Consider the following 72089-nt stretch of genomic DNA (forward strand, 5'->3'; position numbering starts at 1 on the left):
GAATTTCATTTTTCCTCGTTTCAACAGATTCTAGGAAAAAAACATGAGGAGCTTGACATGAATCATTTGTAGGCAACCTTGTATTTAACAAGTAATATGGAGGGTCTTTAGGTGTAACTCCCCATGGTTGAAATGTTTCAATAGGGATTTGTAAATGGCTCCTAGGCAAAATGTTCTCATAAATATGTATTGAGTAACCCCATGAAATAGAAAACGACCAGTTATTTGGCCTGTTGTAGCAGATAACTTGTTGTAACATGCGAGATTGATCGAATTTTGCCGCATTCATAAGGTGGTGTACAGATTGAAGTCTTTCCATTGAAGGAAAGATTGGGTCTGCAGCATCTAGATGATGAAGAGACATTAATGGAGCTTTTGGATGAGACGACAACAAACCCGATATATCACCGCGCAAATCTATCTACAAGTAGAGATAAATATACAAATTTTGAGTCAGTAAATTCAGAACGAGTGTAGTCTATACTGGCTAAGACTTGATCATATCCAACCATTTGGCCATAAATAATATTTTAGTGTTTGCAGATACTAGTTCCCGCTATGTGCGGGGTCCGGGGAAGGATTGGATCACAAGGGCCTATTATACACAGCATTACCTTGCATTTCTCAAAATATTATTTTCACGGCTCGAACGAGTGACCTTCTGATCATATGACAGCAATTTTATCAGTTATACCAAAGCTCTCCTTCGTCATACTAGTTTTGGAAATCAATGATTTTGTCATACTAATAACTTTACTATTTGAGAAAGAAAATTTACCTGGTGGCTACCTTTAAGAGGAGTAAGATTGACACCAACATCAGATATGCAAACCATAGTTATTTGATCAGCAGATCTCAAGAATGGATATCTCCTCAAGCAGCTTTCTATATACTTAGACATTGCTTTTGCCAATGGATAACTCAAAATAAATCCAGCTCCACCAAAAGCTTGATTAAATGAATACCAATAATTCGATAAAAGATACTCTGATTGACCCCCCAAATAGTAATATTTCGTATGATCATACTGCGCAAGAACATCAACCATATTATCCACAAAAAATACTGAATCGTCGTCCCCCATTACTACCCATCTCACCCCTTCATGTTCCTCTCTAAACACCTCCATTATTCCATGTACCATTCGTGCCATAGTTGGCGCGACATGGTTAGTTTCTTCAATTAAGTTTGTTATGTTATCGGATACTCTATAAGGCGGGGAAGACGAGGACCATGGCAAAAGATCATCGCCCGTTGGAGTTACATCAAGAAAGAGATAACCCTGCGTTTTATTTGGTCTCCACCATGATTCAATATATTCTTTTCTATAATGCCATGCCTCCTCAGAGCCAAGAAGTCCAAATAGTAGATGGCTAAGGTTGGTAGGGTTAGAATCATGACCAAATTGTGGGGTTTTAGATCTTGAGAAATATAAGAGATCAGAAGATGAACAATTGGAATCATTGAAAAGGAAAATTGAAGCAAAGTAAAGAACAACACCTGAAATCAGCACCACTCTGCAAAGATCAGTAACAAAGAACTTGTCAAATGAAACTCTAAGCTTTTCTTTGATTGTATTTAAGAAATTGGAAGCCAATGCAGATGCCATTGTTTGGTTTATTTGAGTAAAATCAAGAGGGAACTTTTATATCTGTAGCTTAGTCCAAAATGCAAAGAAGTAATAAATTGAAGAATTAACCCAAATAATCGCTCCCTATATATATATATATATATATATATAATATGTATATAACTGTGTATAATTAATGTATTATCTATGCATATCAGCTAGAAAAAATAAACACTAAATTTGATCAGCTATTTGTGTAACAATAAATTTCTTCTGTGTTCAAAGTATTATTGACAGGCAGGTATATTTGTCATGTTGCAAAAAAACAATCAGTTTCTTTACTGTGTTAGAAGTATTTTATTGACTAATCATGTGACAATTAAGATTAAATAATTAATTAAGATTTTTGTTAGTTTAAGTCCTTCAAGAGCACACCTATGGAATAGGCTATTAATAATAGTGGCTGCTAAACTCACCCTGATTTACTAATTTTTTTATTTATAACAGTGGTATACAGGCAGTTTGCGTACACATTTATATTTTACCGGATACTTACTGTCTCTTATCTTATCAGCACAAATAACATATAACTTTGAGCACAAAAGCTTAGGCAAAAAGGAAGAAATCAAGTACTCGGTGACCCTAAGTTACTACTCCTTAAAAGAAATATTCCACTTTGTTCCATTTTGTATGACACCTTTATATATTTAGAAACTCTTTAAAATTTAAATTTCTGTTTTATCCTTAATGACATGCTTTTACAGACATAAAAATGGCATGGCATAACAAAAAACCATAAGTTCTAGGAAATATTTATGGTATGTGCAAAAAGTTTATCCTTCTTTGTTAAACTCCATATTCAGTCAAACACGATTATATAAAATTAAAAGGAGGGATATTAGAGAAATCATTTTCAAGCATATCATATTCATCAAGTCGAGGCTAAATTCCAAATTTAGTTTTTGTTGGTATTGCGTAAAAACAAAAAAACAAGAGGAAAATAATAACTTTAGAAACAAAGTGATAGAAAGAGAGGGAGTAACCAGACAGGGGAAGAAGCGATATAATGGAGCCAACGATCTTCAGAACAGATAATTTCAACGTATTGTTCGAAGCCATGATATTAATCCATCATTTTCTTTAACTTTCAGGGGAGTTTCTGAACTTTAGAGCAAAAAAATAAATTAAAGAAAGAGAAGAAAGAAAAAAAAAGATTAAATTTTGCACATAATGAAGAAGAATATGACACAAATCATTAACTCAGTCAAGAGTTTGTTATGGAAATCCAATGATGTACCTTAGTAATCGTGTGGTTAACACTAGAGGCGGATCTAATATCCTATAAATTAAAGAGATAATAGTAAATTTTGTCGCTTAATTATCGATAAAATTTTGATTTTTGTTCATGTAATATATGATTAAGTACGTTTAAAATGTGTGTTCTTGGTCATGCTATTATATTTAGTCTATTTTGGTTAGAACTTTTATTGCTTTTATTGGTTGTTCAAAACCTCAAGTTGATGAATGTTTCAAGTTAGGGTCTCCTTAGGTAGTTAGGTCGGAGTTTAGTGTATTTAATCTGAGAAAATTACGCTCAAGAATATGATATTTATTCTCCTAGCAGACTTAAGCTTTGTAACTTATGAAAGATATTAAAGAATTTATTTAGTTTTTCCAATGTGCCAAAAAAGAGTATGACGGAAAATAATAAATAAACTGTATTCTATCGAATTATTGCAAGTTGCAAAAAAAGGAATAATTTGGGATAAACAAAAAAACGCAGAATTATGTATAAAAAATAGTTAGTAAATTAATGTAAGAGACAGTAAATTAGTGTAAGTTGTACATTATTAAAGGCACCTCTTTCCTAACCACGGCGCAATATAAGGATCTGAGAATCCCTTCCCAAATCAAATTGTACTAATTAATTTAATACATGATTAACAGAAATTAATTAGGTTTGTAGCCTTGTGATGAACCAATTAGTCTCCGGTTCCCTTGTTATTATCCTTTCCAAAAATAGTAAAGAAAACAACCCACTAAACAATAATGTGTTTAGCAAATTTCGACTTATGAGTTACTCCCTCCGTTCACTTTTACTTGTCTAGTATTCTAAAAATAGATTCTCACTTTTATTTGTCACTTTTCGCATATCAAGAGAAGATAATTTATTTTTTCATGTTATACCCATAGTATTAATTATTCATTTCAAATCATTTTTTCAAATCTATTAAATATATGCATCGATTAATATTGGTATCATGGTAAATTATACAATTCATTTATTATTTTTAAGGGGCGTGCAAAGTCCATAATGGATAAGTAAAAGTGAATGGAGGGAGTATTTAATAAGAGCTAGACAAATTTGAGTTACTTCTTTTTTTTCTATTCTAAATATTATGCATATAAAAACTATTTTTTGGGCGATCAACCAACCCAACTTCAACACTGATTTAGCTTTAAAAAAAGTTTATATATTAAGTAAATAGAAAAAAAGAGACTTACTTGTGGTCCATCGGTTGCTTACGATATTAAGGAGACACTGAGACACTAATAAATTATAGTAGCTAACTGCTCGTAAGATAGTAATAACTTAATTACAACCCTACCCACCAATGGTTATAATATCACACTACACTAGTCTTATTGATTTAATTAGCTTATCATTCGCGGCGAATTTCGTGTATGTAAACTAAAAAGGGATCTTTACACAAATAGCTGGTCAGATTATTTACTTTTTCTAATCATATATATAGTTTATACATTGATTAGACACAATTATACATATATAATACATAAACTATACATATATTATACCTCTACCGGCTATTTTTAATTTAAACGGTTTGGTGGACGGCTATTTGGGTTAATTTTTCAACTAAAAACTGCAATTGCCAAACAAATATTTTCACTTGCAAGTTATTTGAACATTAAAGAATTTCATATATTTCTTGTATATGTTTTTTTTTTGTAGAAATACGAAATTTTCATTCATTAGCTAATTCTATTACATAAAGCTAGAGTCCCATTGCACTCATTAGTAGATACGGCCATTGTGTTGTTTTCATTTGGTTTACAAGTTACAAAAGGATTCCCAAGTTCAGCCAAGCTAGTAAGTACATTACTAGATACAAGCCTAGGTTCAGTAGAGCCAATTTTGTCGTCATGGACTATTTTCAAAAAGGCATCTGGCGGTTGCTCCCAAAGAGATAGAGGGATGTTATTTGCTTGTTTATCCTTGGGTGGCCAAAAAGTGAGCAACCTTGTTTCCTTCTCTGAAGTTATGCCGGATCGGCGGATTCTCCAGTTTCTTCAGTAGTGACTTGCACTCAGTAACCAAGTTAGAATACATCGAACAAGTATCTCTATCATGCATGTGAATGATATCTGTAGCATCAGTTTCAATTTCTAAGCTTAAAAAGTTTTTTTCACAGGCTAATTGTAGCCCAGTTTTGAGAGCTAGTAGCTCCATGTAAGCAGGGGTATAGGCAACGGCTTAGGTGCAAAAGCCCAAAATCCAGTCCCCGTGATTATTTCTAAAAATTATGTTGATGTCCCCTTTCTTATACTTACCCTTGGAGGCACCATCAATGTTGAGCTTAATGAAAAATGTTTCGGGCGAAAGCCACTTTATTGTGATGGTTGTAGTAGGAGGGGTGTAACTAGGAGAGTTTGTACAATATTTGAACTCTTTGCAGCGCATGATAACCATATCTAGAGACAGTTGGCTGCATAGATTGTTAAACGAATTGTTATTTCTATTGAGCCAAAGATGCCAAATAGCAAATGGGAAGAATTCTTCCCATGAGGTACCCAAATGATCCGATGCTATGTTTGTGTCTTTTAATAAGGTGAGCCAATGCTTAGAATTTTGATTAATGGGAAGAAAGTTTAGGTGCGCATCGTTCCAAAATTTCATGGCTATAGGACATTCGAAGAAAACGTGGGTAATTGTCCCCTCTGCCCCTTTGCATATTGAGCAAGTAATGTCAATATTAAAGCCAATGTGATGGAGATACTTTTTTGTAGGAAGCTAGTTATGGGAGCATTGCCAAAGAAGGTATTTAATCTTATGGAGAATTTTTAGCTTCCAAATCCAATAAAACTTATAGTTAGTAGGTGTTAGAGCGGAGAAAAATTTGTAGGTAGAGTTCGTAAAAAAAATACCGTTTGGGATATGTGCCCAAGTTGGGATGTCTCTAGTATTGTTGGTAGTGGCGTAGTTAATGGAAAAAGTTTTGTTCCTTATATCCGGAGGAAGAAAAAAGGACAGTTTGGAGAGGTCCCAATTATTAGAAATCCAAAGATCCTTGACTTTGAAGGTTTGGTCAGATTGGTTCAGCGGCCCTTGGATAAGAGTATTTAAAGGTGAGAGACCAAGTATCCATGCGGAGAGCCAACAACTAATGTTTCCTGGACCAATTATCCATTCAAGACCCTTACTACATATTTTTCAGCCTGTCAAAATGTTATTCCAAATGAAAGAGTGGGAGGTGGGGTTTCTCTTATGCTATATTTGCTAATTAGTGTGTGGATCCATATAGAACCTGGGTTGGTGAAGAGTCTCCAAGAAAGACTGGCAAGCGAGACTATATTTTTTTCAGCCGCTTTCCAAAGTCCCAGGCCCCCAACGTGCTTAGGCTGAGTGACGGTGGACCATTTGATGTAGTGATTTTTTTTTCCAGAGTGGCGGTGCCCCAGATAAAATCTCTTTGGATTTTGTCAATTTGCTTGAGTGTGGAGGAGGGGAGTAGGAGATATTGCATTGCATGATTTGGGATATAGTTGAGAGTTGATCTAACTAGGGTTGTTCTCCCGGCGATTGAAAGAAATTTTTTTTTCTAACTGGCAAGCTTAGAGTTCATGTTGTCAATGATGTAGAGTAAGTCAGAGACCTTAGGCTTACATGTGAGAATAGGGAATCCCAAGTATTTACAAAACTATCACTGATTTTAATGTTAAGAATATTTGCGAGGTGAGTTTTGGTTTGAGTGTCACAATTTCGGGAGAAGATGATTTTTGATTTGGTATTATTAATTTTTTGTCCTAAAATTTGAGAGAAGAAAAGAAGGCTACCCTTTATTGTGTGGATTGACTTTAAGTTGGCATTAGCCGAAAGAGTTAGGTCATCCGCATAGAACAGATGCGAGAGTGATGCACCAGTGGGGTTGAGCTTGATTGGATCCGAGAGTCCAATATTAACCCGATGGTTAATATATTTGGATAGTAAGTCCATACAAAGAATAAAAAGGTATGGTGACATTGGGTCGCCTTGTCGTATACCTCTTGATGGATGAATTTTTTTTGTTTTAGACCCGTTAACCAAGATAACAATTCTAGATGTATTGATGCAGCTCATAATAAGTTTTGTGATTTGTGGGGGAAATTTAAAGAAGAGTAGAGCACGGTAAATGAAAGACCATTCAAGCCTGTCGAAATCCTTTTCCAGGTCGATTTTTAGTAGGACCTTCCCTTGGCGACCCTTAATTTTTTAGAAATGATTAGTGATATCTTGAATAATAATGGCGTTGTCACTAGTTCTTCTACTTTGAGAAAACTAGATTGGTAAGGGCCAATCAGTCTATAAAGGTAGGGCTTGATTATGTTAACAATAATCTTAGTAATAACCTTGTAAATAGTATTGCAAAGTCTTATAGGGCGAAAATTATTGAGAATATTCGCATTGTGAAATTTTGGGATGAGACAGATATAGGTAGAGTTTAGAGCTTCAGAAATTGAGAGATTCTTGAAAATATTATTGGCAAAAAGTTAAGACAGAATTTTTAACTACATGCCAATATTTTTGGTAAAAAAAGTGGTTGATTCCATCAGGGCCCGGGGCCTTAAAAGGTTTAAAGGAAAATATAGCACGGGTAACTTCAAAATCTTTTATCGGGCAGTCCAGTTCGGAAAGATCTATGTTTTCGAAGTTAGTTTGTGAATTAAGGATATTTTCCAAGGGTGTTTCTATATGGTCAGTTTGAAAATTTTTTTGGAAATATTGAGTAGTGTGATTAAGGATTTGTGCTGGATCATTGATCCAATTACCATCACTATCTTTGAAAAGGGAAATACTATTCTTTCTTCTACGATTTACAACACTTAGGTGGAAGAATTTTGTATTTGCGTCCCCATCGTTGTAACTGATCCAATTTGTATATATGTAACTGTTCCAATTTCATAAGTTTCTTTAGTTATTTTACCTTCAAAAAAATAGAAAAAGGGCCAGGCTGGACGAACCTCAAGAAACTCATCTATGCTGAAATTATTTAAAGAGTTAACCTAAATAGTTGTTTATCCAATTGCTTAAATTAAAAATTGACGGTCAATATATATGTGGATAACCATGCATGATCAATGTATAATTTATGTATACCGATTAAAAAAGTAAACAGAGTATATTAGCGGCTATTTATGTAAAGATACCAATTTATTTCTCTTCGTGTTTTAGTTAAAGGAGTGTTACACAAATATCCAAATTCACTATTTTTTTCTAGCCGGTATACATATATTATATATTTATTATATATAATTATACATATATTATACGTAAATTATATATTTATTATACATAATTATACATATATTATATGTAAATTATATATTAATTAAACATCCGCCGACTATTTTTAGTTTAATAGATTAGGTGGACGCTTATTTGGGTTAATTCTAGGAAATCTTACCGAAATGTCCCAAATAAGTTCCAACTTACTACCCTCAAGCCATTAATCATAGACTTACTAAAACTAGTCAAACACATATAAATATTAAAAACCTAAATAAATAAGGTTCTTTCTCTCCAAGAATCACAACAAAGATCTCCTTCTATAATATTAAGCATGATTAGGAACATTAGATACAAGACGGAAAGGAAATTTCATGGATTAGGTAGCAAATAAGGTGATGAAATACGAAAATATATATATACAATATTCCAAAAATATAAGCAAAAAGGACTTTTTTCATTGGATATGATTGAAATTCATTGAAAACATATAAATGAATCAATATACAAATTTTGAGAAAGATTGGAGTTGATTTGAACTGATTTTGTATCAAAATTCATAGTTAAAATCACGTTCAAAAAATTCCTCTGTGACACATGTACACGCATGTATCTCACACACATGTATACATGAATATACATGTGATATATATTTGATATAAATATGATACATATGCGATATACAAATGATACACAGTGTGATACATATATCATTTTTTTCATGTTCAGCTTCTACTACTTCGAATTATAAACTCAAACCACCTCAAAACTCCACCAAATCATTCCAAAAATGAGATTCAAGCTACTTAAGATGTACCAAATCTATTCTAATAACATCCACTCAAAAAAAAGTAAAAAATTGACCTTTTTAGCTACAAATAGCGAATTGGCTAATATTAGTAATGTTTTATGAATTGACCAATTTTTGTAATAAGCTACTTATAAATGTACGTAGCCGGTAGTTTCCCTTAATTCTATTTGGGTTAATTCTTGGGATCTTTACACAAATAGCCGGTCATATCCATTATTTATTTTTTATAGCCGTATACAGAGATTATACAATGATTTTATATATATATATATATATATATATATATATATATATATATATATATATATATATATACCTCAATCGGCTATTTTTAGTTTAAGCAGTCGGGTGTGCGATTATTTGAGGGGATTTTGGCATAGTATGACAATGTGCCCACATAATTAGCAGAAAAAAGCCCCATTTATAGATATTGGCATTAGATGACCAATAAATGTATATCACAACTTTATTTCCTTCTTTGTCTATATCAAAATATATATTAAAATTTTATTTTCCTTCTCTGTATATCTAAAATATAAAATTATAAAAATAGTTATTTAAAATTTATTGTTGTCTCTATATCAATGTATATCACAATAAAAATAATTATATTTTTTATATATCCAAGTATAACACATCAAATAATGTGTATACCAAAATGTATATCACAAGTTTATTTTCTTTCTTTGTGTATATCAAAATATATATATCAGAAATTTATTTTTCTTCTTTGTATATCAATTTTTTTCCCTTTGTATATCCCAGTGTATCACACATAAGTTCTTGTGGATATACACAAATATATATGCTAGAAATACATTGATATATAAGATGAGAATTAGAACTATTTTTTAATTAAAAAAATAATAAAGAGGACAGAAAAAAGAATGAGGATGAATTCACCCATCAACACCAAGATTTGGCCGTGTGACAAATAACATAAGAAAATTCACAGGAAAACATCTATTTTTAAATTAGTTTGAGGAACTTTTTATTAGTTCAATTTGGGTTGTACTAGAGATACGAGAAATCAAATGGGTTCACACTTCACATTAGGATTGTGTGTATTATAGCAGTGTCAATCGGTCCCTTTACTATTCGCAAAAGCGTTCGCTCTCTGCTTCTCCTCATCTCCATGAACCCATAATATTTCTGAAAAAATTATCAACCATTACAACTTTCCAAACATTATCAAAGAACATATGCCCTTCTAAATCCAGATTGAAGAAAAAAATTTGTTAGATTGAAGAAGAAGAAAAAGAAGAAAAGATTGGAGAAGAAATACGAGGAGAGAGAATAAATAAGAAACTAGGGTTATTTAGAATTTGGCTATATAATGCTAATTTTTTGGAATTACCTTTGCCAAAACTAATATAAGGCTAAAATATTGCCAATTCTCTACGTGTATGTCATGCCATTCTTTCTTATTTAAGTTGATTCTTCTTAATTCTTCTAGTTAAATGTCTCGTCGCGTTTGGGCTATATAATAAGGCCCACAGGAAATTGGGCCTACAAAATTATCCAATCTATTTAAACACCATCCAGATTCTGCCATCTCAAATCCTAACAATGGAGAATCTCATGGCCACTTACCAAGACGACGACGAAGAAGAAAGCACCGCCGCCGTCGAAGCTCCACCGTCCGCCGCCGAAGCTCCACTAATCCCCGTCGAAGCTTCACCATCCTCCTCCGAAGCTCCACCGTCAGTTGCCGAAAATGGCAGTGCGAATACTCCAGAACCCGAACCCGAATTGCCCATCACCGACCCGAAAATTCCCCCTAAAGAAGAAGAATACGACGACGACGATGATGACGTGGACGAAGATGAAGAAGAAGAGCCACCACCGAAGAAGCAAAAGCCACTTTCCACTTTAACCCTAACACCACCAAAAGTAGAAGAAGAGGAACAGCAAAATGGTGAAATGACCAAATTGCCCTTGTCAACACCCACAATTACAGCAGCAGCAAAGGAAACTCCGACCCCCACAAGCAGCAAGAAAGCAAAATACAAGAAGAAAAACAACAACAACAACCTCTGGACAAAACCCAGTTCACGCAAAGGCAAAAAAAAGAAGCAAAACAACAACAACAACAACAGCAGCAACACAAAAAACAACAAAAACGGCGCCGTTTCAGCACAAGAATCTGAAGACAAAGTTTACATTACACCGATCCCAAGATTCCCTGACAAAAATGACGACAGCCCAGATATGAAAATCTGCCTTTCAAAAGTTTACAAAGCAGAAAAAGTGGACATAAGTGAAGATAGATTAACAGCAGGGAGTATTAAAGGTTACAGAATGGTGAGAGCAACAAGAGGAGTATTAGAAGGAGCATGGTATTTTGAGATTAAAGTAATGAAATTAGGTGAAAGTGGGCATACAAGACTTGGGTGGTCAACTGATAAAGGGGATTTACAAGCACCTGTTGGATATGATGGGAATAGTTTTGGGTATAGAGATATTGATGGTAGCAAGATTCATAAAGCTTTAAGGGAGAAATATGGGGAGCAAGGGTATGGTGAAGGTGATGTTATTGGTTTTTACATTAATTTGCCTGAAGGTAGTCAGTATGCCCCGAAACCGCCGAGACTTGTTTGGTATAAGGGACAGAGGTATATGTGTGCTTCTGATCCTAAGGAAGATCCCCCCAAAATAATTCCTGGTATGTCACTGACACCCAGCTCAAGTGCTAGATCTTTTTTAACATTTCTTGCTGTTGTTTTGTTAAAGGTTCAATTTTTATGTTGAATGCTTTCACTGAGGATTCATATAGCTGACCCCAACTTGTTTGGGGCTGAGGTGTAGTAGTTGTTGTTCTGAACTTCTGATAAATGTTCAATTTTTATGCTTAATGCTGCTTGAAATGATGAACTATGATTCATATAGCAGACTTCAACTTCTTTGGAATTGAGGTGTTGTTGTAGTAGTAGTAGTTGTTGTTGCTGTTTCGATAAAGGTTCAATTTTTATGTTGAGTGCTGCTTGAATGCTGTCATTGAGGATTCATATAGCCGACCCGAACTTGTTTGGGACCGAGGAATAGTCATAGTTTCTGTTATTTGAATAAAGGTTCAATTTTTATGCTGAATGCTGCTTGAATGCTGTCAGTGGATTATATGGACAATCCAACTTATTTGGGATTGAGGCTGAGTAGTTCTTTTTTTTTTTTGGAGTAAAAACTAGGTTGTTTTTGTTGTTGTTGTTTGCTGCTTCTGTTTTGATAAAGGTTTAATTTTTATGCTGAATGCTGATTGAAATGATGATTTAAACTTTAGGATGGTCTAATTAAGAGTTAACTTGGACAACTTAGGTTTATAAATGAGGAGCTGATGCTTTGGTACCTTTAGATTGCTGTTGTTTCAAGAGCTGATCACAAATGAATAAGAAAAAATTGATGTGTTTTGGTGCAGTTTTGTTTTTTATGCAGGGAGTGCCAGAACTTATGCTTTAAACTCCAAAGAGATCTAATTAAGAGTTACATTAAGGTAAGATATGTGTATAAGAGGAGCTAATGCTTTAAGGTTAATAAACTTGGGAAGAATGTGTGGAAACTACTCAAATATAGAATCATAGCAAACCTCTTCTGATAAGTTAGGATATCAAAAAGTCTTATTACCTTGTGTCTCAGTCAAATCACCCACAGGTCTTCTTTTAATTGATTGTCTTCTTCATGTATCTACTAGTTTTATAGGTTAATGGGGTTTCTGAAGGAGTCTGGTCAAGGGATTAACTTTTTGAGAGTGAAGATGAATCACCATGTTCTTCGTCCAAATTTGCTAGTGTTAGAATTTTGCAAAGACTTTAGTAAAGCTATTAACTTATTCAGAATTCAAGAAGAAGCGCACTACTATCTCACAGTAGTGATGGAGGGGGTCTCATTACTCCCATCTCCTTCGTGTCAGCATCAAAGAGCAGACCTTTGGTGTTTTTGATGGTGATGGTGGTATTGGGATATCACAATGACAAATGTGAATGTTCAATTGTTTAGATAGTATGGGTTGCTTAGTTGCTGCATTTGTGAACTATTATGAGCAAGAACGTTGTTCTTTTCTTACAGTTGTCAATCAAAGATGTGAAGTTCTAGTTCTTATGGCGGATTTGATTTAGCAATTTACATTACATGTATTGGTGCGCTCATCTTTGTATATATGCGTGTGCTGACCATCTCAATGAGTAGGATCTCCTTTGGTGTAATATTCAAACTCTATTTCACTATGTACTCCCCATACCAAAATGCTGAAAAACACGATCTACTTACAAAAGATATGTTTGTAAAGGTATCTCTGGGGAAATCAAGTTTGAGAAATTCCAGTAACCCCTGTTTCCTCCTTATGTGTTTGGCAAATTCTTTTTCTTGTGCTGTCAAATTGTCATGTTCATTAAGCTGTGTACAAAATATTGTATTTTGTCTGAGCAGGGAGTGAGATGTCTTTCTTCAAAAATGGAGTATGTCAAGGTGTTGCTTTCAAGGATCTTTATGGTGGTCGTTACTACCCTGCTGCTTCAATGTATACACTTCCCGACCAACCTAATTGCATTGTGAAGTTCAATTTTGGCCCTGACTTTGAATGCTTTCCTGAAAATTTTGGTGGGCGCGCTGTTCCGAGACCGATGGTTGAAGTTCCTTATCATGGCTTTGATGGAAGAGTCGAGAATGGTGTGTCCAATGAACAAAAGAATTAGCTATTTCTCTTTTACCATGTTGACCAATACATAGAATACTGGTTGTTTGACTCCGATTTTCACTGTAATTTTTCTGATTTTACTGATTTAGACTGCTACGCGACAGTCAAACCTTGTAAAAGATTCTTTCTAAAAATTGGAATCGTTGAATTTATTTATTCAATTTTGACACGTCATGATTAGTTTTACAGCTATCAACTTCAGCTGTTCCTCACTGCAGCTGAATCTGTCACTTTTATTCTCAAGCAAGATAATGTTGTTGCCACACAGTACTAAAATCAGACTCATACTTCTTTTTTCCTTTTTAGCTCGCAAGTTTTAGTCCATCCTACTATTTTACATCAAAAGTAGTTTAGGAAGAGAAAAACAACTACCTTAAGTAGCAGTTGCATCTGCCTAACTCCATTTCATCTAAGCTATCTTGGCAGATTGAACATGATTTAAACTTTCTGATTACAGGTGATTCATGGCATTCAACTAGGATGTGCCCTATGCTCAAAGTGGTAAAAGAGCACGTAAATAAAATTGGAGAAGCTGCTGAAATGGTCAGCAAAGCTTGAGCAATGAATGCACTCAGGTTGGTTATGTTCAACTTCTGTAAATAGAATGTAGAGTGCTACTTGGCGTGATCTCCTAGTTGTTCCAACTTTTGTAAGTGGTAAACTGTTGAGTGCTGGAAAATGGGTGATCAATTTCATTTGGGTAGCCTGCTGTACACTTTCTACTTTGTTGTTGTCTTCTTGTAGTTGGCTGAGACCCCGATTCTAGTCTTTAGTAGCTCTTTAAGGTATTAGAGAAATGTGCTGTCTGATGGAAGAAATTTCTGGTTGATGAATTTAGCGGTTAGTGCCGTGAGACTGATGCTTGACCTCATGTCCATTTTCTCGTATTTAATTGTGCTCTTTATGTTTTGAGTTAGGAAGCACGGACATAGTTGGATATGATCACGTGGGTATATTTGTTGTTGTTGTTATTGTCTTTATCGTATGGACACGCGCATGCCACTCTTTGGATAGTTGTAGCATTTAAAGGAACACAGTATGGATACTTTTGTGGCCACGCAAAGAAATTAAAAAGAACAAGTACCAAAGAAAGGTATGGTGTACTTAAAGAGTCTACTTGTAACAAAAGAAATTTTAGGAATTAAAGATCCACAGGGTGTTCCATATAATTATAATGTTGGTGGACTTCAGTATTCCAACTTATGCAAATTTTAAATGCAGTTGACATTCAAATTTATATGCTACATTAAAATTTTTGTTGTTCATTGTTTGTGATGTTTATTCATAAATTTAAATAAAATGTGTTTTTGCATGTCTTTTTAATTTGTGATTTATGGAGCTTGAATTTGTCATGAGTGACTTCTTGGGAAAATAAAGCAAGGTTTTGGAATGGCTGAAGGTCAGGGTGGGAGAGGTTAGGGAGGAAGGAGTTGTAGAAGGGGTATGGTGGAAAGGGCAAGTTGTAGCAACGACGCAACTGGGCAACTGCACATGATAGGGTTACCGGAGGATGGGACGAGCAAAGAAGTTGGTTTTAGGTGGAAAGACGAGGCAGTGCAGCAAAGTGGTTGGGATTACATGATTAAGATCATAAAGGAGGGTTTTTAAGGGTGCGACTTAGTGGTTAATAAAGTGGGATGAAAACAATGGGAAATCAGGGTTCAAATCTCACTAAAGACAAAAATACTAAGCGATTTTTCCAATCTACCTAAATCTTGTTGGCAGATTTACTCGATACTTGTGTTGGTGGAGATAGTAAGTGTAACAGCTCAACCCACTAGTGTTATTGTCCGCTTTGGGCCTAGGCCCGCATGGTTTTAAAATGCGTCACTAGAGTCTAAGGCCTCTCTACTTATATACCCAACATCTCTCACGTGTTTTGTCGATGTGGGATTCGCCTATGGTGTAATATACAGCCCCCTTAGGGACTCAGTGTCCTCGCTGAGGTTTGCCTTACCACAGTTAAAGGTTGCACGCAGAGTGGCTCTGATACCATATGTAACAACCTAACCCACTAGTGTTATTGTTCGCTTTGGGCCTAAGTCCACACGGTTTTAAAACGCGTCATTAGAGTCTAAAGTTTGTTTATATACCCAGCATTTCTCCTTTGTTTTGTCGATATGGGATTCGCCTAGGATGTCACATACACCCCCTATAGGGACTCAATGTCCTTAGTAATGTTTGCTCCACCACCGTTCAAGGTTGCACGCGGAGTGGCTCTGATATTATATGTAATAACCCAGCCCACTAGTGATATTGTCCGCTTTGGGCCTAGGCCCACAGGGTTTTAAAGCGCGTCACTAGTGTCTAAGGCCTATCTACTTATATATCCATGATCTATCCCGTGTTTTATCGATGTGGGATTTGCCTAGGGTGTCATAGTAAGTACTTGGTAGATTAGTTGAGGTGTATAAGTTGGCCTAGCAGCACCATTATATATAAGAGTGTTGGTGGAGATAGTAGGTACTTGGTAGATTTGTTGAGGTGTGTACAAGTTGGCCGAGCACTACTATTATATATGAGAAGAAGAAAAATGATGAGGGGTAAGGGCTAAGTGGGGGGTGGAAAACGAGCAAGTCGGGACGGATATGGACAAGTCGAAAATGGGTAATGCAAAAATAGATAAATTATTCGATCCAATCCATATTTAATATGGATACAAAATGGATAAACCAACAGATAATCTGGGTATCCATGGTTTCTTGAATATGATCACTTTTGGGAGAATTCCTAGTCACCCAAACTTGAAGTACCCCCAATTTGAGTTTTTACAAATATAAAAGTTAAAACTCATTAATTATTCATTGGTTATCTATTTTCGAAGTGGATAATATAATTCTTATCTATAGTTGACCCGTTTTTTAAAAAGTTCATAATCCAATTTGTTTAGTAGATAATATGGATGGATAATTTTTTTTTTTAATCTATTTTGCCACCACTAGAGCTAAGCATTGTCATTAAAAGCCATCGCTTCGTCGATTAAAGTGATTCAAAACGAGAGGTCATTGCTTTATGGACGAAGTCGTGCGCTTTTACAAACAATGACGCGGAAAGTGATCCAACAACGATGGTTGATTCTTTGAATCTCATTAGGAGTTCTATTAATATCAGCATTATTGTATATTAGAAGACTAATCATTTATAATTTAATTGAAATTTTATTATTATAGTACTAAAATCATATATGTATTGTACTTTTAAATTGTGTCAAACTATGTACTTCACTGAAGTGTGCGCCTCACTTCTCGCTTTCGCTTCAAGCTTCATTAATCTTGTCGTTTCCTAACTTTCACTTTTAGAAACATGAGGGCTAAGGGATGATTAGCATTTAGAGTTTGTAGTGCATGGATGGCACCGATGATTGGAGATGATGGTCGGTGTTGGGCAAGGGTAATTTAGGTTTAAGGTTAGTCTAATCTTTCTTCTATTTTTTAATACATTTGTTGTCTCTTTATATGGTCTCGGACTCATGAGCTAAATTTTGGGGTTGAGTTAGATGTCCGCTTCTTGTCATGGTATCAGAGCCAGACCAATTGTTATTCTTGGTTTATCCAATATTAGGTCGCAATGTTATGTTGTTCATGCTCCAAATGTCTAGTCTTGGACATCGGGGGAGTGGAATGTCAAGTATTTCATATTGGTGGAGGAAATGAGTTATAAGGATCTTGGACAACTTCAATAACTAAATCGTGAAGTGACGGTTGTCCAAGAGCTTATAGATAATAGACGTTTGGAGCGTGGACAACATAACATTGTGGCATAATATTGGATAAACTAGAATAGGGATGATATTTGCTCTCATAGTACGTTGAATTGTATAACCATCTATAAACTTAAATTATTAGAGAGTATATAGTTTTTATTTAATCACGTATATCTTCAACTCCCTCTTAACGCTTTCGATGTCCATAATGTCACATGTATGTTGGATGTGATCATTTCTAATTAAGAATTGTCTGCTTTAGACGTTGCAGTATTATTTAATCTTGTTACAACTTTATTTTTGTCTTAAGGGGGGTTAAACTTGTCCCGTAACTTGCAGTGTATATACTTTTACCCTTTCATTAATCCGAAAGAGAGTATCAAATATAGAAGAGTTTTGAATTTTCGTTCTGGTCCTTCATTGATAGTTGAGGCTCTTTTGTGTGATTTTCCAGAATAGTTGACATCTGGATCTTTTCATATTGAGTTTCCATTATAGACGTCTTTGACTTTGTTTGGTATTAAGTAACTAGTTAGTCATCCTTCATATTTGAATTATTTTAATTTTTTTCCTCGTCTTCTCTTATGTTCAGATGCTATATTGCTAATTTCTATCAAACTTAAATCCTTGCAATTTCATGTCAAGTACTTATGCCATCTCAACTATTGAAACAATAATAATGGTGGTGGTGGACATTCTTATGCACAATTTTTAACGCATTTCGTCTAGCTCGGACTATATATATGCGAGTGTGTCTGGAAAAAAGTTCAGCACATATTTAAAAGCAAATTCCAATGAATCTACTACATCATCGATTCGCTACTGTATCGGGAGGATACTAAGTTCTGGCCCTCATAATGGTGCCTTGTTAAATGGTTGTCTTGATTGGGAAGAAGGAAAATCATGGTTTACTTGATTTAGAACAAACTATACTACATTCACTTTCTTAAATTTTTGTTACGTCGACAGCGCATACAACGTATAAGCTTATTCTGACTAAGTGATTCATTGGCGAAAAGAGGGCCTTCCTCCTCCTTGCTTGAATCTCTGTCAAAGAAGTATTCTATTCCGAAAAGGATTAGGGCTAGGCTAAACCTCCCTCAAAGCCCCCATAGTTCTTATTCCAAGAACCGGTAATATTTGCTTAACTGTAGATTCAATAGCACCGGTTATGAACCCCAAAAACAACAGGAAAAAGAGCACATCTACTAAGACTATATATATATTTATTTATTCCATAAATGTGTATTATAGAAAGGAGAGCACATGCCTTGTAAATTCATCTTAGAGTTGAAACAAAGGAAAAATATCAAAACTTCACTATAAAATAAATATATATATTATATTGAAACTATTTTCTACATAGCCATACATAAATCACCCAAAAAGTACACGGGGAAACAAAAGAATTGTATTACACTGACTACTAAAATCTCTTTTACGAATGCCTGTGGGAGAAGGGGAGGTTTTACGGAGGAAATCTCCCATTTTTCCTTCTCAAAACACTAATATTACATAGATATCCGGAGCCCGAGTTTATCCCTTGCACTTCAGACAGTCGTCCGTAGCATCATAGCAAGAACTCCCTTTCGAGGTACAAAAAGAAATCAACGGGTATTGATAGATTTCCACTAGCACAACGGTACTTCTGTTACAACTTGTTTGGATTGTTTTTACGTGTCGTTTCATAATGTATCGTATTGTATTGTTTGATGAATACAACGTTTGGATAGATTGTATCGTTTGTTGTTGTTTCATGGTGTTACGCACCAACAATATAAAGAATAAACTTGCAATATTACTAAGAAAAAATAGGATATAGAGTAGAATTATTATATAAAAAATAGGGTAAAACATAGGATATGATTATTTAATATTAAGAAAGGACAAGATGAGAGAAAAGCAAGGTAACGATGCTATCATACCAAATTCGCCGTTCCATAAAGTGACACTTTTCGTCATTACGTAATGATGGATTTAACGATGCGATACAATAAAATTTAAGTAACAATCAAAACAAATATTATATTTAAAATAACAATACGATACAATACAATAGATAACAACCATCCAAACAATATATTAAACTCTGATAATATTCTCAGTGGAGAGGAGAATTAAGGCCTTCTTGAGAAGACAATGAGTGAACATTATAGTGTCTTTTTGATGGAAAAGGTGGTGGTGTTTTCCTAAATGAAGGCCTTTTACTAAGATGTTGAAGAGTTTTCTTGGTGTAAAATGTGTGCAAAACTGGTAAAGCTCTCTCCTTTAGCTTGAGAACTATGTAGAAAAGCAATCTGTATGATATGAGAATAGCTATTACAACACCCAAATCCCACCATTTTGAATGCTTTACTGAAAATCCAAGCACTGAGCTTATGATTACTTCACCCTTCAGCTTCATAGTTTGATCACCTGGGATTATACCCTCAAACTCTAATCCTATTAAATCGTTCTTATACGCGCCCTGCCATTGCAAAAACAAGAGGAAATATCGTTAAAACGAATATATAGAAAGAAAGCGTCTATAACTTATATCCACAGTCAAAAAGAGCAGTCCAATGCATTAAACATCTCACATTCATGTAGGGTTCGGGGAAGGTCTGCACACCCCAAGGGGTGTGATGTAGATAGCCTAACTTAACGCAAGTACTAGTGGCTGCTTCCACAGTTCGAACCATGACTTATTGGTTACACTGAGACAACTTTACCATTTCTCCAAGGCTCCCCTACAACTTATATCTATAGTCAAAGTTATGACTTTACAGTAAAGGTTACGAATTTCACTTACGATTAGTATTTACGGACAATTGCCTTTTGGATATTGACTTAGATATTTAGGAGATGTGTATTGGACAACTAACTAATGTGTAATCTTAACTAAGTTATTGTATAACTTTATGACTTAGAAATTTTACCTGTAAGCCCCATGACATGTAATTAACATATGAAACAGGATATTTCCAAAAGACTGTTGGAAGATCAGGGATTAGCCTGAAAAAGCCAGCTGATGCCATCATAGTTCCCTGCATATAACAAATAATTATACCAAACGAAAGAAATCAAATCATAACCTTTGGTATATACAGAAGGAATTTAAGTTATACACTAATACTTTAAAGACTTTTTCACTATCAGTGCAATTGGATGTAACAAGTTCTCATTCTAATTTCTAGGTTACCATATCCGACTTGATATGAAGAGTTAGCTACATTATTATAAGTCAGTTTTACCAAAATGGTATAAAAATTTATGCACTGTCAGTAATTTAGAACTTAAATTTTTCAAGAAAAGAACGGAACAAAGAAAATGAAAAGTTAGCTATTATTGTAGGTCAATTCTACGTGATGATGTAAAGAGCCTATAAATTATCTGTGAATAGAACTTAAACGCTTTCAGGAAAAGACGGTAACAAAGAATTTTTACATTATTCATCAAATATACTATCAGTATAGGTTGTGATGAAATGGTAAGTATTCCTCCATCTAGTAGCGGAGCTATGTTTAACTAAGGGGTGCCAACTGACACCTCTTCGCCGGAAAATACACTATGTTGCTAGGTAAACTTTTTTATTTTATGCATATATATATATCTCGAATCCCCTTGGCTCTTTTATATGTTTAATTATTTATATTTTAACACCCCTGAGTAAAAATCATGGTTCCACCATTGCTTTCATCCGAAGGTCTTGGGTTGGAGCCTTAAGTATGGAGTCGCTTTGGTAGGGAGCACTTTATCCCAAATTGAGACTTCCTGACGCGAATCTGAATCAATCAGACTCCAAAGTGGATACCGGATCCCGAATACCGGATAGAAATAAACTAAAAAAGCAAGATAGGATACTTGATACTTACAAGAAGTCCAGCACCAATAACAAGTCCCAAAGTGAAATTGGGAACAAAGCAAGCCACAAGCATCATACAACTTTCAACAACAGCAATGGAGCTCAAGAGATCAATGGCAGCATACAAAAAATGGAAGAAGCCAGGGTGAAACTTCACTAAGTTGTATGTAATGGCTGCTGAGCACAAAGACATAACAACTAGGAATGGGAATGAAGAAATGAAGTTTGAAAGAATGAAAACCCCAACTCCATAGTGTCCACTCTTCCTTTCTTTGCTAAATATCTGCAAAAAATTAATGAATTGTTAATATTCAAATGATACATAAACATTCAAGAATGCAAAAAAATGAAAATATTCTTTTTCCAATATTTAAGTATAGAAAGTCCTTAAAAATATATAATCCAACATGGCGTTCTTAAGCACTAACAGTTAGAATTTTGTTACTATGAGTATCTTAATCTGTTTTTTGTAACTAGTAATTTGCCTTATTTTTCTGGTTACTAATTTCATTTTTTTCGGACAGTTACTTATAATTATCTTTTAAGACATGGTAGCTCTTTTACACTATTGGGATATAAAAGCTAAATCCTACTACTATTTATGGTTAGTAGTATTTCTCCTTTTTAACAGTGTCTTTGATACAAAAACTTTTAGTTTCATGCATAAAAAGGAAGAAGAGAGCAAAATCACAACATAGTTGTACTTAAGTATAGAAAAAAAAGGCAAATATTGTAAGACCAATGTCTAGCTAATTAATTACTGTTCTAAATTAGATTGTAATCTATGTTGCTCGAACTCTTCAAAAATACAGTTGAGAACGTATTGAATCCTTCAAAAGTAGTGTATTTTTAGAGGATCCGACAGGGTGCAACAACATTTTTGGAAAGTCCAAACAAGAATATCAACAACAACAATCACAACATATCCAGTGTAGTCCTACAAGTGGTGTCTGTGAAGTGTAAAGGGTACGCACCTACCTTGCAGATAGGAAGACTGTTTCCGATAGACCCTCGATTCAAGGTAATCATAATCATAGTATTACTTTATAAAAGAAATACGATCGCGAAGAAGCCATAAAAAAAACAATAACAACAAGATAATAAGAAAACCTCGGAGCAACAATATCGTAATAAGGAAATGTATTTACCTTCATTTCTTCAATGAAAGATGGGAAGCCTCCAATGGACATGAAAGTCATGAAACCAGAAATGAAACCAGCACAAGCTCCCCTTGCCAATATTGCATTATGGCCAGTTCCAACATCATAAAACACAGTACCAACACAAATAGATAGTATTATATACACTATAATCCTCAACCAATAATACCCAAAATCTCTACTCATATTTTTCAATGATCTCTTTATCAATGTACACAGTTGTTTTAACCATGTTGCTTGGCTCCCTCCACTTTCCTTAATCACAACATCCTTCTGCCCAAAATAGAAATTCAATAGTTAAGGATTAATGCTATATTCTACAGCTTGAAGCTTAAAGATTAATATAATTTGTTGAGAAAATAACAAAAATGGTCCTTTAAGTATATTCCTGAGCAATTCTGGTTCTCTAAATTTGTCAAAAGTGAGCAGTTTTGATCTCCGTAAAATATTTAACAGACTATGGTTGTTAGAGTTCACGGGAACTGTGAAAAGTAAAACAATTAACCAGAAGCAGCAGGAAAGTCCCATCAAATTCTAGAATTTGCAATACCAAGAATTGTACCCGACACCAGAAATAGATATAAAAAATACTCCCTCCGTTTCATATTAACAGTCGTGGTTATTAAAAAAGTTGTCTCAAATTGTTTGTCATTTTAGAAGTTCAAGACAAAATTGATTATTTTTTTCCGTTTGTACCCTTAGTAATAATTGTTCTTGAAGATGGAGATAACACATAAATAGAATAAATATTCAATGAGGAGAGATTATATCTTAAGACATAAATAAGGATAGAACAGTCAAATCTCTTTCCTAATTAATATTTCTTAAGGAGCGTGTAAAAGAGAAATACGACACATAATATGAGACAAAGGGAGCAGTAGAAACTACATCTCGAATAGCTGCAGAATTCATAAATAGACCAAAAGTAGAGTAGTAGAAACCGATATAATTGTACCTCCAATTATGAGTTCGTGTTAAATCCTACTCTTTTTCACAGTTCTGGTTAAATCTAATAGAGTTCGTTAAATGTTTGACGATAGACCAAAAAGCTCGTTTTTGATATATTTAAGGATCAAAACTGCTCAAGAATATATTTAAGGAACCATCATAAACTTAACCCAAACATAAGGAACCATTTTCGTCATTTTCTCATAATTTGTCAGTCAAACTTTGCAGCTCCTTAAATGTATTAGTAAAGTGATTTTGAGTCTGAATATTATTTTGAATACTAATATTAAAGAAAAGAAAGAAAAGCTTGTGAAAACTTACAATATTTGCGAGTTCGAGAACCCTAGCTTTTGCCCTCAATCTATGTTTAGAGCATTTGTATTTTTGAATAAGCCTTACTCTACACTCTGCTGTTGGAAGATAAACCAGTGAACCCGAGGACTCTTTGATATCCTGAATAGAAAGAATAACATATATATTTCCACAATTATCATTTTTGATTTGAAGGTTTTGACCTGTATTTTAAGAGTACATATTCTTTGAAAAATAAATTACAACGTCGAAAATTTAAAATCATGCAAAAAAAATTCAAATGTAGGAGATTATTAATAAGAAATTATTACAAGAATTAATTGGAAGGCAAAAGCCAAAAAGTACTCAAGTTTCTACTGGATGTAATATAAAAACTACAACGGACCCGGTATATTCCCAACACGTGGGATTTGGATAGGGCAGTCTAATATACAGAAACTTATTGAAAGTAAAGGGGAAAAAAAAGAATTAGTTGAAGGATTCCAAGAAAAATGTTTCATAATCCTCCTTACCAAAATAAATGTCCTAGAAGTTTTTTCATTGTATTTAATTAACGGAAAAGGGTCGAGAATGTCCTTAATGTATTAGAAATTGTTCAACAATGGCCTCCTTCCACCTATGGGTTCAAATTTGCCCTTAATATTATTTTTAGACTTAAAAATGTCCCTCTCTTAACGGAAAGATGACATGACATTGATGAATATTTTAATTAAACATGTAATATTTATTTAGTCCGGAAAAAGTGAACTTTTTTTTACTAAAAACTAAAAAAAACGAAAATATTTTTTTTCTAGTTTTTACAAAAAAACTGCTTTAAAAAAAAGCTAAAAAATATTTTATATTTTCTAAAACTATATTTTTGTAAAAACTGAAAAGCAATTTTCTAAAGCAATATTTTTGTAAAAACTGAAAAAGAAGAGGAAATATGTTTTTTTTACTAAAAACTGAAAAAAACGAAAAATATTTTTTTTCAAGTTTTTACAAAAACACTACTTTAAAAAAAGCTGAAAAATATTTTCTAAAATAATTTTTTTGTAAAAAATATAAAAAAAAAAACTAAAAAGTAATTTTCTAAAGCAATATTTTTGTAAAAGCTGAAAAATATTTCCTCTTCTTTTTTAGCTTTTACAAAAACATTGCTTTAGAAAATTATTTTTCAGTTTTGTTTTCAGTGTTTACAAAAATATTGTTTTAGAAAATATTTTTCAACTTTTTTTAAAGCAGTTTTTTTTGTAAAAACTGGAAAAAAAATATTTTCATTTTTTTTCAGTTTTTAGTAAAAAAATAATATTTCCTCATTTTTTTTCAGCCTTTACAAAAATATTGCTTTAGAAAATTATTTTTCAGTTTTTTTTTTTCAGTTTTTACAAAAATATTGTTTTAAAAAATATTTTCCAGCTTTTTTAAAGCAGTTTTTTTTTGTAAAAACTGGAAAAAATAATATTTTCGTTTTTTTTCAGTTTTTAGTAAAAACAAATTCACTTTTTCCGGACTAAATAAATATTACATGTTTAATTAAAATGTCCATCAATGCCATGTCATCTTTCCGTTAAGAGAGGGCATTTTAAGCCTAAAAATAACATTAAAGGTAAATTTGAACTCATAGGTGGAATGAGGGTATTTTTAAGCCATTTCTAATGCGCTAAGGGCATTCTTGGCCCTTTTCCGTTTAATTAAATTGAAGATTTTATACATTTTAAATACAAAAGAAACTGATTGGACTCACTTTTACTCTTTTCAAGACAACAATATCATAAAATACATTACTCTTTAACATAAATATGTCCCCACATGATAATACTATATTCAATAACTTGTACTCCTATCCAGTTTGGCCAAGTTTTGTTTTGCTAAAAGTAATTTTTTTTTTCTAAAAATTGTTTAGTTTTTGATAAACATGAAAAAATAATTTCTCCGCTTTACACTTTTTTGAAAAATACACTTAGTAGTATTTTTAAAAATTTGATCAAATAACAATTGCTCCTCAAAAATATTTTTAAAATTAATTAGACAAAGACAAATTGTTTCTCACAAAAAAATACTTTTTTAAAAAATACTTTTTTAAAATAAGCTAATTTTAAAAGTTTGGCCAAACATACTTATAATATAATCTTTTTTCCTTGAAAATGTTATAAACAATAAAAGTAAAACAACAGAACACCGTAAGAACGAGTGAAAAAGATCTGCTATAACATGTAAAAGTAAATTAATAATGCTAAAAACATTTATATTAACGATGCATATACGTACATTTATTCTCTGCGACCCAATTAAAGCGGCGGTAACATCGTCAAAGTCCGAATTAATGCATCGAAGAAAATGGTCAGCAGGATTTCTTCTTGTTGGACATGGAAATCCTGAATCAGCATAGAACTGCAAACATAAAATCAAATAAATAGTACAACTTTGACCTATATACAGTTTAATCGTGATTTTATTCTTCTTTAAGGTTCTCACCACATTTACTTTTCGGATTTAAGTTATACTCCATCAGTTTCAATTTATATGAACCCATTTGACTGAGTACGAAGTTTAAGAAAAGAGAGAAGATTTTTGAATTTGTGGTGTAAAATGAGGCACATATATTTTTTGTGGCTATAAATCATTGGATAAATGTAAATTGTTTCTAAATAAGGAAATAGGTCATTCTTTTTGGCACAGACTAAAAAGAAAATAAGTTCACATAAATTGAACCGGAGGAAGTATACATTAAAAAAAAAAATCAATTGTCAGTGCAATTTTAGCGAAATTTATTTGCGTTTACCTTATAATTTTGTACAAAATTTTTTACACTGTTAGAACATAGACTTATACGCCTAATTTTAATGAGTTTTAAGTTCTACGCATTGAATGCCTAAAATACAGTACACAATCATGTCACTTAAAAGGACAACTATATATAAACCCTAGCTATAAAAATAATTGATTGTGTAGAAAAACGGTAAGTAACCTGCTATAATCAATTAGAGTACAATGACGGTGTATAACAACAATAACAAACTCAGTGTAATTTTACAAGTGGGGCATGAGGAGGGTACACTACTAAAAAAATAGGAAATAGTAACGGACAAATTCTGTAGCTAAACAAAAAAATATTTAGCGACAGAATATCAAGAAACTGTGTTAGCTACGAGCAATTTAACGACAGATTAGCGACGAAATTCCTAGTTAATTTCGGTTTTTTTTTGTAGTGGTAGTGTGTATGCAGACGTTACCTCAACCTTGTGAAAGTAGAAAGGTGATTTTCGATAGACTCTCGGCTCAGAAAACGCATAATCACAATATTATTAAAAAGAAATACAATAATGAGAAAGGACATATAAGAGTAAAGTCAGCTTGTCCTACCTCAACAGCCATTTTAGCTTCTCCAAAATATAACATTTCACCGGAAGATAGCAAGAAAAGGTCATCAAATAGTGCAAAAACTTCACTACTTGGCTGATGAATTGAGCATATTATTGTCCTTCCACCACATAATGCAATGTTCTTAAGAATTTGAACAACAAAATAAGCTGAAGCACTGTCAAGTCCACTTGTTGGCTCATCTAGAAATAAGAGTTGAGGTTTTGTGATAATTTCAAGTGCAATACTTAGTCTCTTTTTTTCACCACCACTTATTCCTCTCAAATGCCAATTTCCAATCAAATTTTCTGCACAATCTTCTAACCCCATCTCTGATATAACATTGTCCACAATCTTGTTTAGTTCTTGTTTGGTCATGTTGCTTGGGAGTCTCAATTGGGCTGAGTATTGGATAGTTTCTTTCACTGTTAGAGTTCCCATTAATACATCTTCTTGTGTCACATAAGACTGGTAACAATCTATGTCGGTCGGACTCTTCGAAAATGTCACCGGATGCGTGTTGAATCCTCCAAAAATAGTGTATTTTTGGAGGATTAGATACGGGTGCGGCAACATTTTGGAGAGTCCGCGCAACATAGCCCACAATAACATGAATTAATCAGTGACGGATTCAAAACTTAAACGACGTTGGTTTTGAAACTATATTTATTTATAAATTTCATTTATTTTTCACAAACACAATTAACTTAAGTGGCTTGGTCAAATTGTATTGTGATTTATTAACATTAAAATATTACAATTTGATCTGCGCCACTTAAGAAAGTACCAAAATTTGCTTAATTTATGTATTTATATGGAGTACAATATTTTTTGGTGCAAATGATAATGGCTTAGTTAAATAATTCAAAGTAAATAGTAGAGTCAATTTAACCAAATTTTCATAATATTTTGGATAGCACTTACGACAACACCATGGTCAAGCCTTCTCTTCTTTCCATTGAGAAGAATATTTCCATTCATTACGAGATTTGTCGAGAGTCTACCTGCTAAGTAAAACCAAGTTCAGTAAATATTTCTCCATCTTATTTTCAAAAATACAATATTACACAAGTAATTACTCGTACTATTATTCAGCCATCCAAGAAAATCCTTGGCAAAATGGCTATTAGACTTTTGCATAATATATAATGTGAATAACATACAAAAATAAAAACAAAAAACAATTGATCTTTCATAACATGATTCCAAATATAAAAACTGTATAATTTACTCTACGTATTATAGCTGTAGATAACTAGACAAGTGGAAATACTATCAATTTACTATTGTACTACTTTACTAACAAAAGTTGTGGTGTAGTGGTGACCGGTGAGTATTATTTCATCCTTAACTAGAGGTCTCGGATTCGAGCAGTGGCGAAACCAGGAATTTCCTCAAGGGTGTTCAAACTTGAAAAGTAAAAAAAAAATCCCGACAAAGAGTGTTCGATATATGTTATGTACCTCTAAAACCTGATATATGCAGTGTAATTTTCCGACAAAGGCTGTTCAATTGACCACCTTTACCAAAGTGTGGCTTTGCCTCTGTATTCGAGTCCTGAGTATAGAGTCGCCTTTGTTAAGAAACTCTTTACTCTCAAAGAGAGATTTTCTTGTGCGAATCTGGATTTAGTGGGAGCGTAATATGGGTACCAACAACTGGCCGAGAAACAAAAAATTTTACTATTATACCTAGAGGGATTATAAATACGCATAGGATTGAATATTAGCTAGAGTGTTAGCTAGATGAGGCATTTATAATATTTAATTAGGTGACCTGCTGCATTTATAATATACGCCTTATTTATCTCTTTCTATCTACCACCTGTCCTATAATATTATTACTAGTCAGAGGAAACAATAAAACTCACTGCTACATATAAAACTCACTGCTACATATATTAATGCACTGCTTACACTTACTTTTCAATCTCCTATTTTTGACTTTCCACGTGTACAATGAATTGGACTAAAAGAAAATGACATATACAACATTGTGTTACTTCATTAAATTTCCAACAACAGATTTTACCTACTCCCCCCATAGCCCTATGGAGCCCCCCATGCCATCTTCTGTTTCTTGCATGTGTTACTATAAAGAATTTGATTTCTGCATTGACAGTATATAATTTGGAGAGGTTGTTTCCGAAACATAGGCGGATCCAGGAATTAAATTCTATGGGTTCAAATTTTAAGACTTTTAGTATTGAACCCATTATATTTTTAAAGTTATGAGTTCGTATGTACTATTTTTATAATTTTAATAAATTTTTACATACAAATTTTTACCCCACGTCGAAAATTATGGGTTCAGTTGACCCGTCGGTAGAATACTACATCCGCGTCTGTTTCGAAAGATCCTCAGCTCGAAAAGAAGAATAGAAACAAGTAAATATAAACAACAAGGCCAGAAAAATGATATCAACAATGAAAGAACTGCAAAACATATGGAATAAAGTAATAGCAATAGCAATAGCAATAGTAATAGCAACAAGCAGAAGATAGTACTAAAAATAACCCTAATACTAGCACTATGATAATCAATGACAAGGTACTAGCGGGCTACCCCTGATAAATCCGGAACGGATCCGAAAAATACCCTACAACCTATTATCCTTCTACCCTCCTATCAATGGCTATGTTCTCGGTAAGCCGAAGAAAATAGTACATGCAGATTCATATTGATTAACATTTTGCATGCTCAAATAATTGAGGCAAATTTATGTAATGCTTCAAACACCATAACCTTGCTTTATTTCCATAAGTCGGTGTTTAGTTACTTCAGATATGGTTGTTTATTCATACGAGGGTGTATTAGAAACAACCTCTTTACCTCACACAAGATAAGGGTAAGGTCTGCGTGTACCTCACATTCCCGAGACCTCACTTATGAGAGATCACACTGCGTATGTTGTTCTCTGCGTATGTTGTTCTTGTAGATATGGTCTTTTATATCTTGTGAACATCAAAACAATCATTTCATATAAAAAATTTACACTATAAGTATATAAGGTAACTTGTTGTAATAAGAGTTAATTTACCTTATTTTCCAACTTACTAATCCCACGCTATATGAACGGTTACCGGTATATATTTTAGATAATCTGATAGTGTAAAAATTCTTCTAAACTGTCAGTAAAGTAGTTAAGAGATATGAGGGACAGAGAAAGACCTGCTAAAGAATCAAGAAGGGTGGATTTGCCAGAACCAGAAGGACCCATAATAGCCATGATTCTACCTGGTTCAGCATAACCAGTAATCCCATTTAATAATCTTTTTGTTGGTCCATTCCCAAATTTTGGCAACATTACTGTTACATCTTCCCAAACCAAATATGCAGCATTTTCAATTCCAGATAATACAGTATTCTCTGATAATGCCACCCCCTTTTCAAGATCAAGACAATTTTCACCACTTGCTGCTGTACTTGCTACCTCTATCTCCATACTCTTTGTTAAAACTCTTTATAAGAAAAAGAGAATGTGCTACTAGAGTTTTGTGTAGCAGAAGTCAAGACAGTATTGATGTCTGAAATATCTCATTTTGTTGAATATATAGCAGAAGATATGTACAGTTGATAGGGACGTACATACTGTGGATGATAAAAACCAGCTTGATGAATAGGCACGATCAAACGCGTGTAATTTCTATGTAATTAGGCTACTTATAATGTAAGGTAAATCTCTATGATAAGTATAGTAACTAGTAATCTGACAAAATAGTAACTTCACATTATAAATTTGATACTCATCTTACTATAATGTTTAGTAAATAATATACATTACCCTTAAAAAGAAAAACTTTAGCCAGAGCACTATAATTGAAGACATATTCTGTGACTAGGGTGGTTTAAAAAGTTATCACCAAACAATTTTTTAATGCAGTTGCCATTACGAGGGAGTTGAGAAGTACAAGATTTGGATAACCTAATTGTTTCAACATTTTTGCAATTTATTTTCTTTGTCCTCCTTTGCTTGTTGAGCCGAGGGTCTATCATAAACAACCTCCCCATCTTGCCTGTCACAACATAGGGGTAAGGTCTGTGTGCACCCTCACTTTCAAGACCTCACTTATGAGATTTTATTGGGTATGTTATTGTTGTTGTTTTTCTTGCTTGTAGGGATGTCAATAGATCTTTAAAAACCGACTAAATCGACCGAACCGAACTGTACCGAACCGATTATTAGGTTTCTTTCAATAACCTGTAGGTTTTATATAAATATATAACCGTACCAATAATATGGTCGGTTTAAAATTTTATAAACCGAAGGAATACCGAATCGTACTGAATAAATTTATATATAAAACATATATTTTATATATTAAGTTTAAAACTAACAAAGCATTAAATTTTTTCCTTTGAGCGTTGGAATTATGGAAATGGCTATAAGTGACCCAGTAATTAACACCCAAAAGTCCCAACTTTTAAATATATTTTGCTACTCTTATTGAAACTAAATTAGTTCTAACATCTTGAGTTGCAAGCCACGGGATATTGGATGTCTTTCATCTTGTATGATGTAGATTTCTCTCGTCGGATGCTAATCTTCTAATAAATTCTGTTCTTGAGTCCCAACATGATTAGTATCTTTCCACTCTATTTTTTTTATTTTTGCTTAATTTATTTTATGCTACCAAAGAATAGTGGGATGAATCTTTATTATGGACATCTTAATTCATCATTTTTTTAAAATAATAAAAATATCTAAAGAGTTTTGCCAAAGTCCCATGCAAGTACACATTTATCCCATTCTAACTTCTACTAGCGATTGTTACATGACGTTTTAAAAAAATACCGAAAAATTAACCAAACCGTACCGATATCGAAGAGAAACCGAGATGATTGGGGCGGTTACGAAAAGTCTAATTTTGGTTATATAAAGTGAAAAAATCAAAAAATAAGTATAGCTCAAATTTTATAAAATAACCGGCCGAACCGAACCACTGAAACACATGCTTGCTTGTATGCCCCTCTCTTTTATTTTCTGTTTAGCTATATATGGATGATAGAATCATTTGAGAATAAAGTGGGAATAAAGGAGACAAATAATTCCACTCCCTTTTATGTTTTAGTAAAATTTCTGCGTTTTATTGCAGTTCAATTATTTCCATTCTAAACAGCACAGTAAGTCTCTATCACTTCAGTCGAGACCCTTTCAACCAGAGACAAGGTAGAAGGAGCCGGCGTTCTCTTGATTCTATTTTAGAAAGATCTCTTCTTGACAAAGAGAATGTTGAGTTTGTTTTGTAAATAATAAAAAAAATAATTGAGGGTATTTACAGTTTTGAACCTAAAGCAGTGGCGGGGTCTTGGCGGGGTCACATAAACTCAAAAGTAGACAATCGAACACTACTATCGAAAATTATAATGTGCATATAGATCTAATATTATTTTCTCGAAATATATATTAGAAGGGCAGTTCGGTGTACTAAACTCCCGCTATGCACGGGGTCCGAGGAAAAGTCGAACCACAAGGATCTATTGTATGCTCACTTACCTTACATTTTTGCCAGAGGCTTAAGTTTTAAATTGTTAAAACACACTTAGCGAAATTCTAAATGGGAGGATATCAGCATTTGTTCCCTTAAAATTAAGCTATGGAAGAACAAGGGGTCCGACACCCTCGGGCTGGGCGAAACCCAGCCCTTTAACCACTAACCAAGAATCAGGGCCGTTCCTTTAATGGGCAGGTTCGGACCTGGGTTAGACCAACCTGTTTTCTATCCGAAATCTAGTGGTCTGACTAATTTAAATGCATGTAGGATATATATTAAAATACATCAAGACAACAAAACATGCTTAGTTAAGCAGTAGTCACTTGAATTTAGGTAACAGCAAAACAAGGGACACTTCTTTTGTATATATATTTGATAATACAACAATTTGTCTGGCTCTTTAATGGAAGCAAATTTATTGCAATGTTCAACAAATGAAACCTCAAGGACAATGCAATTTACCAGAATTCTATTATCTTATGAGATATTAACAGTAGTATATGTTGAGAATCAGGTAAGAGCCAGATCGAGGCGGATCTAAAGCAGATTCAATTGAACCTACAACTTTCAGCTTGATTCCCTAATTTTCATATAAAAGACATTACATTGATTCTGAACCCATTGACTCCAACTCCTGTACTTGCTTCTGGTGCAAGCATTTGAGATTTATCGTTTCTATGGGATTGGAGAGCTAAGACCCTCTTGAGAAGACAATGACCTGAGAGTATGTTGCCTACTTGAATAAGATAAAGATGGTTTCCTCTTGAATGAGGGCCGCTTTTTGAGTTGATGCATAGTTCTCTTGGCATACATTGATCGGAAAAATGGCGTTGCTCGCTCCTTTAACTTGAGAATAATAAAGAATAGAAGCCGATACATCAGAATGAGGGCGTATAACGCAAGTAAATCCCACCACTTGGAATGATCCAATGACAATTTGAACATATTTGTGATGACATCTTCCCCTTTTAGTTTCTCTCCACCTGGAATTAGTGGATCAAATACAAGTCCAATCATGTCATTCTTATATGCTCCCTGCAATTGCATCATATATCATCTTCAATGTATTTGTCAAAAATATTCTTTAATACGCGTAGAATATGCTACTAGTCTCCAACATGGACATAGCAATATAATTGATCAAAACCTCTATGGTACAACAACAACAACAACAAACTCAGCATACTCCCACAAGTGAGGTCTGGGAAGGGTAGATATACGCAAACCTTACCCCTACAGTGAATGTAGCTATTTCCAATGGACCCTCGGCACGAGGAAAAATGAGAAAAGAGAAGTAGCAAATGCATCTTTATTTGTTACCTGTAAACCCCATGCCCCGTAACCAAGAAATGAAATCGGATAGCGCCAAATTGGCTTTGGAAGATCTGGCAGCAAACGGAAAAATCCAGCAGTCATCATCATGAGTCCCTGTATACAGAAATATGGTGATGAGTGTAATTACTCGACAGCTATAGCCTATAGTGTGATAAAATAAGATGAGAAGTAGTAGTATTAAGCAGTTTGGACGTACAAGCACGCCGGCTCCTGTTATGATTCCCATTAAGAAGTTTGGAACAAGCGAAGCTACAATCATCATGCAGCTCTCAACAACAGCGATACAACCAAAAAGATTTAGGACAAAAAACACATAACGAAAGAATCTAGCCCGAAACACCATGTAGTAGGTGATGGTTCCGGTGAGGAGTGAAACCGCAACTAAGAATGGAAATGAAGAGAGGAAGTTTGCTATTATGAAAGCTCCAACACCATAGTGCCCGTTAAGCCTTTCTTTGGTAAAAACCTGTAAAATGAGATATAATGTCAGTCCTAAATTGTTTCAAAATTCGCAACACAAAAGAAACAACTAATTGCCCCTGCAGGCGCGAAATAGCTGTCCTATCTTGTACTTAGTAATCAAATCAAATGATCTTTTGCTAGCTGAAATTTTAATTTTTGTTTTCGAAAGACAAATTTAATTGAAGTTCAGTTTGTCGTAATTGAGAATCATTAATTAAACTTGTATAAGCAATTTAGGACTATCTACTTTCAATAGGATTCCAGTGTTATAAGTGGCAGTCTTGCATTCTAATATTGTAGATCTCTATCATTGTATGTTGTTTCTTTCGCTTCGTTTTCTTTTTATCTTGTTCTCGTTACGGCTTGTTGCTACTGCTCTATTTTCATTTTTTTTCGTGCCGAGAGTCTACTGGAAACAACTTCTTTACACTCACTGTAGGGGTAAGGTCTGCGTATTCACTACCCTCCCCAGACCCTACCCGTGAAATTATATTGGGTTTGTTGTTGTTATTGTTGCTACTTTCAATAGAATGTTAAGTAGTTAAGATAGTAGTAAATGGTTGTTTACCTTCAATTCTTCTATGAAGGAAGGAAAGCCTCCAATGGACATGAAAGTCATGTAGCCGGTGACGAATCCACCACAAGCTCCCCGAGCCAAGATTGCTGTGTAACTGGTGCCGACATCATAGAAGAGGGTACCAACAGCAATAGATACAATGATGTAAATTACTATGCGAGACCAATAATATCCTTTGTCTCTTGACATGTTTACAAATGATCTTCGCGTCAATGTTGAAAGTTGCTTTCCCCAGCCAGCTTGACTTCCTTTTACTGTTTCAATCTCAACTCCTTGCTGCGAACAAAGGATGCATTAGAGCGGCTTTAAAAATAGAACAGTTTTAAAGCATGGACCTAATAATTCTAAAGTTATTGTATTTCTTGGAACTCTTCTCTTGGATATGCAACAAAATTAGTAAAATGTTCATAGTTTAGCAGCTTTTAATGTCACTTTGCAAGTTTAGTAGCCTATATTGGAATGGTAATCATTTAGAAGCAAGTATTTACATATTTTTTGTGATCTATACATGCTTGTTGACAGAATCCTACAGCACATTATTCAACAAATAAAATTGGATTATAAGAAAATCAAATCAAAATACAGCACTCTTTCTCACTTTGCAGGTAGTGTAGCCAAACTTGCAGTTAGAGGAAGATATCAAACTACGGAAGAAAAACACATATGAAGGGTGGGATGAGGAGGAACTAACAGTGGCCAAGAGTTCTCGCATACGTGACCTGGCCCTTGTAGCATATGCTGAGTGCTTATATTTGCTCGCAAGCAGTTCTTTAATTTCCGCTGTTGCCATATTCATTAAATAGTCACTCTTATGTGTTTCCTGCATCAGAAACATAGATTATCTTTCTTGAGTATAAGCTGTTGAGAAAAGTATACACAATCTATATCATCCAAAACATGGATACTACTGTCGAAGTTCTGAAATTACAATACCGGAAGTCTTAACTTAAAATTTTCCATTTATATGACAATGAACTAGTTTGAGAATGTGGAAAACATAAGGCGAAGGCTTTATGTGCCGGTGCTTCAGGTCCTCAGATCATCAGAAAAACTACTGTCACAAAATCTAAATCCTTATACCTAACGGAAATAGTCATTTTCTAATTTGAAGTAAAACTTGACATAAAAATAACATCCATCAGCCACAGCAAAAGGACTAATAACTAGTAATAAGAGTGATTATAAAAGGAGACAGCATAGCTATAGTAGTAGTCATACCCGGAGTCTTTGTGAGCCTTTCAGTGTGGCTGTCACGACATCAAAGTCCGAATTAACACAGCGTAAGAAATGATCGGATGGATTTCTCCTACTTGGACATGGAAACCCCGATTCAGCAAAGAACTGAAATATCAGTATGTATAGATTAAATTCAATCTCATTAGATAGAAAGCAAAAGACTTTGTAAATCATGTTGTAGTTATACAAATTTGATCACTCCATACCTGTACTGCAGATTTTGCTTCACCAAAATATACAGCCTCTCCACCAGACAACAGAAAGAGGTCATCAAACAATGCAAAAACTTCACTACTCGGCTGATGAATAGACGAGATAACCGTTCTTCCATCACGGGAAATATTCTTAAGAGCTTGAACAACAAAGAATGCTGAGGCACTGTCAAGACCAGTGGTAGGCTCATCAAGAAAAAGTATACGAGGTCGCACAAGGATTTCAAGTGCAATGCTTAGTCTCTTTTTCTCCCCGCCACTTATTCCTCTTAACTGCCAATTTCCTACCAGCCGATCAGCACAATCCCCTAGCCCCATTTCCATTATTGTTCCCTCCACAATGTCGTTTACCTCTTCTTTTGTCATGCTAGTTGGAAGTCGCAGATGTGCTGAATACGTAATTGTTTCTCTAGGCGATAGAGTTCCCAACAGTGTATCCTCTTGAGTAACATAAGCCTGTAAAATTCCAGCAGCTCATCAAAAATATAAAGAAGTATATAACTTCTGCATTCAAATATGTACACATTATTTTCACTTGGACGATGGTGTTCTTATCACATTCAAATCTGTTATCTACAAAATGTTTCTGATAACGAAAATGTTGCTTTAGAAAGGGACAATTCGAATATTTGTGTAATATCCTTATGTTTGTTGAGCTTTTTGGAGATTTCTGTAACATCGACATGTTTATTAAGACTCCCTCGTGACAAACTGATAGAAAGCATAATGTTTTTTTCTAGAAAATGAAGAAAATGCCATAGTATAACAAATTTTCGCGAATCTTGAGAAAACGACATGCTAGCTTTGACATCTTTTTTGGCAGGTAGAAAATTTCCATCTATTTTGGAGCAAAAGGAAGTAAGTACATATATAGGAAATAGCACAAACTTCTACATGTCCTGCTTAAGTGAAAAAGGACACTTTTGGCGAAGTTCCAACGCGCAAATGCTAGTGCCTAAAGTGTGGTGTGCACAAATTAAAGGCTCAATCAGAGTAACTTACAACAACACCATAGTCCAATCTCCTCTTCTTCCCATTGAGAAGGATATTTCCAGTCATTACCACATTTGACGATAGTCTACCTGCAGTCCAAACCAAGCATATGATTTAGCAAAGTGCAGATGTTATAATCACAAGAAGTGAATTGTCATTCTCAATTTTTCCCCTCTTTTTACATTCAGCAATAAACTAAGTATATGCATTAGCGATGATATCAAATAAAGGTTTGGATGACAATTTTTACAGCACATGACTACCTGACTAGCATGCAAAACATATTCTACGAGAAACATCTTTAATTTATACCTATCTTGAATCACATTGGTATGACAACGAAAAGTATAAGTATAAGAAGGAATTAGAGAAGACGGAGATGAAGGGCAACAAGGTATATGAAGAGAATTCTCAAGACTAAGTATAGAGATCAAGACATGACCAAAAGAAAATATACCTATTATTCAGAACCAAGGAGGTTAACTTGGCTGCAGTAGCCTTTTGACACAGAACCAGCAATGCGCAGACACCTCAAAATATAAAAATAGGGCAGCTCGGTGCATGAACCATCCCGCGTTCAAATAGGATCTGAGGAAGGGCCGCAAAATATTCATAGTCTGTTATTTTGAGATTATTTCAAGCCGTTAATGGAACGACAAGAACTTTTGCAAACATTAGGTCCCTTGACCATGAACACCAAGATTTCTAAGTTTATGTTCATACACTGGTTTTACCTTTCTATTATCAAAACCATCTAAACTCACAACACTACTAATTCTATCCTCTGTATTTCAGCAAAGATCGTAGATTACTCGTTGAGATTATCAAATTCAAACCAACTTCAGGTTTTATTTGATATAAACAACTTCAGGCTTTATTTGATATAACATAATCAATACTTCATTTTCACTAGCTCACCAAGCCAATTGAATACTTGCAATGAAAACCTTGCAATCCAAAATTCTATTTTGTTAAATGTAACTCAAAAGAAAAAGGGTAATTCAAGCCGTTTATTGGGGTTTTAACCAAATAACGAATGATGAATGGAATGAATTCCACATCTGAGATCCCTGGTTTCCTTATAAGGCTTGGGCAATCTTCCTCCCTTCGAGCTAGCTTTATGGATGTGAGTTAGGGCCCAAGGCTTATTTTGACACGGTATCAGAGTCAGGCCCGTGATCTATGTGGGCCCTCAAAAGAGGGGGCGGAATGCCCCAGGACCAATTGAAGGGGCGTGGAAATACCCCAGTTCATGATTGTGCATGTTCCAGACCGAGCATTGGAACCCCTAATAAAGAATGTCCGGATCTAGGCGTGAGGGGATGATGAATGGAATGCATCCCACATCAGTGCAGGATGAGATCCCTGGTTTCCTTATAAGGCTTGGGCAATCCTTCTCCGTTAGAGCTAGTTTTTGGGGGTGAGTTCGGCCCAAGGCTTATTTTGACAATGAACAAACTAAAAGTTTTCCAGCAATGGAAATGTCCATTTTTATCTAGCATGACTAAACCTAACACAAACAACATCATTAAATGTGAAAAATACAGGTTTCCACTATTCTTTTTTTTCCAGATAATCTGAATATAAGACCCACTGTAAATAGAATTTTGTCAATTTTAAGTATAAAACAGAGTTATAAGTATGTGCCTAGCTAGAAACAAAGCTTAATGAACTGTCCCTCTCTACCTAACTACCCTTGCCGACATTTAATTAAAGCTATCGTTTACTTTAAGTGAATACATTATTTACATACAGATCTGCCATAATAACCCAATAATAGACAGGTTTATTCAATTTTTTTCACATTCTTGAATAACGACCTACATGTCACGGGGTCGAGTCATGGAAGCAGCCACTAATGCTTGTATTAGGGTAGGCTATCTACATCACATTTCTTAAGGTGCGGATCTTCCCCGGACCTTACATGACCGCGGGATGCCTTATCCACCAGGCTGTCCTGACTTTTCTTGAACAAAACATGGACAGGCAAGTGAGCAAGAAAATAGAAAACAAAATAGGAAAATATTTTTTAAAAAATACAAACAAACACAAGCAAACAAAAAATCCCAATCATATTCAAGAGAAGTGGAGGCACTCAAATCTATGGCCTAAAAACCAGATTTCTTCCTACCTCCCTAAGTCTTGGCAAGCAAAGTTACCTAATGCATATACTAATGAAAGACAACAAGTATCAAGTAATATAGTCGATGTACTGGACCGGACATCACCAAAAGGTAGCCCGTCACACTAAGCTCCCGCTATGCGCGAGTCTGGAAAAAGGCTAGACCACAAGGGTCTATCGTACGCAGCCTTACCTTGCATTTCTGCCATGACCTCCTGGTCACATGGCAGCAACTTTACCAGTTACGCCAAGGCTCCCCTCCTGGACCGGACACCATCATTATTATTAAAAGTTTAAGAAGTTGGAGTAAAAACCTGCTAAAGTATCAAGAAGTGTAGATTTTCCAGAACCAGAAGGACCCATAATAGCCATAATTCTACCAGGTTCAGCATAACCACTTAAACCATGTAGTAACTTCTTTGTTGGTCCATGTCCAAAATTTGGTAACATTACTGTTAAATCTTCCCATACTAAATATGCAACTCCTTGTTTATGCATTACCCCTTTTTCAATATCTCCACCACCATTTGTCACTTCTATCTCCATCCCATCCATTTCCAAAAAACAAGAAAAGGAAAAAAAAAAAAAGTACCCTTTGGACTATATATATATAGACAAGATTGCTTTGCTATGAAATGATGACTCTAATCAGTACATATATTTTTTTTTCAGTTAAACTTCCCAAAAAGTGCAACTCTCTAATATGTTTGCATCTCTGTGTATATATGGTTTTGAATATATTTTTGGAGTTAGATAATGGACATTATTGCAAAGGTTTATGTCAAAGAGATAGGTGGGAAGTGAAGGGAATTAAATGTAATGGGGTCCAATTTACTACTACTACTACTACAATGCATGCAGGTTACAGTTGCAATAAAGAGATGGTTGCCGCCTAGGCTATGACTTTATTATTAATATATATTACTCTTTCCGGTCCATAATAAGTAATATTTTGATATTTTTATTTTGGTTTAAAATAATTATTTTTTTTACATAATTAAGAATGAATTAACTTTAGTTTGTCAAATTTGCACTTATTTACGTATCTCAATGTGCCAAGTTAACAATATACAAATTGTAACTAAGAATAATATGGTCAAGATACTTTTTTTAAGAGTTAGTATTTTATTAAGGAGTGCGACAAAGGCAAAAAAGTTACTTATTGTGGATAGTATTATTTAGGCAAAAAAAATAAAAGTAGTACTATTATTTAGTTTTTCTTTTGAGTTTATGATTTTTGAGATTGTTTTCTTACTTGTCCATTCTTGGACCATTATTTTCCGTGATGTGTGCTTGCAACTACAATTTTAAATGAAATATAAATGCTGCCAATGACTGATGAAAAAGATGGCACGTGTCATTTCGGTGGATCTAGGAATACCTTTTTCATGTTATAATACGATATATTTTGTTGATATTTCTTTAATGCTTAATATGTGTACCCTTATTAACCTTCATTATTATAAGTAGAATCAGAAAAGAAAAAAGAAAAGGAAGAGAAAATGATGCTTCCTCTTATTTATATTACTTACTTTTTAAATTTTTCGCATAGTTTTTTTAAAAGAAATTTAACAATCTTAATCATAAAAGTATTTATCTAACGAATTTGTATTTCTCCTTGCATGTTTCACTTAATTAAATTGCGGTAATTAGGACAACAAATCACAGGTTTTAAAAATAATAATAGATGACTTTTTATTTTTATAATACGTCAAATGTTTCAATACAAATTTAATTTGACAAAACAATTATATTTTGGATGGAAGAAAATGATAAAAATGTATTTTCTAAATTGAACTATGTGAAATGAATTTAATTTGGGTCCAACACGTATTTCTGACTTGAGCAAAGTCAGACCGAAAACTCAACTTAAAAAGGCTGTCACAAACTTATTCAGATAAATTCTTCTTGATATAAATTTTTGAGAGACATATAGATAGCAAGTCAATTTTTTTAATGAGTAAAACAACTTCCTTATAAACTTAATAAATAGAAAAATATACTTCCTCTATATTGGGAAATCTGGATATCTCTACCAGTGAGATGATAATGAAACAAATTGAAGAGAAATGAATTTCTTACTTCATGGTTTTATAATTGAACTATTATTGAATTTCTATTGTTTTGTAATAGCTTATTCTCTATTTTTTTTTAATGCTCAATCTTTCATTTTTCCTTTTTTCAGTCTAAATCTAGTCTCCCTTTGCTTTACATCTTTTTTCTGGATTTCATTAGTGTTCCTATTTTTCCTATGATTGTTGTGATGATACTAATATTGTCTCCTTTTGTCCTTTTGTCTTCTTGAGCCGAGGGTCTTTCGTAAACAGTCTCTCTACTCTTTCGGGGTAGGGGTAGGGTCTGCGTACACACTACCCTCCCAGACCTCATTAGTGGAATTTACTGGGTTGTTGTTGTTGTAGTCTAAATCTAATGATAGTCACGAGTGCTTAGAGTCATGAAGTTAAGTAAATCTACATACTATTTGAAGAGTTTAGCTTCTTAAATGATTCTTAATATATATATATATATATATATATATATATATATATATATATATATATATATATATATATATTTGTAAAAAGCATAAAGCAAGCCTTTCAAGTAGGATTGAAATACTCTTTTATTTTAATTTCACTCTATAAGTAGATATCGGCGGGACCTGCCTAATATAATTATAGTTAAGATTAAGGAATTTTTAATTTTATAATATCTATTGAAGTACCAAAGACAAACGGGGATTATGTAAATAGAAAATGTCTATTTGCCCACCCTCAAAATGCTTTTTAATTTGATAAAAAATTTGGTGAGGTGATGTCCTAATTCTAGTGATGTTATAGAAGTTAAAGATATCAAAGCTGTAAAAGAATTATCAATTGACTCTATTGTTTCTAGCCATTAATTCATTAAGTACCTCTAAAAAATTAATTGTTGCCTAATTAACTTTTTTTTTAACTTATAGTTTATGTATGACTAATAAGTATTGCCCCTATCTGCTAGGCAAAAGCATATATCCTCGTTGTTTTGTTAGGACCTTTCAACATTCAAAGTTAATTTAAGGAGCAATATTTCTTGCACAAATATGTGTATATTGCAACTTGCTATTTTGAAGCTTCAATTGGACTTTGACATTTTTATATAAGAGGAAGAAGAGCAATAGGCACATAGAGCTGAGAAGCCTTTCTGTTAGAAAGCAAGGTATATGTACTTCAGAAATCTCATTCCAATTATTTAAAGGTAAATAATTGGATGATCCGACACACAATCAGCGATATTAGCTCTGGAACTGGTGTAGAAGGGTGAGAATCCAATGTCTCGACTCGTATATTTTGCCATGTCTAAGTATAAATTCCAAGTGTTGAAATGACAAGCTTAGGTCAATCAAATACAATTGCTGCATAAATAGTTTAATTAGCTGAGTGACTCAAGTGAGCCTCAAATCCAGAAGAATGATTGTCCTTGCTCTACAACTATAAATAAAAATCTTCTACATGGTCAAAGAACACATAGAAAGCTAAATAGAAGCTAGAGAAAACTCTAAAGAACAAAGCATTCTAAGTCTTCCTTCGCGGCCTAGTTCAAATCAAGATTCAAAGCGAGGATGCCACAAGTTCTGGACACGATCAAGTAATTGGAACTCAAGCTAGGTGACTTTACAAAATCCAGCATTCTTTAATCCTCCATTCACATAGAACATCGATAGGAATGCCTTCAACTCAGGATCTTCAACTTGAGGACAGAGATTTAGGTGCTACTATCAAGAACTTCATGTGCTGCTCCAACTTTGCAATTAGACACAGAATTTACTGATGCCAGGCGGACAATTTCAATCTGAGAGAAGACAGTGAATGTAGTTAGATGTATCTTATTTCGTAAAACGGATATAACAGAATGGTGATACAGCAATGCGTATTAGCATCCAAGTTGTTTACAATATAAACTTCCCCCAGCTTAATGCGAGAAAATGGCAAAAAAAAGGGCTCTTATGTTCGGAAGTAGGTTTAAAATAATCCCTTAAATATATACTCTTGAGCAGTTTTAGTCCTTGTAAAAATAACTGGTTAATCTCCGTCAAATATTTAACAAACTTTGAAGGTTAGATTTAACGGGAACTGTGAAAGAAAGATCTAACCAGAACCACCATGAAAGTCCCGTCAAAATCAGAAACTGCAACATCAAAAACACCATACATCAATCACGTACCTAAAAAAGACAGATGACACATGCATTCTCTAAACTGCAGAATTAGACGATTTCTTCTTTCGCCGTCTGTTTTTAGGCTTAACAGCATCTTGTAAAGTCTTCTCTCTGCTTGTTGCCATTTCTTTTCCAGCTGACTCAGTCAATGATGATACTGGACTAACATCTGAAAGTGGTTCATCTGATTTTCTTTCGTCTGTAATATCATCACCTAAATTGTCTAGCTTCATAGGCACTGCTGCTGAACCTATAAAGTATAATCATCAATATATCAAGCCAGCTTATTCCCAATCTTTCATATTTGTTTCAAGAGAGAATGATCAAACTTTGACACAATTTTCATGTTCTCACAAGCTCCTTACTTTCTTGGTGGTACCCATTTTCATGTTCAAAGATCAGGAACATAGAATGACAAATCTAAAATTTGGCTCAACCATGCAGGGACAAAGAATTGAAAAGATGTATCCTTCAAAATAATAACATTCATGCAATAATTAGGTGCTAAAAAGAGAAATAGTCAACACCAGACGCATAACCTCCTATGTTTATTTGAAACATATCACAAGATTGATTAGAAGATCAATTTCAAGGCAATACACGCCACTGTGCTGTCAAATGCCTTGATTTTCAAATTCCAGGCATCAAAATTGTAAATGGCCACCACCCTCCCTGCCAGAATCCCTCAACGAACCTTGACTGACCTCTCTACTCTACTAGTCCAGGTATCACTGACACTTCTTAATCTCTGTCAAACATCTATTTAAGAATTTAGTCTAGATTTAAGAGGGTTCTCAATTGTGATGTAGTTTCCTTCTACCTCTTATGGATTCACCAGCTTCACATCTCCTAACGGTCATCCTTTAATAGAAACAACTCGTGTGAAGGACAAAACACCTTCTCTTACCCTAAATTCCAAAGTTTTAACATTTTGTGAGCAATTTCCCATCCAATGTCATGTACAATCTCCTGAGATGATCTTCTTCGATCCCCTGTACCATCTTTATTCTTATGAAGTGGTTGTTGAATTTTTCAAACATGTAACTGAAGATCCGTTCCTCTCCACCTTTTGCATATTTAGCCAGCAGCTTCTGAGGCCAGCTTCAAAATAAAACACCACCACCCAGTGATGTTACTGAAATGAATGTTGCTAGCTAAGTTCTTCTCTTCTCTATCAAATCAAACCATCCTATAGAATTCCTGCTATTTTCTCTCAAGTTAACGGATTTTCCACTTGCTGCATAAACAGTTCTCCGTTGATCAGCGATAAATTTGAGCTATTATGGTTTGAATTACATTTCATGTTACTGTATCACAAGACTTTAGTTATTCTGTAAACCAACGCCGAAGCTCTGTATTTAATGGAAAGACGGGGCTTATCCAGTAGAGTTCTTAGCTAAAACAATGTGAAATATTGGAGGAACTAACTTTGGGTAGGTCAATATTGATTAAAAGGATAAGGAAATCAAGAAAAGTTGGGGTCATCAGGAAAGAGGAGCTGATTGGGGAAGATGTGATGATCGACAAGGGAAGGTTTTTTAAAATTCAAGATAGAACAAAGAGCTTCTCTTTAGCTCTTGAGTAACACAATGTTGAAATTTTTTTATTTTTTATTTTTCATTGTTTGATTATAATGTCAATTTTTTATTATTATTATTTTTTTATATATTTTGACTGATAATGTTGAATTTTTTATGTTAAGCCATGTTAAATTATTTGAAAATTCTTATGGTTTATAATGTATGCTTTTTCTTATAAGCTTAATATAAACAATTTTTGTTACTTGGGGTCATTTCTTTAGCAAGTACTAACTGACACATGAAATTGATGGAATGTGATTTGTATAGCTGACAACATACATAAAATTTCATATCTTCCTATCTAACATTGTTTGCATGCCACAGAGAGTTTTTTGGATAACCGAGAAATCCCTAAGACAGTGGCGCACAGTTCAAAACTCGGTGGATAATGAGCCTGCCGCTCTACCCTTCTCTACTTAAATACCAAGCTTTTGCTTGCGTGAGGGTTCGAACCTGTGACGTGCGCCTAACAAACACATCATGTGTTGCTCTCTTACCGCTAGAACAAAGATAGTTTTCCTTATCCGCAAATCAAGAGACGTATCAGACTGACATTCTATTTGTAAGCACTTAGATTAAATTAAAAATTGTTTGATAGTCCTCGTATAATTTCTAAATTTCCTTTGACAAGTGAAGCTGGACAATCCCACAGAAATAAAGTCTCTCCCTGTTACGAGATTAGCAAAGTCTTTGAATCTTTAACAAATGTATAATAAACCATGCATACAAAGAATACATGAATTATCCAAAAACTATACACAGTTCAGATTATCAATATCCATAAAAGCTCATTTAGTAATTCACATTCAGTCCTGTTTGCAGTATGTTGAGCCAGAGAACAATCATAGCACACAAGGAACTCCAAGCTTACACTTAAAACTAAATCATAAAACTCACCACGAGAAGCAAGAGTAGCTTTCAATTCATCTGTGTTAACACCCTCTGAATATGGATCCCTAAGCAAGAGAAAGGAAATTTTTGCAGTGAGTTAGCAAAATCAACTATTAACATGTCCAAACAAGTTTATAAGTGCATTTTAAGATGGAGATATGCATTAGTTCTTTCAAAGCAAGAATATACGAACTGCTTCTCTGAATGATAGCTTTGGGTTTCCATGCTAGATTACACTTGTGCATGTAAAGAAGCAAACCTCTTAGCCCAAAGACAGCAGCCCGGGGCATTTTGGCAACTTATATATGCATTAATTGCACCGCATATGAATATTTTTCTGGTAAACAAACTCAGAATAAGACAGGACCAAGATTTACCAACTGGAGGGCCCGCCTGTGAAACGCTGGTTCTTATCACTCCTCTTCTTGACTCTACCTTGCTCAACATCCATGTCATCGCTCTGACTAACACTGCACTCTTCTGATTTTAATTTTTTCCCCTCCAAGATTTGCTTAGCCTTATCAGTAAGGAGATGGAAATAAGAAAACAGAACACTGAAGTCTTAAGACTGAAATTCAGTTGACTGAAAAATCTTAGTCAAAATTCTAACTGCTGAAAATTAAGTTTGCTTCAGCTAAAGACTGAACATTGTAATGAAACACATACTTTCTAACAATTTACTGGCAAATACACGATTTGATAGAATTGTGATTTCTTTTCCTAGCAATATACACCATTTTTCAGATTTTGGTGAGAATGGAACTTGATTTCAAAAGATAAACCATTTTAACTAATCGTCACTACCCTTATTGAATAAGTCTAAGGGTAATGACTCTAATCAGTCAATACAATGGGTTCTACACACATTTGGCTAATGAAAATGCCTCCATGTACCTTTTGATCTGGTTCATTGACATCAACTGCATTAATATTTGTATGTCGCTTGACCATTTTGAGAGCTCTCTCTGTGTTGTAAGATTCAACCTACAAAAAGAATACATTACAACCTATTAGGCATCAATCTACCAACCACTTGTACAGGTTGGTCAACACAAACTTATCCCAACTCATAAATGCATCCAACATGTGACAAACTAAATCATACTTTCGCCATTCATGATAACACTAACTTGAATATTTTTTATTTTTTGACTCCATTTCAGAAAAAATAAAAGAATAAACAAAAAGAGAAACAAGATTGAATTGCCTTCTTCTTCACAGAGCTTTCATCCAAATACAAAACCAAATTTATGTAATTCCAAATAAACCAAAATATAGTAAATTATAACAAAGATATTTTCACCAATTTAAGTGTAAGTTCTTGATAGTCTCAGAGAAAATGAAGTGGCACATGGTAGTGGCAAGGGCAAAGCAGAAAGATAGACCAATAGTAGCTCTAATTGGGAAAAGAAAGGGGCTACGGATTTAAAAAACCAGTCATCATTCAGCAGAAAAGGCATGAAGATTACAGAACCAGACTCCAGTAGCACTTGAAAATTAGTCTGCACTACCATATACTTACAGCGGTTTTAATTTTGCTAGTTATTAGTCTGCACTACCATATACTTACAGGCGGTTTTAATTTTGCTAGTTATTAGTCTGCACTACCATATACTTACAGCGGTTTTAATTTTGCTAGTTATATCTCCGGCCTTCACTGAGGCTATGCGTAGACACTGCATGACAACACTTTGCATGGTACCCTGTCCTCCAGGCTTTTGAAATGCACAGACTTCGCCATTTGTGTTAAGGGTGACGGACATTCTTCCTCCCATAACAGCTTCTTCATGATGTGTTGGATCTATAACCTACCAATACTAGTTGATTAGAAGAAATTTGCATTTGATTTTTTAATACCATGCAACTAAACAGCATAAAACGATTAAAAGAGGAAATTTTAACAGTTGCATACCAAATTCTCGTCTCCAATAAATGCAAAAGTTACTGCTATAGGTAAATGGTGTATAATCAAAGGAAGTGGCTCCCTCACCTGCCAAAATTCAAGAAGCACTCAAATAACTCAACATGTAACATTTTCTAACAAACATTTCAAACACATCAAGTAATAGCAACAAAATAGAACATTTCCCATTACAAGCAGATACGGAATAATGCATAAGTCAGTGATACTCTGGAGGAGCAACATAAAGCGGCCGGGGGGGGGGGGTAGGTGATGGCTAAAGCAAAAACTAGAAAAACAATTAAAATAAAAAAAAAGCAGCAAAAAAATGCAGAAACTATTTCAGAACTAAGAGCTTCCAAATTTCGACAAGCTAATAAAGAAAACCATAGCACACACCATAATATATATATATATATATATATATATATATATATATATTTGGGGGATGATTATATTTACAACATAACAGAATGATATTCGTAAACAATGACAAAGGCAAGCGCTCAGATAGGAAATCTCAATAAAGGAAGAACATATAGGGAAATCTACGACTCTAAGGTAGTTGTTTGAAAAAACATTTTCTTTTGAAGAATTGGTTTAACTGATGATTATGTCCAAGGAAATATTACTTAATGCAACCCCCAAAAAAATTGAGGGAAATAAGCAAGAAAGGGGACCTCGGGCGGATGCAGTATCACTTCCTGCCTGTCATCTCCTCCTAGTGTACATTCAGGCCTCCGAAATGTCAAAAGAGCAGCTAAAGCAGCAACATTGGCAGCATCAACAAGATTACTGCACTTGTAGAAATCACATAATTAGTTTCATAAATTCAGATGGAGACGTAGATGGGCACTTAACTGGGCCCAATTATGAACCACTGCAACTCACCCTCCATTGTCCAAAATATGGAGATCAATACGAATTGACCAAACCCACTTCCCAGCCACAACACAGAGTGATTCAGTGTCCACAGCTCTGCTTTCCCTGCATTTAGGCATCAGCATAAAAGAAGACTTAACCAAAGACAACAATGTCTTTTCTTCAAATTATGTACTTATCTCAGCAAAACAAAGCAAGTGAGCTTTATTGTTCGCTTTCTACAGACAAATAACAATACATGATACCTTCAAAAAGATCTAATGCAAAAGCTCAAAAAGCAAACAAGTACTACTACAATGGAAAAGAAGCAGCAGTGCTCAAAAGTTATAAGCACTTCTCAACCGCAAGACAAAGAAATACTATATTTCTCCATGGGATAGTAAAACCTTTTCTTGTAAAATATACATCTTATAGTTTTTTTAAAAAGACCATATATATCTCATAATATATTTCTCGATGCGTAACATTCTCTTGTCGAAGGGAGACATATGCTTCTTGGAGAGAATAGAAAAGGAAATGTTACCTTAACCCTCTGTCAATTATGCGACCCAGCTCCACAGCATACTCTGAAGGACGGCCTGCCTCAAATGAAGGATCAGCCATCGGGGAAAACTCAGTAAATACTGAAAGGGTTCCTTCGTTTGGTCGATCTCGATAAGGTTGCACTAGTTGCGACGTAACAAAGCCCATAACATGAGTTTGCCCCAGTTGAACTTCCGACGAGCCATCTTCTCTGCAAATCAATAACCCTTAGCACTTATAACACAAGTTCTTATATGAATCGCACAAGCATACATAGCTAAATTATCTCCTTATACCATAATATGCCAAACATGTGCGATATAAAAGTTATACTGGAAGCGCGACACTGAGAGGTACAACAAATAACAATTAAGGATACGGAAAGAACTTTAATCCATGGGATTACTCAAATCATTTGAAATGAACGTAACTTATGATAAGAAGAGGTTGAAAGTTTCAAAAGCAGTCCATAACATAAAACCTACAACTGTGATAGATATATCCGTTTGGAGTCTTCTTCTCTAACATTAAAGTTCTATCTTTCCAAATGTGTTACAAAGCGACAACCAAACAAACAGAAGACTACACTCGCTGATAGTTTCTGTTTCAATACCTCCACATACTATGTCCAGTATCCATCTCAAATTCCACGTGTCCGGGCTAGCTTGCGCGTACCTCAACTAACTCTACGGAATACCGGCTACCTCCCACCGGCAGAGGTACCTCAAAAAAGCAATTCCCTAGTCGAATTAAGGACGGTTACTATAGCTTAATGGCTAGAGTAAAAATTGGCGTACTACAACTTAATATAGAGGATTCATAACCCGACTTCAACTGATATTGGATTAAAGCAATTTTTTTAACAGCAGTATCCGGGGCAGCTAGTGGCACCTAACTAATTCTATGTGATACCTGCTACCTCCCACTAGGTACCTCAACAGATCAATTTATATGTGTATATTTAGCTTAATGGCTAGAGTAAAAATTGATGAACTACAGCAAATCCTCTTAATATAGAGGCTTCAAATAGCCGACTTCAACTAATTTTGGATTAAAGCAACAAAAAAAATGTGGTGTTCGGGCCAGCTTGCCCCCACCTAACTAATTCTTAAAAAAAAAAAACCTTTGGATTAAAGCAAAAAAAATAAAATATTAACTGTGGTGTAGGGCCAGCTGGCACGCACCTGACTAATTCTACAAAAGAATACCTCCCACCAGCAAAGGTACATATTTACAGCAGCTTAATGGCTAGAGTAAAATTTGATGAACTACAGCAAATTCTCTTAATGTAGAGGATTCATATAGCGGACCTCAACTGATTTTGGATTAAAGCATAGTTTTTTTTTAATTCTAAAAATCAAGGTAAAAAACGATATTGAATTCCAGATTCTTACCTACCGAACTTGATTGTAAGCCTCCGATAATCAAAGGGACGGCGACCGTCTATTCTCAGTTCAGATTCTAACGCAGATTCTATGAACTTCTTCTCATTCACTGTCATTCGCCATGTATTTGCTAATCTTTGCTCCATTCTCTTTTTAACTTAATTGTATTTTCAGAAACCCAAATCAGAAAAGAGCAGAGGATTATAGTGCTTTTTCCCCCCAAGTGTAGAGTTGGAGCAGGGTTTAGGGTTTTACGCCGATGTATGGCCGTTGAGTCGAGTCGGGTTTGAAATAAGCGGTTATGGGTAACGGGTCGGATTAACCTTATAATGATTTAACGTGTTATTTTAACACTTTGACCAAAAATATAGCAAATTTATAATAATGTGAGATCTGAATAGAAAGGAAGGAAAATCTACGGAAAAAGGAAAAAATATGGACGAGAAAAAAACTAATGTAATAGAACTATGAAAAGAATTATATGGAAAAAGCAAAAGTAAATATAATTAACTAGGCGATTATGATGTGTAAAAGTCATGTTTGTAGCGAGCATAGCCTTTAAAATACTCTTTTTTTTTGTTTCTTATCTTGTGTTTGGTGTTTACATTGGAGCCTCGACTAATTCGGATTTGTGTCGTATAAGGCCAATTAAAGATGGAAGCGCTCTCTAACATGATATTTTTTACACCCAAAGCTTAAATTCGATACATTTTTGTGTATGTTTCCTCCTAATGATTTGGTTGTTCTGCCTTAACCAGAACTCTTGTTGTCGATCTTGATATCCCTTTTGAAAGTGCAACATACAATTGTTCAGGCAAGAAAATATATTGCGGTAAATATAGTCCAATATTTAGGATGTTTGTCCTTGTGCTTTATTTATTATATTTGCAAAACATAAACATTCTAAAAATTATTTTCACACAAATTTAAAAGGATATTCCTTAGTTTGGAAAGACGAAAGTTGAATTCAGGGATAAGAATATACTTAAGCACATTGACCAGTATTATAATTTTTGCATGTATGACGTTATTGTCAAAAGTTCTATATATCATATGTGTGCTATTACATAAGCTATTAGGCTTATCTAAGTTTTTCAATAGCATGATAGGCATATTTTTCTTCAAAATTAACCTATATACAATAGAAGATCGATTTTAACTTTGTCTATTATATATACGGTGACACTAACATACGTAAGAAATAATAAACTTGACAACAAACATGTATGGTAGAAGGCCATTTGGTATTAAAGTATTTAAGTATTCTTCTTGGTAGTAATTATTGGTATCATTTTATGCTGAATCAAAATCTGAAAAATATTTTATTTTTATGATGTTTGGCATATTTCGATATGTGTTGATGTTACTTTACCCATGTTTTAACCACTTCTTGATGTTATTTAATCTTTAAAACTCCCAACATGGTGTAATTATTGGTTTGATGACTAATTAAGTTATGTGTGATGATTTAAGGTGTTCGGAGTGCAAAATATGAAGAAAAGGTGGTTTAGCCAGAGGAAGAAGGGTTGGATGCGTCGCATCCAACCTAGGAAAACATCATCCTGCGTGCAACCTTAGCAGTGAAGTTGGGCCATAGCGTTCGCCATCGCGTGCGAAACTGGGAAGTAGAAGAGAAGGCTGGATGCGTCGCGTCTACCCTCACATGCAAAGTTAAGAAATGGAGGACGAGGTGGATGCGTCGCATCCGCCTTAGCATCAACCCCTGAAGCCGATTTGGACTAGAGTTAGGAGAACTCTAGATTACAACTTTTGGACGCAATATATAAGCTTTAAAACGCCTCTTGTAGAGGAGAGACGGGGAAAGAGAAGAAAAAAGGCTATAACCAAGTTCAAAGACCACGGAATTCGTCTGGAGTTTTATCCTTTCTTTCTTTTATTGATTTTTATGCAATCTTATGAAATTTGGGATGATTGCCTGAATATGAGTGGCTAAGAACCCTATTATTCTAGGGTCATGGGTATACATGAATGTTGATGTTTGAAGTTTAATTTGACGACGTTGGGTTTATCATATTGGGTTGTTTATTTAATTCTGTTTCTAATTATTTTGCTGAGTAATTAACAGTGAAATACTATCTACGAATCTAGAGTTGAACTCGAAAGTGGGAACCCTAGATTGCATATAGAAGTAAATAGAGTAAGTTTTCAAAACCCGGGCATCGGGGAAAGGATTCGCGATTAGGATAGACATATACCTAATTGCCTTACTCGGTTAAAATACAGGAATTGTAAATGAGTTCTTGTTAAACTTAATTCCATAGACATATAGGTATTAAGTTAACTTGAGCATGCGAGTAAGAACTCGACAGATTCTTACGAGTGAAATTAACCCTGTGAATCAACAATTCAGATAAATCAATTAGCTATTTTAAAATACGAATGCAACATGAATGTTAGATGACCCGTGACCCTGGAATATTATATCCTATTGATTGTTGAACAAAACTATTTAAGTGTTGTGTTGAATTCTTAGCGATTCATTATTTGATCGTCCGTAGGTAGTAAGTTAGAAAATTATATATTTTGTTAGAAATATCTTGAATCAATAAGCTATTCGAGTTTGAATTAGTCAAAGTTAATCATAAGTCTTCGTGGGAACGATACTTTATTCACTACTTTATTACTTGACGACCACGTATACTTGCGTGAGTGTGTTTGGCCGTAACAAGTTTTTGGCGCCGTTGCCGGGGACTTAGAAATTAGCTACGTGACTAAGTTAAGCTTTTATTAGATATTTGTTTTCAAGTTTTAATTTTCAGTTTGCCTGGTTTGTGTCAACGCAGGGTCTTCTCTCGAATGCAGAGGAGTAGAAGTGCAAACAACCTCATTCCTCTTGATCCAGAAATCGAACGAACACTACATAGAGTGAGAAGGGAACACGAAGCTAGAACGAGAATAGAAAGAGAGTTGGACATCGCAGTCCAACCACAGCCAATAGATATGGCAGGCAATGAAGAGCGTCCGGTAATTGAAGCCGCAAGGCCCAATCTTGCGAATATGACTCAGGCTATTGTGAAGCCTGATATCACTGGGCATTTTGAACTCAAACAGTACATGGTACAGCTGATTCAGTCCACAGGACAATATGTGGGTCTATCTCATGAGGACCCGCAGAGGCATATTCAGAACTTCTTGGAAATCACGGACACTTACAATTATCCGAACGTCTCCAAGGACTATGTCAGGCTGACACTATTCCCTTTTTCACTGTTGGGGGAAGCTAAAGAATGGTTGCAAAAGGAGCCCGCGAACTCTATCCACACTTGGGATGATCTAGCAAGGAAATTCCTGATCAAGTTTTTCCCAACTAAGAAGACAAAGTCGCTGAGGAGCCAAATTCTTGGGTTCCAACAACGGGATGGCGAGACACTTCGTCAAGCTTGGGAAAGATACAAGAAGCTACTCAGAGACTGCCCGCATCATTGTCAAACTGATGAGGTATTGGGTCACACTTTTGTTGATGGGTTAGATGAAGCATCAAAGATGAATCTTGACTCAGCTTGTGGGGGTAGTTGCATGGCAAGACCGTATAGTGAAATACAACTCTTGCTAAATAATTTCACTGCTAATGACCATAATTGGCAAGGAGAGGGGGATTCACGAAGGGGAATTAAACAGAAGGCCGCCGGTTTGATTGAGCTTGATGACTTTTCCGCCATGAGAGCCGATATAGCAAAATTGGCAAATCAGATGAATAGAATGACAACACAACAAATGCAACATGTACAGCAGATGTCTATTTGTTGCGAACTATGCGGAGACAGTCATATGATTGACATGTGCCCCACGAATCCTGAATCTATATACTATGTGGGGCAACAAAACAGAGGTCCTATGAATCAACATGCGCAATATGGGAACACTTACAACCCAAACTGGAGGAATCATCCTAACTTCTCATGGGGCGGAAGTCAACAGAATCAGTATAGGCCTCAAGGGAATTTTACTCAACCTCAGAAGCCACCCCAACAAATGGAAGAAAGTACGAATGACTTGCTGAAAAAGTTGTTGCTAGACAATCAACAGCTCAGGACCGATTTCAGAAATCTTGAGAGGCAAATGGGGCAGTTAGCAGCAAACCAAAATACTAGACCTACAGGCTCACTTCCCAGTGATACAGAGAAGAACCCTCAAGTTAATGCAGTTACACTTAGAAACGGGAGGGAACTAGAGGAAGTGCCAAGGAAGATAAAAGAAAAACCTATACCTGGGGGGGAGTTGACACCTAAGGCAACACAAGAGTCAAAGGAAGATGATGCAAGTTCAGAGCGAATGGAGGTTACAAGGCCACCACCACCTTTCCCCCAAAGATTGCAGAAAAGGAATGACGATCGCATGTTCAACAAATTTCTCTCCATGTTGAGTCAGGTTCAATTAAATATTCCATTAGTGGATGTACTTCGTGAAATTCCAAAGTACGCTAAGTACATAAAAGACATAGTGGCTCATAAGAGGAAATTGACTGAGTTCGAGACGGTTGCACTTACTGAGGAGTGCACATCAAGGGTCCAAAACAAGCTTCCCCAAAAGCTTAAGGATCCTGGCAGCTTCACCATTCCAGTACAAATCGGTAATATTGACGTGGGACGTGCTCTGTGTGATTTGGGTGCAAGCATAAATCTGATGCCTTTATCCTTGTTTAAGCAATTAGGTCTGGGAGCTCCGAGACCAACCACCGTGATGTTGCAATTAGCTGATAGGTCCATAGCCTACCCCGAAGGAGTGATTGAAGATGTGCTGCTGCAAATTGGAAAATTCATCTTCCCAGCTGACTTCATTATTCTAGACTTCGAGGCTGATGAACAAGTTCCAATCATATTGGGACGACCTCTCTTGGCTACTGGCGATGCAATAATTAAAGTGAGAGAAGGGAAAATGATTATGAGAGTGGACAACGAGGAAGCAGTCTTCAATGTCTACAAAGCAATCCAACTTCCCCGCCACTATGAGGAGCTCTCTATGATATCTGTGGTGGAGGTGGATGAGAAACTTCTTGACACGAGTGTATATCTAGACGACTGTTTAGAAAAAGCAATCATGATGTTTGATAGCTTGGAGATGGATGATGAGGTTGAGGAGATGATGCATATCCTAGATACATCATGTGGTTACATGCAAGGAATAATCCCGTTTGAGCCCCTGAATAGGCCAAGTGGCCCCCCACCAAAGCCGTCAATTGAAAAAGCTCCAAATTTGGAACTTAAACCCCTACCCCCTCACCTTCAATATGCTTATTTGGGAAGTTCTGACACTTTACCTGTTATTATTTCTGCTCACTTGTCTAAATTACAGGAAGAAAAGCTATTAAGGGTGCTACGTGAGCACAAGCGAGCAATTGGGTGGACAATGTCTGACATTAAAGGCATTAGTCCAGCTTTCTGCATGCACAAAATCCTCATGGAGGACGGACACAAGCCAAGTGTAGAACACCAACGCCGACTAAATCCAATCATGAAAGAAGTGGTAAGAAAAGAAGTGATTAAGTGGCTTGATGCAGGTATTGTATTTCCAATCTCTGATAGTAAATGGGTAAGCCCCGTTCAATGTGTGCCGAAGAAAGGGGGGATAACCGTAGTAGTTAATGAAAATAATGACTTAATTCCTACAAGAACTGTCACTGGATGGAGAATTTGCATAGATTACAGAAAACTGAACAATGCCACCCGGAAAGACCACTTTCCCCTTCCTTTTATTGACCAAATGCTTGATAGATTAGCTGGCCAGGAATACTACTGTTTCCTGGACGGTTATTCGGGGTATAATCAGATTGCTATAGCCCCAGAAGACCAAGAGAAAACTACATTTACATGTCCTTATGGCACGTATGCGTTCAAGAGAATGCCCTTCGGTCTTTGTAATGCACCTGCGACTTTTCAAAGGTGTATGATGGCTATTTTCACTGACATGGTTGAAAGATTTGTAGAAGTATTCATGGACGATTTTTCTGTGTTTGGATGTTCTTTTGATAGTTGTTTGATGAACCTTGATAAAGTGCTAGCTAGGTGTGAAGAGACGAACTTGGTGCTAAACTGGGAAAAGTGCCATTTCATGGTACGTGAAGGTATAGTTTTGGGGCACAAGGTTTCAAAAGATGGTCTACAGGTGGATAAAGCAAAGGTGGAGACGATTGAAAAATTGCCCCCGCCGACATCCATCAAAGGCATTCGCAGTTTCTTGGGTCATGCAGGTTTTTATCGTCGTTTCATTAAAGATTTTTCGAAAATTTCTTCCCCTTTGTGCAGGCTTCTAGAGAAAGATGTTACCTTCAAGTTTGATAATGCATGTCTGAAAGCATTTGAGGAGCTGAAGGGAAGATTGGTGACTGCACCAATTATCATTGGCCCCGATTGGGCACAACCATTTGAGTTGATGTGCGATGCAAGTGACATAGCAATTGGAGCGGTGTTGGGGCAAAGGAGGGATAAAATCTTTCACTCCATTTATTATGCAAGCAAAACTATGAATCCAGCTCAGATGAATTATACAGTGACTGAAAAGGAGTTGCTTGCAGTGGTGTGGGCGTTTGACAAGTTCAGATCCTATCTAGTGGGAACCAAAGTCATCGTCTACACAGATCATTCAGCTATCAGATACTTATTTGAAAAGAAAGACGCCAAGCCGAGGCTGATTCGTTGGGTCCTCCTCTTGCAAGAATTTGACTTAGAGATCCGAGATCGAAAAGGGACAGAAAATCAAGTGGCCGATCATTTGTCCAGATTAGAAAGTCGGGACCATGTAGCTGAAGGAGGGTCAATTAAAGAAACATTTCCGGATGAGCAAATATTAGCAGTCACCTCAGGTGAAGCCCCATGGTATGCAGATTATGTGAATTTTATCGCAAGTGGGGTGACGCCACTAGAATGGACAGCTGACAATAGAAGAAGATTCCTACATGATGTAAGGTTCTACGTGTGGGATGAGCCATTCCTATATAGGCAGTGTGCAGATCAGTTGGTGAGAAGGTGTGTTCCTGAGGAAGAGATGAAGGCTATACTACATGACTGCCATGCGTCACCATATGGAGGTCATCACGGCGGGGATAGAACCGCCCAAAAAGTGCTACAATCAGGTTTTTATTGGCCAAAATTGTTTAAGGATGCACATGCCTTCGTTAAAAATTGTGATAGATGCCAAAGAACTGGAACTATCACGAGGAAGCACGAGATGCCCTTGCAAAATATTCTGGCGGTAGAACTTTTTGATGTTTGGGGGATTGATTTTATGGGACCATTCCCATATTCTAACGGGCACAGATACATCTTGGTGGCGGTCGACTATGTTTCTAAGTGGGTAGAGGCCATTGCTCTTCCTACTAACGACGCAAAGGTTGTGGTAGGCTTTGTAAAGAAGCACATCTTCACACGTTTTGGGACTCCAAGAGTGTTGATAAGCGACGGGGGAACTCACTTTTGTAACAAACTGCTGAATAATATTCTTGCAAAATACGGAGTCAAGCACAAAGTTTCCACTGCCTATCATCCCCAAACGAGTGGTCAAGTAGAAGTTTCCAACAGAGAGGTCAAGCAGATTTTGGAAAAGACAGTAAGTATGAATAGAAAGGACTGGGCCGGGAAGCTGGATGACGCATTATGGGCATATCGCACTGCGTACAAGACCCCAATAGGCACTTCTCCGTACAGGTTGGTTTATGGGAAGGCCTGCCATCTGCCCGTCGAGCTTGAACACAAAGCATATTGGGCGATTAAAAAGCTAAATATGGAGATGGACTTGGCCGGTGAGAAGAGATTGCTACAACTCAACGAGCTTGATGAGTTTCGATTGCATGCGTATGAAAATGCCAAATTGTATAAAGAGAAGACCAAAAGATGGCATGATAAGCATATCCAACATCGTGAGTTTGAACCAGGTCAAGAAATTCTACTGTTTAATTCAAGGCTAAAGCTTTTTCCAGGAAAGCTTAAATCTCGATGGTCGGGTCCGTTTGAAGTGGTTAGTGTGAAACCTCATGGTGCGATAGAATTGTGTGATAAGGGGTCCAATACGACATTCTTGGTAAATGGCCAAAGAGTAAAACACTATTGGGGTGGTGACATTGCACATCACAAGACCACAATGGATTTAGTGGAGGCATGAAGAACATGTTGCGTCGTGCCGCGACGTTAAATCAGGCGCTTCTTGGGAGGCCACCCAAGTTAGTTAGTTTATTTATTTATTTTTTTTTTGTAGGACGTAAAAAAAAAAAAAAAAAGTTCCCCAGATATGAGAAAACGAGGCGGATGCGTCGCATCCCCCTCAGAAAAAAAATTTTTAACGGGCCAATTGCTCAAGGCAGTGAAGTCTGCCTATCGCGTCCGTGTCGCGTCCGAAATTTTTTGAAGGAAGACAAGGGGATGCGTCGCGTCAAAGCTCGCACGCACAGGTAAGTACTATATATTTTAACACATCTTAAGATAACGAATTCGTTAAAAACTCTTCTTGCGATGCATCCACTCGTCTCTTTTTGCGACGCCTACGAACGCAGAACGGATTTCTTTAATCGAAATTGCAACGCATACAAACGCGACAGGTACGCATCATCCTCTTCGTTCTTCCGTTGGCTTCTCTCCTAATTCTTCTCTCTTCCCTCCCTCAATGGTAGCAACAAGTAGGTTTTGCAATTTCAAAATTTTTTAGGGCTGTCGTTCTTGGTCGTTGTAATGGTTGCGAGATGATAAACTATAATTCCCTTCATCTCGTCAAACTTTGGGAGGGTAGTTGCATTGCTCAACTGATAGAATGAACTAGGCACACTTGTTGCATACCACATGTTCGACGAATTGTCCCTGAGGAAAATTTAGGCGTCGGTGAAGTCTGAGTAACCGAGCAACATTGGTGTATGCTTGAGAATAAGTGTGGGGTCGAGTGAGGGGCTATGTGAAATTGAATTTTTGAAGAGAGTTATCACATACTTGCTGAAAGTCATGAGCTACAATTCCATGAAGTAGTGAATGGCATGACTTTACGAATAATTGGAAGGGCAAGCTGTTGCAATTGCTTTCAAGCTGAACTTCGCTGTTTCATCTGCTAATTGTTGAATTCTTTGCATTGCAGGTACTTAGATTCGTAAAATGACAGCAGTGAGTAAACCATCCAAGCAACAAGACAAAGATGGTGACAAGCAACCGCCCAAAAAGCCTACCGGAAGGGCAGCGGGCGGTCCAAATCCACAGAAAAAAAGGAAGCGGACGGAGAAGGAAATGGAACTGCTGCCTAGGCAGTTAAGTGATGATTCAGAGCAAGAGGAGGAGGAAACATTAGTCAGGAGGACAGTGAAGAAGGGTATTACACCAAGCAAAGGAATAGAGATAAGAGAGCCTGTGACATACCAAAGAAAAGCTTCGAAAATGAGTGATCCGACTGATAAAGGGAAGGAGAAGATTACTACAGAATCTGAATCCGATTCCGATTCGGACAATGACCACCTACATGTCAACATGAGTGATGAAGATGAGGGTGAACCCATAGACCGAGTTGATTGGGAGAAATACTTTGTTAATGAGAAGGCATTCCGAGCCTATAAGAAGATACTGGTTTCAAAGAAGTATATTCCGGAAAAGCCGATAAACATCGGACCACTTAAGACAAAGTACTCAGAGTTTCTAAAGTCAATTCGAGAGGTGCAAAAATGGGGACCCATCTTGAAAGGTCACGGCAAAGCCAACCTCACCATTGTTAGAGAGCTCTACGCCAATTGGCGTCACGCCAGGGGAAACATTGTGCGAGTAAGAGGGGTAGATATTAATGTGTCAGCTGAAGCTCTGAATAACTTCTTAAGGGTGCCACACACACTTACAGATAGGTTTGACTCCATATGCAAAACACCAGATTATGCACACATTAAGTCTGTCCTATGCCCTACCAGGAAGGATGCAGAATGGAAGCATGGGAGTATGGAGTACCACTCTATAGCCAAGGAATTCATGAGTGCGTTAGCACGTGTGGCTCTAAATTTCATATGTAACCGCCTGATGCCATGCCAACATAAAACTGATGTCCCTCGTTACCGCGCACTCGTATTATATGCTTTATTAGAGGGGATACCACTCAACTTAGGAGCCATCATGCATGATCAAATGCAGCGAACCAGGATGAATTACAAGTGGAGGCTGTTCTTTGCTAATACCCTAACGGCTTTTTTGACAGAGATGGGAGTACTATGGGACAAGGAGAATGACGACATTGAGGCTAAAGCTCCAGGACCATATAATGTCACTCATGTTCTAGAGCCGCACAAGGGAAGGTCTTCTAAGCTCACCATTCAACAATTATTTGAGCAAATGCAAGCAGATATGCAAGAGAACAGGGCTGAGCTGATAGCGACTCGTGTCGAGTTGAGTGCCACCAGGGATGAGTTGAGACAGACTCGTGCGGATCTAAGCCGAGTTCAGACCGAGCAGGCCACGATGATGAAGGAGATATCATTACTCCTCAGAGCTCTGGTTCAATGTGCAGGTACAGACATCTCCCAGCTGATTGCATCATCCACTGCCGGACCATCCACTCCTGTTCCTCCCATAGTCACTGAGGCTCCACTCAACAGGCCTACTGAGGTCGCTGTAACACCTGCTACAGAATCAGCACCAGTTGTTGGGAATGCTATGGATGCAGACGCTCCTCCACAGACTGCGGATGAGCCCTCCACCTTGACTTGAGGGAGTTCTTCTCACCCTACTTTACCTTGTTTGTGTGCGTTGGGGACAACGCACAGTCCTAAGTGTGGGGTGGGGGTGATTCATGTTTTGATGTATGGATGAATGTACTAAAATATTCACTGGATTAATGGCATAAAATAGCAGTAAATTCATCTATATGGAGTAACTATCAGTTTATCATTATTAAAATATATATATATATATATATATATATATATATATATATATATATATATATATATATATATATAGTATCTTTGTAGATAGTAATAATCCCCTGTGGTTTTTCTTTGTGCCTCGGTTCTTTTCCATGGGATGTAGTTTGAACCGGGTAATTTTATTTTCTTTTTAGAGTAGAGTAGGAATGTAGGGAATAAAAGGAGGAAGAATGATGAACCTAGGTGACCTTGACTTGGTTGATAATGGCATATTTAGGCTTTTACATATGTAATATCTTCCCTTCTCACTCTGAAATTATTGATGATGCCTTGTTAAAATGGATAGCATGTTTTGTGGCGCCTATTTCTCATTTTCTTGACTTGTGTTCACTTTGCGCTTAATGCTTAATATCTCGTTGCTCCGTGAATACTTGCATTGTTTGAGAGTCGGAATGTGACCGTCCTTAATGAGTCATGTGCCATGTGTGGTAAGGTTTTTGTGTAGTCCATGTAGTGTACTTGTGTCTAGAACTTGCCCGGTATGTGAGTTGAAGCGAAATTTTAGGTGATGCTCGGTTTGAAAAATGATTTTAGGCTTTCTTTGATCTTTTTGAGCTTATTGCTTATCACAAATAAAATCTATCCCTAGTTAACCCTTTTGAGCATGTAGACCTTTTATTTGGTACCCACATTACAAGCCTATACCCTTTTTATTCTTAATTGACATTGTTTTGATCCTTTTACCTCTTAAAGCACTTTAATTGTTAGATGAGCGCTAAAAGAAGTAAGAAGGGACTAAGTGTGGGGTGACTTTTGAGTGGAACCAATGAAAGAAAGAAGGGTGCACTTATTTTGTAAAATAATACACCACTAGCGGAAAGTGAAAGAAAAAAAAAAGAGAAAAATCTGGAAAAAAAAGAAAGAAAAATATAGATGAATAAATTGTTGTCTTGTTCTTGCTAGTGGGTATGAATTAAAGTAGTGCTTAAAGAAAGAGGAAATATTGTTTGGAGTGATATTATTGGTGAAATTGAAAGGGTGTTGAAGAATTCGCGCTTAAGTTATTTGATGATGTGTTAAAGTGCTTAGGAGGGTGAGTCACTATTCCTTAAATATATCCTACCCGTCCCTTAGCCCACATTACAACCATGAAAAAGTCCTAATTGATTTTAGATCGAGCGAGCTTACATTAGTAGAGATTTACATTAAGGGCAAGCCTATGGTACCAATTACATGCATGTGACTTCTTTTGTGAGAGTGAGCAATTTTCTTTGTGAGCATGAGATTCGAATGTGTGGATTGATTTTACTCTCTCTGCTTTTGTTGTGAGGGCACATGGTTTCACGAGGGATAGGTAACGTTATTAGACTTCTCTATGATGTTGGTTGTTCAAGCCATGAGTGCATTGTGACATTGAGTCGGTTTTTGAGGTTAGGATTGTTGTGAGCATGTTGTCTTTGTTCGAATATGTTTAAAGAAGGGCATAAGAAAAGGGAAGTGTGTTGATGCATAGTCTAGAGCCTAATTGTAGCAAATAACCATGGTCATAGATGTAGTGTGCTTTGAATGATAAGAGCTTAATTTTATTTTGTTTACTATAGTGATGGTTTGTTCGAGGACGAACAAAGGTTTAAGTGTGGGGTAGTGATGTTTGGCATATTTCGATATGTGTTGATGTTACTTTACCCATGTTTTAACCACTTCTTGATGTTATTTAATCTTTAAAACTCCCAACATGGTGTAATTATTGGTTTGATGACTAATTAAGTTATGTGTGACGATTTAAGGTGTTCGGAGTGCAAAATATGAAGAAAAGGTGGTTTAGCCAGAGGAAGAAGGGTTGGATGCGTCGCATCCAACCTAGGAAAACATCATCCTGCGTGCAACCTTAGCAGTGAAGTTGGGCCATAGCGTTCGCCATCGCGTGCGAAACTGGGAAGTAGAAGAGAAGGCTGGATGCGTCGCGTCTACCCTCACATGCAAAGTTAAGAAATGGAGGACGAGGTGGATGCGTCGCATCTGCCTTAGCATCAACCCCTGAAGCCGATTTGGACTAGAGTTAGGAGAACTCTAGATTACAACTTTTGGACGCAATATATAAGCTTTAAAACGCCTCTTGTAGAGGAGAGACGGGGAAAGAGAAGAAAAAAGGCTATAACCAAGTTCAAAGACCACGGAATTCGTCTGGAGTTTTATCCTTTCTTTCTTTTATTGATTTTTATGCAATCTTATGAAATTTGGGATGATTGCCTGAATATGAGTGGCTAAGAACCCTATTATTCTAGGGTCATGGGTATACATGAATGTTGATGTTTGAAGTTTAATTTGACGACGTTGGGTTTATCATATTGGGTTGTTTATTTAATTCTGTTTCTAATTATTTTGCTGAGTAATTAACAGTGAAATACTATCTACGAATCTAGAGTTGAACTCGAAAGTGGGAACCCTAGATTGCATATAGAAGTAAATAGAGTAAGTTTTCAAAACCCGGGCATCGGGGAAAGGATTCGCGATTAGGATAGACATATACCTAATTGCCTTACTCGGTTAAAATACAGGAATTGTAAATGAGTTCTTGTTAAACTTAATTCCATAGACATATAGGTATTAAGTTAACTTGAGCATGCGAGTAAGAACTCGACAGATTCTTACGAGTGAAATTAACCCTGTGAATCAACAATTCAGATAAATCAATTAGCTATTTTAAAATACGAATGCAACATGAATGTTAGATGACCCGTGACCCTGGAATATTATATCCTATTGATTGTTGAACAAAACTATTTAAGTGTTGTGTTGAATTCTTAGCGATTCATTATTTGATCGTCCGTAGGTAGTAAGTTAGAAAATTATATATTTTGTTAGAAATATCTTGAATCAATAAGCTATTCGAGTTTGAATTAGTCAAAGTTAATCATAAGTCTTCGTGGGAACGATACTTTATTCACTACTTTATTACTTGACGACCACGTATACTTGCGTGAGTGTGTTTGGCCGTAACAAGCACATTGACCAGTATTATAATTTTTGCATGTATGACGTTATTGTCAAAAGTTCTATATATCATATTTGTGCTATTACATAAGCTATTAGGCTTATCTAAGTTTTTCAATAGCATGATAGGTATATTTTTCTTCAAAATTAACCTATATACAATAGAAGATCGATTTTAACTTTGTCTATTATATATACGGTGACACTAACATACATAAGAAATAATAAACTTGACAACAAATATGTATGGTAGAAGGCCATTTGGTATTAAAGTATTTAAGTATTCTTCTTGGTAGTAATTATTGGTATCATTTTATGCTGAATCAAAATCTGAAAAATATTTTATTTTTACTATAAAATTTTGCAATCAACCTTTTATTTAGTTGATCAATATATTCGTTCCTGCTAACTAAGATATCTTTTAAATTATGTCGTACAATTTGCACAAATTGCGTTTCAATCTAATGATAGAAATATTTCTCTTATTAAATGCACTACAATTACCATTGGGATTGATAACCAAGTGTTCAGGAAGAACCAAGTGTTCCCGACACGAAGCAAGAAGATACTGAATACTGGATCTGTTCTTACTTTATATTTTTTGTCAGTTGATTTTTTTTTATTTGAGGCGAGAAGTATAACTTTGGCAAGATAGCTTTTACAATCTCTGCTTTTGTCGATTTTGGAACTACTGGTAGTACTTGACAGAAATCACCTCCCAGACCATTAATTTTCCACCAAACAGTTTATTAATGTCCAATATATCTATAGAACTCCGGGCAATTATTTCAATCATTTGACACTTAGCCATAAGTGCTTCATCCCATATTATCAATTTTGCTTTCCTTATAAATTTAGCACAATTGCTCTACTTTGATATATTTGTGATGGTTGTTTAAATTGTTTGAAGAGGTATATCAAATCTAAAGTAGATGGCCTCACAATAAAATTATTGTTGGTACACCACTTGCTATTATTGCTAATAGTATCATGCCTCTTAATATGATATTTGCAAGTAATGCATGATATAGAAATATTATTTTGATTCCGCCGGAGGTATCTACAAAGAATAATCCCGTTATACCAGAGTTGACTCTTTATAACATAATCTTGAAAGCTTGTTCTTGATTAGGATTTAGCTTTGATTGTGATTCCTCAAACACTTGTATAGCATTTTGATTCTTAATAATATACTATACTTTTTACTTTGTGTTCTAACATTCTTTTATGGAATAAATTTATGTACCCTAAGATTTTTTAAAACTTGAATAAGAATTTTAATCATATGATGAATTTGAAAAATAACCGAATTAGATTCTCTTGCTAAATAATTAATTAAAAGATTTAATTATTTAGTTTTAACATAAAAAAATAATTTTTTTATTTGATTCAGATCTTAATATCAGTTCATCTCTTGTTTTGAACATTTAATCTTAATTATAATTTTATCCACCAAAAATTTTATTTTCAAGAGAAAGATTTATATGATATTTCATTCTTAGATCGTTATGTTTGTAGAATCATTAGTGGTATTGTAACGACCCGGCCGGTCGTTTTGAGTATTACAGCCCCGTTCTCTCCATTTTTTGCTTATCCTGTGTTCAATTATAATTATGTGACTTGTTGGAGAGGTTTCAGAATGAATTGGAATACTTAGTTCCAAGATTTAAAGCTTAAGTTGAAATAGTTGACCGGATGTGACTTATGCGTAAACGACACCGAAATAGAGTTTTGATGTGTGATGACCCAATATGTCATCTTTAATTTTAAACATTTATTTTCTATGTTCTGAGACCTCGAGTAGCACCTTTCAGCATTTCTCGACTTGCGTGCGCAGTCCATAAATTTTTTTCAAAAAGTTTTTATGTGAAAAATTGATGAAAATATAAAATAGTGCTTTAAAACTCACTTAAGTTGATTTCGGTCAATATTTTGATCAAACGGACCCGGATCAGTGTTCTGATGATTCCAATAGCTCCGTATAGTAATTATGGACTTAGGAGCGTGTCCGAAAAATTATTTGGAAGTCCATAGTTAAATTAGGCTTAAAATGGCTAAAATAGAAATTTAAGTTTGGAAGTTTGACCAGAGAGTTGACTTTTTGATATCGGGGTCGGAATCCGATTCTGGAAATTTGAATAAGTATATGTATGTCATTTATGACTTGTGTGCAAACTTTGAGGTCAATCAGTTTTAGCGTTCGCGAAGAAGGGATTGGGGTATGATTCATGGTTTTAGCGTTGTTTGATGTGATTTGAGGTTTCGACTAAGTTCGTATGATATTTTAGGACTTGTTTGTGTATTTGGTTGAGGTCTCGGGAGCCTCAGGTGAGTTTCGAATGGTTAACGGGTTGAATTTTGGACTTGAAACTTTGCTGGATTTTTTCTGATGCACTGTCTGGTTTCCTTTTTCGCGTTCGCGAGAGAGGTCTCGCGTTCGCCAAGGTGAACTGGAGGCAGGCGAGTTTTGTTCTTCGCGTTCGTGAAGAAGGGACCGTGTACGCAAAGTGTCGACATCAGTGTTCATCGCGAACGCGTGAAGGCGTTCACGTTCGCGTAGAAGGGCGAGGCCAGGCTGGGTAATGGGCACTAAAGCTTCGCGTTCGCGAAGGGGAGATCGTGTTCGCGAAGGCCAAGCTTGGTAAGGCATCGCGTTCGCGAGGTTGCCTTCGCGTTCACGAAGAGTAATTTTGGGCAGCACAATTTTGTGCTTCGTGAACGCGAGGGACCTGTCGCGTTCGCGAAGAAGAAATCCTTGGACAGCAGAACTTAAATTCTGGAAATCCGTCCCATTTTTCATTATCCGCGATTTAGAGCTCGGTTTGGGCGATTTTCAGAGAGGTTTTCACAAGTTCGAACTGGGTAAGTGTTCCTTATCCTATATAGATTAAATTTCATGATTCGATACTCATTTACATCATGAATCCACGAATCTATTGAAGAAAATCAGATTTTTATAAAATCTTCCAAAAATATAAAATGAAGATTTGAAAGGCAATCCGATGTCGGAATTCGATAATTTTTGTATGGTTAAACTCGTATCGGAACGGGTGTCCTGATTCTGTAATTTTTTCGTCAGGTTCCGAAAAGTGGGCCCCACGTTGACTTTTGTTGACCTTTCCGAAAATGACTTAAATTAATAGCCCGTTTGGACATAAGAAATTTTTTTCTTTTTTCCAAAAAAAATTTACTTTTTCGAAATCAGCGTTTGTTCATAAAATTTTCAATTTTTACTTGAAGATGCATTTTGAAAATTTTCGAAAAATTAAAAAAACTCCAAAAAGCTGTTTTTCAAAAATTTTCACTCAAATCACTAACAAAATTTCAAAAACAATCCAAAATTATATTCATGTCCAAACACAACTCTAAATTTCAAATACTATGTTCACTTGGAAAACAATTCCCCATATTTTGGAATTTTTCAATTCTTATGTCCAAACGCCCACTAAGGACCCGTTTGGCCATAGATTTTGCCAAAATAAATTTGGATTTTATTTGGCAAACACATGTTTGGCCATAGATTTTGCCTACATTTTGGCAAAATCCCAAATCCCTTTGGGCCAAAATATCACTATTATATTTTTTAAAAATTGCCCAAATCTTTTATATTTTATATAAGAGCCCACCATTTATTATTTTGTAATAATGTTGATTCGTCTTCTCGGTTACCTGATAGTGTATCATGTAATTCATTATAAAAATGATAATTTTGTAACAAATTTATTTATTTTCAAAACTATGGTTTGCGATAATATAATGAATGTTATTGATAATGGTACTATTGGGTATTTGTGATAGTTTTTAGAACTTGTGGGTATAAGTCATGTTTCATGTTTTTTCAAAATAAATTTGGAAAATATGTTTTGAAAACTGATGTCCAAACACATTTTTATTTTCAAACCAAACTTCACCCAAATCAGATTTTTCAAAACAAATTTAGGAATCTATGGCCAAACGCTAGCTAAGTCTCTTTTGAATTGTGAATAATTTTTAAAGCTCAAATTGAATTATTGATAAATAATTTGCTAGGTTTGATTGGTTTGGAGGATAATTCGGAAGGAAAAGTTGTGGTCGAGTGATCACTTGAAATTTGCAAAACAAGGTAAGTGTCGTGGTTAACCGTGTCTTGAGGGAATATAACCCTTGAATTATTTGTTAAGTGAATTTCATGTGTAATGACGTATAGGCGAGGTGACGAGTACCTATACATCGTCAAATTGATCGTTTGTATATTTATCTGAAAATCATAAATTATTTTAAATTATGAATTAATTATTATATTAATTATTTCTCTCATATTCCTTGGTCAATATTATGTATTGAATTCATGCTATAATTGCTACATGCTTATTTGAATTATGTGTCTTAATTGCTACTTGACATTTAGCATATTAAATATTAAATTGATTATTTTCTCCCTGATTTCCACAATTAATTGCTACTTATCATTACTTGTTTCCTAAATAAATCATAATTTTTGTATGCCTTGTTGCCTAATAATTTCTTATTAAATATGGTATTTATTAGAGTATTTTTACATTTAAGAATTGTTAAATTATATTGTTGGAGCGGGTTGCACACCGCAACAGATTTATGTTAAATTTATATTATTGGAGTGGGTTGCACGCCGCAACGGAATTAAATTGAAAGCTTATATTATTGGAGCGGGTTGCACGCCGCAGCGAAATTTAATTAAAAGATTATATTGTTGGATCGGGTTGCACACCACAACGGATTTAATTCTAAGTTTATATTGTTGGAGCGGGTTGCACGCCGCAACGAAAATTAATTGAAGATTTATGACTGCTGAATTGACTTCAGTTATTAATATGATTTAATGGTTTTACCTCTATTTTTGTTACTATTATTATTATTATTATTATTATTGCGTATAGGTTAATGTAAGCGACCTGCCTTAGCCTCGTCACTACTTCGTCGAGGTTAGGCTCGGCACTTACAGAGTACATGGGGTCGGTTGTACTCATACTATACTCTGCACCTCTTGTGCAGATACCGGAGTTGGTCCCAGCAGCGTACCGTAGATTTGCTCGGATTCAGCTATCAAAGGAGACTTGAGGTATAGTTGCACAACGTTCTCAGCTCTGAAGTCCCCTTTCACTTTATTTTAGTTGTGTGCTTACTTTCAGACAGCTTATTTTTATTCAGACCCTTATTTGTATTATTCTAAAAGGTCGTGCACTTGTGACTCCAGTTTTTGGATGGTATTTAGACATCATATTTATTTTGGTTTGTTTACTTAAATTCAGATATTATTCCAGTTGTTGGTATACTTTACTATTTAACTAAGATGAATTGTTAAAAATGGTTAAATTATTCTAACGTTGGCTTGTCTAGAAAGTGAAATGTTAGGCGCCATCACGGTCCCGAAGGTAGAAATTTCGGGTCGTGACAAGTTGGTATTAGAGCACTAGGTTACTTAGGTCTCACGAGTCACGAGCAAGCTTAGTAGAGTCTGAAAGATCGATACGGAGACGTTTGTACTTATCTTTTAGAGGCTATGAAGTTTAGGAACAATATAACTTCTTTCTTATTCTATCATGCGATTTTATTCTATCATCGATGATTGAACCATTCTACTCTTATTCTCTCGCAGATAGCAAGAATGCGTAATACATCTGCCGACGGACAGGGGCCAGAGCCCTCGGTGGCAACTATGACCAGGGGTAGAGGCCGAGGTTGAGGTCGTACCAGAGGCTGAGGTAGAGGCAGAGATAGGGCTCAGTCTAGAGTTCGAGAAGCAACACCTATTGTAGAACCTCAGGTGGATTTAGGAGCGGAGGTTCCAGCTTTGACTGTACCTATTGGACCAGTTCAGGTCCCGGAAGGATTCATAGCTACTGCAGTACTTCAGGTTGCTCTAGTCCGTTTTGTGAGGCTCATAGAGGGTGTGGCCCATAATGGTACATTTCTAGTGGCACCAGCCGTCTCATAGGCTGGGGGAGGAGCACAAACTCCCACTACTCCCGCTTCGGAGCAGATAGCTCCCCAGTATCAGGTTCCAGCAGTTCCGCCAGTTGGGATAGTTCAGCTAGTTGTTGCGGCACAGGCCGGTGATAGGCCCGCCATATCTTCTGAGGCTTTATTGAGGTTGGACAAGTTTACTAAGCTCTTTCTAGTTCACTTCAGTGGTACACCTACTGAGGACCCACAAGATTATCTTGACCACTGCCATGAGGTGCTGCGGAACATGGGAATAGTTGAAAGCAACGAGGTTGATTTTGCTGTGTTTTAGATGACTGGTTTAGCCAAGAGATGGTGGAGAGATTATGTAATTACTAGACCAACTGATTCACCTGCACTTGCTTGGGAGCAGTTCTCACAGCTATTTCTAGAGAAGTTTGTTCCTATTACACTGAGAGAGGAATACCGCAGGCAGTTTGAGCATCTCTAGCAGGGTAGTATGACTGTTACCCAGTATGAGACCCGATTTGTGGACTTAGCCCGTCATGCCATCGTCTTGCTTCCTACTGAAAATGAGAGGGTGAAGAGATTCATTGATGGACTCACTTATACTATCAAGCTTCAGATGGCCAAGAATACATGGAGTGGTATTTCATTCTAGACAGCTGTGAATATTGCTAGACGGATCGAGTTAGTTCGAGCTCAGGAGAGAGGGCCGGTGTCAGATAAGATGCCCCGTCATTCCGGTAATTTCAGAGGTGCCTCATCTGGAGGCAGGGGTACTTATGGTAGGGTTCATCCTCCCAAGCCATTTTATTCAGCTCTTCAGGCATCTCACATTGCTTCAGGGAGTTATGGTCCTATTATGCCTTACTCTGGGCAGCCGACATTTAGTGCACATCCAACTTCTATCAGTGTACCACCGCTCCAGAGTCACTACAACGGTTATCCGGCTCATTCGGGTCAGCTTTAGCTTCAACAGCCATAGCAACAGGATGGGTGTTATGAGTGTGGGAATATTGGTCACATCAAGAGGTATTGCCCTAGGTTGTCGAGCAACAGATCTAAGCAGGATTCTCGTGCCATCATACCGGCACTGGTTGCTCCACTGCCCGTCCGACCAGCTAGGGGCAGGGTTCAGATAGCTAGAGGTGGAGGTCAGGTTGTTAGAGGTGGAGGCCAACCAGTTAGAGGCCGTCCCAGAGATGTAGCTCTGAGTGGTGGGGCCCAGCCCCGATTTTATGCTTTTCCAGCTAGGCCTGAGGCCGAGTCATCCGATGTCGTGATCACAGGTATTGTTCCAGTTTGCCATAGAGATGCTTCAGTTTTATTTGATCCAGAATCTACTTATTCCTATGTGTCCTCCTACTTTGCTTCATATTTGGTTGTGCCTCGTGATTCTTTGAGTGCTTCTGTGCACGTGTCCACGCCGGTGGGGGATTCTATCGCTGTAGATCATGTCTATCGTTCATGTGTGGTTACTAATGGGAGTCTTGAAACTAGCGTAGATCTTCAACTTCTTGATATGGTAGATTTTGATGTCATCTTGGGTATGGATTGGCTGTCAATTTATCATGCTATATTGGATTGTAACGCCAAAATGGTGACCTTAGCCATGCCGGGGTTACCTTGAATAGAGTGAAAAGGGACTCCTGACCATTCTATCAGCAA

At 35.7% G+C, this 72089-nt stretch overlaps 5 protein-coding genes across 8 annotated transcripts in view; 1 reads left to right on the forward strand and 4 right to left on the reverse strand.

Moving 5' to 3' along the window:
- Positions 1-2789, reverse strand: part of LOC104104029 (uncharacterized) — a 3724-nt gene extending 935 nt beyond the window's left edge. The window contains exons 1-3 of the mRNA XM_070188463.1: positions 2619-2789; positions 779-1517; positions 1-421 (exon numbers count right to left, since the gene is read on the reverse strand). The exon at positions 1-421 is cut by the window's left edge and continues 119 nt beyond it. Coding sequence (XP_070044564.1) covers positions 1-421; positions 779-1517; positions 2619-2689 — 1231 coding nt within the window. The 5' untranslated portion in view covers positions 2690-2789. The remainder of the gene's footprint in view (positions 422-778; positions 1518-2618) is intronic.
- Positions 2790-10429: 7640 nt separating this feature from the next.
- Positions 10430-14444, forward strand: LOC104104028 (protein TRAUCO). Its single transcript, XM_009612014.4, has 3 exons — positions 10430-11551; positions 13306-13545; positions 14031-14444. Exons 1-3 carry the CDS (start codon positions 10456-10458, stop codon positions 14129-14131), a joined length of 1437 nt encoding a protein of 478 aa, XP_009610309.1. The 5' UTR covers positions 10430-10455; the 3' UTR covers positions 14132-14444.
- A 4831-nt stretch (positions 14445-19275) lies between these two features.
- LOC104104027 (ABC transporter G family member 15-like) lies at positions 19276-30406 on the reverse strand. Of its 2 annotated transcripts, none has more exons than XM_009612010.4 (9): positions 30054-30406; positions 27807-27886; positions 26886-27350; positions 25791-25913; positions 23550-23681; positions 22269-22553; positions 21131-21403; positions 20195-20302; positions 19276-19743 (listed from the first exon to the last, which is right to left on the reverse strand). In XM_009612010.4, exons 1-9 carry the CDS (start codon positions 30325-30327, stop codon positions 19378-19380), a joined length of 2106 nt encoding a protein of 701 aa, XP_009610305.1. In that variant the 5' UTR covers positions 30328-30406; the 3' UTR covers positions 19276-19377. The 2 variants fall into 2 exon arrangements, with proteins under 2 accessions (XP_009610305.1, XP_009610306.1); XM_009612011.4 differs by lacking the exon at positions 30054-30406 and adding an exon at positions 28346-28623.
- A 2299-nt stretch (positions 30407-32705) lies between these two features.
- LOC104104025 (ABC transporter G family member 15) lies at positions 32706-40053 on the reverse strand. Of its 2 annotated transcripts, XM_009612009.3 has the most exons (10): positions 39629-39765; positions 37650-37780; positions 37202-37281; positions 36194-36655; positions 35970-36092; positions 35443-35571; positions 34743-35027; positions 33909-34178; positions 33698-33805; positions 32706-33412 (listed from the first exon to the last, which is right to left on the reverse strand). In XM_009612009.3, exons 3-10 carry the CDS (start codon positions 37256-37258, stop codon positions 33053-33055), a joined length of 1794 nt encoding a protein of 597 aa, XP_009610304.1. In that variant the 5' UTR covers positions 37259-37281; positions 37650-37780; positions 39629-39765; the 3' UTR covers positions 32706-33052. The 2 variants fall into 2 exon arrangements, with proteins under 2 accessions (XP_009610304.1, XP_009610303.1); XM_009612008.4 differs by lacking the exon at positions 37650-37780 and having other exon boundaries at positions 39629-40053.
- A 2633-nt stretch (positions 40054-42686) lies between these two features.
- LOC104104024 (exosome complex component RRP45A-like) lies at positions 42687-50951 on the reverse strand. 2 transcript variants are annotated; one of them, XM_009612005.4, is made up of 11 exons: positions 50681-50951; positions 49288-49497; positions 48774-48869; positions 48563-48677; positions 47895-47972; positions 47602-47790; positions 46877-46966; positions 46360-46499; positions 45989-46047; positions 43518-43761; positions 42687-43145 (listed from the first exon to the last, which is right to left on the reverse strand). In XM_009612005.4, the coding sequence occupies exons 1-10, from the start codon at positions 50815-50817 to the stop codon at positions 43547-43549; spliced, it is 1329 nt and encodes a 442-aa protein (XP_009610300.1). In that variant the 5' UTR covers positions 50818-50951; the 3' UTR covers positions 42687-43145; positions 43518-43546. The 2 variants fall into 2 exon arrangements, with proteins under 2 accessions (XP_009610300.1, XP_009610301.1); XM_009612006.4 differs by lacking the exon at positions 50681-50951 and adding an exon at positions 49900-50026.
- Positions 50952-72089: the final 21138 nt, after the last annotated feature.

Source organism: Nicotiana tomentosiformis, chromosome 11, assembly GCF_000390325.3.
Source record: "Nicotiana tomentosiformis chromosome 11, ASM39032v3, whole genome shotgun sequence".
NCBI lineage: Eukaryota > Viridiplantae > Streptophyta > Magnoliopsida > Solanales > Solanaceae > Nicotiana > Nicotiana tomentosiformis.

Excerpts from the sequence above, each read along its gene's own strand:
- LOC104104028 (XM_009612014.4), top strand. The coding sequence starts at position 10,456 with ATGGAGAATCTCATGGCCACTTACCAAGACGACGACGAAGAAGAAAGC. Across the intron at positions 11,552-13,305 it reads TCCCCCCAAAATAATTCCTG|GGAGTGAGATGTCTTTCTTC; the intron begins GTATGTCACTGA and ends TTGTCTGAGCAG. Across the intron at positions 13,546-14,030 it reads TGATGGAAGAGTCGAGAATG|GTGATTCATGGCATTCAACT; the intron begins GTGTGTCCAATG and ends TTCTGATTACAG.
- LOC104104027 (XM_009612010.4), bottom strand. The coding sequence starts at position 30,327 with ATGGAGATAGAGGTAGCAAGTACAGCAGCAAGTGGTGAAAATTGTCTT. Across the intron at positions 21,404-22,268 it reads CTTTCATTGAAGAAATGAAG|ATATTTAGCAAAGAAAGGAA; the intron begins GTAAATACATTT and ends AATTTTTTGCAG. Across the intron at positions 20,303-21,130 it reads TTATTGGTGCTGGACTTCTT|GGAACTATGATGGCATCAGC; the intron begins GTAAGTATCAAG and ends TGTTATATGCAG.
- LOC104104025 (XM_009612008.4), bottom strand. The coding sequence starts at position 39,869 with ATGGATGGGATGGAGATAGAAGTGACAAATGGTGGTGGAGATATTGAA. Across the intron at positions 35,028-35,442 it reads TGCGAGAACTCTTGGCCACT|CAAGGAGTTGAGATTGAAAC; the intron begins GTTAGTTCCTCC and ends CTTTGTTCGCAG. Across the intron at positions 33,806-33,908 it reads TAACAGGAGCCGGCGTGCTT|GGACTCATGATGATGACTGC; the intron begins GTACGTCCAAAC and ends TTCTGTATACAG.
- LOC104104024 (XM_009612005.4), bottom strand. The coding sequence starts at position 50,817 with ATGGAGCAAAGATTAGCAAATACATGGCGAATGACAGTGAATGAGAAG. Across the intron at positions 47,791-47,894 it reads TTATTGGAGACGAGAATTTG|GTTATAGATCCAACACATCA; the intron begins GTATGCAACTGT and ends TAGTATTGGTAG. Across the intron at positions 43,762-45,988 it reads AGCTACTCTTGCTTCTCGTG|GTTCAGCAGCAGTGCCTATG; the intron begins GTGAGTTTTATG and ends TATACTTTATAG.